This window comes from Podarcis erhardii, assembly GCF_964252035.2.
Source record: "Podarcis erhardii genome assembly, chromosome: 15".
Taxonomy (NCBI): domain Eukaryota; kingdom Metazoa; phylum Chordata; class Lepidosauria; order Squamata; family Lacertidae; genus Podarcis; species Podarcis erhardii.
The window spans coordinates 2456269-2527039 of record NC_138505.1 but is presented as its reverse complement, the minus strand read 5'-3'; the positions used below and the strand labels follow the sequence as shown (position 1 = coordinate 2527039).

The 70771-nt window shown below is 47.4% G+C and overlaps 3 protein-coding genes and 1 long non-coding RNA gene across 5 annotated transcripts in view; 1 reads left to right on the top strand and 3 right to left on the bottom strand.

The window, feature by feature from the left end:
* Positions 1-12700, bottom strand: part of LOC309330006 (acyl-coenzyme A thioesterase THEM4-like) — a 14492-nt gene extending 1792 nt beyond the window's left edge. Inside the window, exons 1-6 of the mRNA XM_081841390.1 lie at positions 12640-12700; positions 9016-9225; positions 6154-6313; positions 5236-5401; positions 3022-3132; positions 508-632 (exon numbers count right to left, since the gene is read on the bottom strand). Of these exons, the coding sequence (XP_081697516.1) occupies positions 508-632; positions 3022-3132; positions 5236-5401; positions 6154-6313; positions 9016-9147 (694 nt within the window). The 5' untranslated portion in view covers positions 9148-9225; positions 12640-12700. The remainder of the gene's footprint in view (positions 1-507; positions 633-3021; positions 3133-5235; positions 5402-6153; positions 6314-9015; positions 9226-12639) is intronic.
* LOC309330213 lies at positions 9234-10625 on the top strand. The gene is made up of 2 exons (XR_014151384.1): positions 9234-9736; positions 10197-10625. It is a non-coding gene; the product is annotated as an uncharacterized lncRNA (long non-coding RNA).
* A 10570-nt stretch (positions 12701-23270) lies between the features above and the next one.
* S100A10 (S100 calcium binding protein A10) lies at positions 23271-43830 on the bottom strand. Its single transcript, XM_081841501.1, has 3 exons — positions 43676-43830; positions 25643-25805; positions 23271-23896 (listed from the first exon to the last, which is right to left on the bottom strand). The coding sequence occupies exons 2-3, from the start codon at positions 25772-25774 to the stop codon at positions 23729-23731; spliced, it is 300 nt and encodes a 99-aa protein (XP_081697627.1). The 5' UTR covers positions 25775-25805; positions 43676-43830; the 3' UTR covers positions 23271-23728.
* Positions 43831-65822: 21992 nt separating this feature from the next.
* S100A11 (S100 calcium binding protein A11) overlaps positions 65823-70771 on the bottom strand; it is a 7921-nt gene continuing 2972 nt past the window's right edge. For both annotated transcript variants that reach the window (XM_081841464.1, XM_081841463.1), the window contains exons 2-3: positions 67558-67716; positions 65823-66156 (exon numbers count right to left, since the gene is read on the bottom strand). In XM_081841464.1, coding sequence (XP_081697590.1) covers positions 65989-66156; positions 67558-67716 — 327 coding nt within the window. In that variant the 3' untranslated portion in view covers positions 65823-65988. The remainder of the gene's footprint in view (positions 66157-67557; positions 67717-70771) is intronic.

Below are 70771 nucleotides of genomic sequence, written 5' to 3'. Positions count from 1 at the left end.
ACATTGAAAGATTGGCAACATAATTTTTTTTGAAATGACTGAATTAGCAAAAATGACGGCAACAATTAGAATGCAATCTAATCAAAATCTCAATCAGGAATGGAAATGTGTGGAAGAATACATGACCGAAAGATGCTCCAACAAGAATTTATTGATGTGTATAGACTTCACAAAGTTAAGTTAAGCTAAGCTAAGCAGATATATAAGATTGAATGTTTAATTATTAAGATACAAGAATACAACCTCAATAATAAAGTTACAAAATAATAACAAGGAAATCACGCACAGGTGGAAGGAAGACACAGGGCAAGAAATAAGAAATGGATAAATGTTGGTACATAATGAAATGTGAAAATGTGAATTTACGTATATACTGTATATGTATTATTATGTAAAGATTTCATATATGTATTGCAACATTAATAATAAATAAAATAAAATGCTGTGTGAAAGCTTTGACGTAGCACCAACAACAGCAGCAAACGATAGCAAGAACCAAGCCATTACCTGTGGCCTCTGTGTGAACCGTCTCCCCATCAACACTCTGCACATGCCCAGTCACAAACACCTTCCGGCCCTCTATCCGGTCCAGCTTGCTCTCCACCAAGACTACGGAGCCCAGCGGGATAGGACTAACGGGGGGGGGGGGGGATTTTGAGATATAGATTAAAGATAAGTCTTGCCCGTTATCCTGCTTATAGATCCAATCTCTGAGCAGTCTTTTAACTCCAGGAAATACAAAAACGTCTGTTGTCAGGTTTTTTGAGGCTAGGAAGTCTTGTACTAGCCTGGCCCAATCACCCTTCTTCCACTGTTTCTCCAGGCAGAGTAGGGAAACAGTCCTCTGGCATATCCAGGACGCTTTTATAGTACGAAAGAGCAGCCATCTCCATCTTAGCTTTTACAGACACCACACCTGTCTCTGTCCTAAGGAAAGCAGCTGGGGTACCTGGAGGTACTGCCAACAGACACCTTAGGAACTTATTCTGGCAGACTTCCAGGTAATTATTATTTATTGAATACCCCGTATTTTTCACCCTATAGGACGCACTTTTCCCCCTCCAAAAATGAAGGGGAAATGTGTGTGCGTCCTATAGGGTGAATGCAGGCTTTCCCGGGCTTCCTGCAGCTCTGCGCCACCCTCCGGAACCCGGCGCGAAGCCGCGTGGGGCTCCGGAGGGTGGCGCAGAGCTGCCTGCATTCCGAAGCCTGGTGTGCGCTGAAGAGCGCGCCCGGGCTTCGCGCACCTCTCCGCAAGCCTGGGGAGACCGGCGCGGCTCCCTAGGCTTGTGGACAGCAGGCTGTTCTGGGGGCTGGAGTCGGGGGAACCTCAGGCTGGGGGGGGGATAATTTTTTTCTTTATTCCCCCCCCAAAAAAAACTATGGGGCGGTGCGTCCTATGGGGCGAAAAATACGGTATATACCACCATATACCCAGAGGCCTCAGGGCAGTTCACAGAACAAAATCAAAATATAAAACCACAAAATACATAATCAAAATAAAAGCAACAACCCAATAACCCCTTCTCCCAAAAAACCCCCACATTTTAAAAGGGCATAGGGTGTCAATCAAATCAACCAAAGGCCTGGTTAAAAAGGAACGCTTTGCCTGGTGCCAAAAGGTGAACTTCTCTGGAGAGAGCATCCCACAGAAAGGGAGCCACTGCAGAGAAGGCCCCGTTCTTGTGCTGCCACTCTCTGGACCTCTCTGGACCTCTCGGTTGTTGTGATTTATCCCCCAGATCTCAATACTATACTGCATTTGAGCTACTACTTCCCCTAGTTAGACTTTTAGGGCTGGAATTACCAGCCTGCCACCTTTAGAATAGAAAAACTTCAGAGTAGCATAGGCTGACTTCTGTACTGTTGCTAGTTTGCAGCTTAGGTCCCTTGTCTTTCCTGGTCTGCCCCGCAGAGGACCTTAAGGTCCATGAATAATCTGATTTCCTTAGGTCCTGGGCCCTAAGGAAGTCAGACTATCCTCCACCAGGGCCAGGGCCTTTTCAGTGATGGCTCCGACCTGGTGGAATGCTCTGTCCCATGAGACCAGGGCCCTGCAGGATTTAACCTCCTTCCGCAGGGCCTGTAAGACAGAGCTATTCCACCTGGCTTTCAATTTGAACTTAGCCTGATCTTTTCTTCCCTTTCCTTCCCTTTTTATAAAGATTACCCGCTCTGGGATCCCACAGCTAATTCTCCCCTGGTTTCCTCGCTGGCCAAAATAGGACTAATTTAGCCAGCTAGCCCTGGTGATCATCTAATGTTTATTGGATGGATTTGCCCCCTAAATTGATTTTTTAATTCTGAATTTATTGTTATTCATGTTTTATACTGTATTTTATGCTGTCTTTTGTTGCATCAATTAAGTGTTTTAACTTTGTTGTTAGCCGCCCTGAGCCCGGTTTTCTGAACCGAGAAGGGCGGGGTATAAATAAATTTTATATATAATATATATATATATATATATATATATATATATATATATATATATGCAGGTTTTGGTGTCCTCGGGTGTCTTCCCGTGTAAAAGTTGGGGTGTCTAGGCGACGTTTCGACGAGGTCTCACTCGTCATCTTCAGGCTGGTGCTTTCGGCTTCTTGTTACTGGAACAGAGCAGGATCTCAGTGTTTGAGTTCCTATAAATACTGTAGAGGGGGTGTGGTGTATAGCCTCCAATGTTCTGGACAGAGAGGAAGTTCCCAGACACCCGAGGACACCAAAACCTGCATTCCTGTACCCGTGAAAATCTACGAAAGCAAATATATATATATATATATATATATATAGTATGTTTTGTAGCTTAATCAACTTGAAACCAGACAGACCCTTGGAAAAATTTAAATAAGAACCTAGGAGAGTATATGTTCTATTCAAATGTCCAGAATTCTTATTACTGAATGGACTCTTGCTTTGCCAAATGTGTTGAAAGATTTGCAAGGTGCTTAAAATCAAACCCATGACCTATGCTGATCATGCGCCAATTTCCTAAGTTCTTAGTTCTACAAAGGCAGGTTTGCTCACCTCTTGTAGTTTATGGTGAGGTTTGCGGTCAACACCCTGCCAGCGACGAAGATGGCACATGTGCCAAGGACGCTGTCCAGGATGGTGGCAATGCAGCCGCCGTGTACAAACCTGTAAAAATGAAAAGTTAATTTAAAAATAAAAGCCACACAAACTTTGTGGAAACAAAGAAGACGATGTGCAAAGATGACTTCCATGCGTGGCTCTGGAGGCAGGGGAGCGTGGATTCAGGGAGACACGAAGTCCCAGAGCAGGAGTGGATACCAGGAATTCCTGGACGACTGCCTGTTTAAAGAGCCACTACATTTGCCCACTGTTACAGGAGAAGGGATATTGCCATTATTATGGCAATAATAATGGCATTATAATTATTACTGAATTTATAACCCACCCTTAAGCAATAGGTCCCAGAACGTGGTTATAACAATGCAAGATTCAAGATTCAGAACATTTAAAACAGATCACAGCCACAGGAATAGGGTGGTGAGAAATATAAATAAAAGTTTTAATATATAATTTCTAATTGTGATGTCCAGTAGTGATGTATGGAAGTGAGAGCTGGACCATCAAGAAGGCTGATCGGCGAAGAATGGATGCTTTTGAATTATGGTGCTGGAGGAGACTCTTGAGAGTCCCATGGACTGCAAGAAGATCCAACCTCTCCATTCTGAAGGAAATCAGCCCTGAGTGCTCCCTGGAAGGACAGATCCTGAAGCTGAGGCTCCAAGACTTTGGCCCCCTCATGAGAAGAGAAGGCTCCCTGGAAAAGACCCTGATGTTGGGAAAGATGGAGGGCAGAAGGAGAAGGGGACGATAGAGGACAAGATGGTTGGACAGTGTTCTCGAAGCGACCAGGAGGAGTTTGACCAAACTGCGGGAGGCAGTGGAAGACAAGAGGGCCTGGCGTGCTCTGGTCCATGGGGTCACAAAGAGGCAGACACAACTAAACGACTAAACAACAACAACAACAATTGTGATGTATTTGTATACAGCAAAGAGAAGTTTAGAGTAATTAGGTATATTTGATTTAGCTAACCATGTAACAGGTTTATGTTAGGAAATGAATATGGATGCTGAATTTGATGTTTGTAATTTTTCTTTTTTTTTTGTTTGTTTGTTTTGGAAATAAAAAAATAAAAAAGGAATAGGGTGGTGGTCCCTGAAAACACACCTCTCAGGTGTCAAAGGCCAGGTTTGAGAGGTGGGTCTTCAGAATTTGTCAAAAGCAGTGTGTAATGAGGGTTCCAGGTGCATCTACGTGGAGAGGAAATTCCACAACTTAGGAAGGCCCTCTCCCGGGCCGCCACGCCCCTGAACATCTGCAGGCTCAAATTCCCGTATTTTTCGCTCTATAAGACGCACTTTTCCTCTCCAAAAGTTAAGGGGAAATGTGTGTGCATCTTATGGAGCGAATGCAGGCTCCTTGGCTTCAGCGAAAGCAATGCGAAGCCTCCGAAGCACAGAGGGAGTGCTCCCTCCGCGCTCCTTGGCTTCGCGTTGCTTTCGCTGAAGTCTGGAGAGCAACAGGGGTCAGTGCGCACCGACCCCTCTCGCTCTCCAGGCTTCAGGTCCAGCTGCCTGAAGCCTTTGGAGTGCAGCTGGACCTCGCGCTGCACTCCAAAGGCTTTGGGTTCCTTTCGCTGAAGCCGGGACTCCTGGCTTCAGCGAAAGGAACCCGAAGCTTTTGGAGCCGAGGTCCCGCTTCGTTCCAAAGGCTTCAGGTGGCTATCCCTGAAGCCTTTGGGGCACAGTGGGACCTCACGCTGCGTTCCGAAGGCTTCGGGTTATTTTCGTTGAAGCCGGGAGAGCAAGACTCTCCTGGCTTCAGCAGAAAGGGAGAGCTGCGAAGAGCCCCTTCAGCGAAGCGGGAGGAGAAATGGAAGGGGCTCCGTTTCTCCTGCCGCTTCGCTGAAGGGGCGCTGAGCAGAGAGGGGGAGATTTTTTTTTTCTTGTTCTCCCCCTATAAAACAAGGTGCGTCCTATGGTCGGGTGCGTCCTATAGAGCAAAAAATACGGTAATTCCACTGGATCCTGCTTTTATCCACATCCCTTGGAAAAGTGAGGCGTATACATGTGCAATTTCTCTCTTGGGAGCGCTGATCCAGGGAAGGGCACAGAAAAAAGGCCAATTGGATGGTGCCCACCAAACTCACTCAAACACCTCCAAGGGCCCATGGTTTAGAAAACGGTTCATGGTTCTGGTCCAGTCCTTACCCTGGAGGCCCTTCAAGGTAGGGACCAAGCTGGAACATGGACACCATCCTTTTCTCCGACGGGTTGAGAAACATCGCGTATTCAAAGCCCATGCCTTCCTCGTCGAGGTTCCTGAGGAAGAGACGGCTGGCTCTGTCCTTTAGCTCGTTCCCTTGCCTCATCCTTACTGTGGGAGCAGCATCAAGTCGTGAATGAGCACGGTCTTATTATGGACTCACCTGCATGCAGTAACAACACCGAGTAACTCTCGGTGCCTGGGAAAGAGGAAGAGGCAGGGACGAGCGCAGGGTTTCATCAATTAGCTTTTAGGTGTCTTCCTTTTAGGTGCTCCTGCCACCGGTCTGCTCAGACAGGCGCCTTATGAATGATTTTTAAGGCGCCCACTAAATATTATTAGTTATTAAATGGATATGCCAACCTTTGCCCCAAAATCACAGGGAAGTATACAACAAAATACAAAATGAAAACACAAATACACAACAACAGCAACCCCCTTTCAGCCACAACACTAGAAGCCCAATTCTGACATTCTGCAGAACAGAACAAGAACAATTGGAGTCCACAGAAGGGAACAAATGCAATGAATAAAACAAATAAAAACATCTGTACAACTATTTAAAAATCAATTTCAGCAGAGATACAGACTGGGGAAAATCTCTACTTAAATGGCGTCTTGGAAACGGAAGGTCTTCGGTGGGCGCCTGTATAGTAGTATTTAAGAGGAGGGTGATTCCAAGGGAAAGGAGATACAACCCAAATTTGACATTGGGCAGAACAGAATGAGAACAATTGGAGTTGGAATCAAAGAACATGCAGAGGACTACCAGTTTGCCATCCCTGATATTCTGGATGAAACAGAGGCTGGTGGCAAAGGTTTTAGCAAGGAGAGAGAGAAAGGAATGAAAAAGAGGTCCTTGCCTGGAACGTGATCTGCAACATTCCTATAAGAAGGCAGCCTTTTCCACATTCCGTCTTTCGCCATCGCCATGAATCTGTTGAACTGATTCACCATCTCTGGAGTCCAGCTGGCGTTGGGGATGGCATAGTCCTTTGCATGCTCAGACTCATGGAATAGTGCCTGTAAAGAAGGGGAATGTACGTAAGCCAGGGAACTAAAGGTGCGTAGAAAAGAGGGGATAAGGATCCTGGTTATAGAACAGCAAACACATCACCTGTGACTTACTGCATTTTCCACCCGTGACTCACACAGCTTTCTTCCCATCCTGCTCTGCTCTCCCACCCTTCAAAGCTCCTAGGTACAGGCCCAGCTCCAGTTCTTGCCCCTGACACTATCACCAGCTGCTGAATGCATTCAATCTAGGGGTAGGGAACCACTTTCAGCTTGAGGGATGCATTCAAACTCTTTGAATCTTCCAGGGCCCAGGTTCGGGGGGGGCGTGGGCAGAGGCCAAAAGGGGGGGTCACCTAAGCATGAGAAAGCAACAACAACACCAAAACATTTATCAAAGTTTTCCCCATGAAATCCTGTTCAAGTCCTCCTTTGAATTCATACACACACACATGAATGTATATATATGAACGTACATACACCTCATGAGTCTAACCCTAGGAAAGTCATGGAAAGTAGGGGGGCAGATGGAAATGATTAGACAGCTGATTTAATTTCATTTTTAATTTGTATACCACCTTTCTATAGCACTATTCACAAGGCAGTTTACAGCAACAAAGTATACAACGAAGAACACACACCTAAAACATAACTTTAAATTGGAGTAACTTAAATCAAATAAAGTAACATAATTAGAATATAATAGTACACAGTAAAATCATGATGTTCCATCAGGGGTCAGCAAACTTTTTCAGCAGGGGGTCGGTCCACTGTCCCTCAGACCTTGTGGGGGGCTGGACTATTTTTTTTTTTGGGGGGGGGAGAATGAACAAATTCTTATGCCCCACAAATAACCCAGAGATGCATTTTAAATAAAAGGACACATTCTACTCATGTAAAAACACGCTGATTCCTGGACTGTCTGTAGGTGGGATTTAGAAGGCGATTGGGCCGGATCCAGTTTGTCTACCCAGGTGTTACATGATTGCTGGATGGATGGGATAGACCTGGGTGTGTGGGTGTGAATCACTACCAAAAGCTGGAGGCTGCTTTCTGACGTAATGGGCAGATAGCTAAGATGACACTCTGCCTCAGCTGGCTCCGAGCCAGTTTCAGTGGTAATTATTTATTTTATAAAAATTATACTCTGCTTGATTGTAAAAAAATACCTCAAAGATAAAACAAGAAAATGAAGAAAAAAATAACAGCCATACTCTAAAAAGACGCACAAATTAAAATACTAAAACAGATTTAAATTGCCTCAACGTTATAAGCATTTGAATAGACTTGTCTAAACCAGGGTTTCTCAAACTTGGGTCTCCAACTGTTGTTGGACTACAGCTTCCAACATCCCTAGCTAGCAGGACCAGCGGACAGGGATGATGGGAATAGTAGCCCCCAAACAGCTGGAGACCCAAGTTTGGGAAACCCTGGTCTAAACAATAATGTTTTTAGCTGTGGGTTAAACCAAAGAGCCTAGGACTTGCCGATCAGAAGGTCGGCAGTTTGAATCCCCGAGACGGGGTGAGCTCCCGTTGCTTGGTCCCTGGTGCTGCCCACCTAGCAGTTCAAACGCATGTCAAAGTGCAAGTAGATAAATAGGTACCGCTCCGGCAAGAAGGTAAATGGTGTTTCCGTGCTCTGCTCTGGTTCGCCAGAAGCGGCTTAGTCATGCTGGCCACATGAACCGGAAGCTGTACGCCGGCTCCCTCGGCCAATAAAGCGAGATGAGCGCCGCAACCCCAGAGTCGGCCACCACTGGACCTAATGGTCAGGGGTCCCTTTACCTTTACATTACTCTTAAAGTCACGCAATAACGTGACATGGGCTTCACACTCGATATAGCACGCATCTTGCACGAGAGCGTAATCTCTTTATTTACGACAGGGGTGGGGAATCTTTGGCTCTACAGATGTTGCTGCATTCCTGCCAGCCCCATCTAACACTGCCGAAAGTCAGGGAACAAGAAAGCTACGAAAGAACTGGCAAAACCTCAGCTCCCCTAATTAACTTCTGTTTTCTGTGAAACTGGTCTCGCTGGTGCTCAAAACTGATACCGTATCTGAATACACACCATATGTTCAAAGCACCTGACTTCCCCCAAAGAATGCAGGAAACTGCAGTTAGTTGATGGGGCAGGAAATGGTAATTCTGTGATGGGCAACTTACAGTCCCCAATATTATGTCAAGGGCAGATGCGAGCTTTAAGAGTAGGTTGTGTACACAGCCCCGAGCTGTTGAAATCTGCACTTAGCGAGTCCGAGCACCTATCCTGCTACCAGCACAGTGCTATTAGCACAGTCAGGCTGTGTGACAAGAGCATAAAGGGCGGTATGTTTGTGACAGATAAAAAGTGCTCGTCCTCAGAACCAGAGAAGGATGTTAGGTGACATTGCAGGGTAGGGGAGTAGTATCAATAAAATCATAAAAATCAGATTTAAAAGAAAACCAATAAAAACACAGCAAATCAGACAACTGGGCAGCAGTCTCTGTGCCCAAAAGCACAGGCAAAAGGTCAAGCTTCAAGCCGTCATCGAAATAATCCCAAATTTGACCTCATTTGGTGAATCTCGCTTAGATGATGGCTTAAAATGTCAGTGTCCCAGAGCCACAAATAACATCCACCTCATGTACGCTGTGACTGCAGAGGGTTGGACTGGATCACCCTTGGGATCCCTTCCGAATCTACAGCTCTGTGATCCTATACTCACTGCGGCTTTCCACAATGGCATCTGGGAAGAAGGCAAGACTCCTTGAGACACTGCTTCTGCTCCTTGGGGACCACATCTGGGGCCCCCCCAGCGAGCGAGCCCCTTAGCCAGCCGGGCGAAGCTCCTCAGCATGTCCGACTCGTACGCGTCTCAGGGATAAGTGCCAGTCACTCTTCTTGCTGATCAAGATGCGGCTGGAAGGGACGACACCTGCCAAGGGAGATTGGCCCAGTCACAGTTTGGCAAGAGAAATGCAAACCTCGCAGGTTCTCCTGGCATCTGGGCTTCGGAGGGATGCTGGATTCTGACTAAGGAGGGACAGTGGAGGACTTGGCAGCCTCACCCTCTTAATAATAATAATTATAATAATATTTTTTTATTTATACCCCACCCTTCCCAGTTTAAAAACTGGGCTCAGGGCGGCTAACAGCAAATATAAAACAATGATCGAAATGGGACTTAAGAACAGCATAAAATACAACATAAAATGCAGCATCAATATCAATGAAATTCAGGGGTCGTTTTGGGAAAAACAAAAGAAAAGAAAACCCAGTCAGTAGACATCAAATGATCACCAGGCCTAACTGGCCAAGTTGGTCCTACTAGGGCCAGCGAGGAGACCAGGGAAGAATTTAAATGTGGGGTCCCAGAAAGGGTTTCGTCATAGAAGAGGAAAGGGAAAAGGGGGTAGAGGATCAGGCTAAATCAAATTGAAATTACCGTATTTTTCGCTCTATACGACGCACTTTTCCCCCTTCAAAAATGAAGGGGAAATGTGTGTGCGTCCTATGGAGCGAAGACGCCATAGCCCCACAACCCTCTCCCAGCTGGAGAGGTGACGTGCGACTATGGCAGCAGCCTCTCCGCTGCGCCTTTCCGCTGCTCCCTGACCTGCTCTTTGGGGCTGGTGGTGGGCTTCCCCCCGCCAGCCCCAAAGAGCAGGTCGAAAGGAACCTGAAGCCTGGAGAGTGAGAGGGGTCGGCTCTCCAGGCTTCCAAGGTAGCCGCCTGAACAGCAACTTGTTTTAGAGCGGAAAAACAAGAGGGGGGAAATTCTCCCCCTCTCTTTCGCTGAAGGGGCGCTGGGCAGAGAGGGGAGAGTTTTTTTTCTTGTTCTCCCCCCTCTAAAACAAGGTGCGTCCTATTGTCCGGTGCGTCCTATGGTGCGAAAAATACGGTAAGATTTTGTCCTGTCCTGGCCGTCACCATCTGCAGCGGGAGCAGAGTCCAGCTTTAACTACGCACCGTGCGGAGAAGGCCTCCCTTCTGCCCATCCCGGAACTTATTCAGCTTCGTTGGGTGGCAAAGCATTGCAAGCATGGAGCAAAAACGTGCTCATAATTGCATTCCCCACTAACACAGGTCCCCACCCGGCAATTTTTACTAACTGCCAGGAAATAAATGAGAAGCTTGCCTCATCCTGAGTCAGACCATTTATGCATCTGGGTCAGCGCTGCCTACACTATCTGGCAGCTCCTCCTCCAGGGTTTGAGAGCGGCAGGGCCTCTCCCAGCCCTCCTTGGAGAATCTGCCAGGGACTAAGCCAGGGGCTTTTCTGGCTGCTCTGCCACCACGGAGCCCCTCCTGGAGGAGCTTTGAAAGGACTTAAGATCCCAGTCCACATGGCGCTGCTTTTAATAAGGTCAGTTTAGGAACCTTAATACAAATAAGTCACAAACGTCATCACAGGAGGCGGCATTTGGTGCTTCAATTAAATCTATAAAAAGGTAAAGGTAAAGGTACCCCTGACCATTAGGTCCAGTCGCAGATGACTCTGTGGTTGCACCACTCATCTCGCTTTACAGGCCGAGGGAGCTGATGTTTGTCCGCAGAAAGTTTTTCCGGGTCATGTGGCCAGCATGACTAAGCCGCTTCTGGCGAACTAGAGCAGCGCACACAAACGCCGTTTACCTTCCCGCCGGAGTGGTACCTATTTATCTACTTGCACTTGGACATGTTTTCGAACTGCTAGGTTGCCAGGAACAGGGACCGAGCAATGGGAGCTCACCCCGTTGCGGGGATTTGAACCGACCTTCCAATTGGCAAGCCCAAGTGGCTTAGTGGTTTAGACCACAGCGCCACGTGCGTCCCTTAGTTAAATCCATAGGTAAAGGTAAAGGGACCGCTGACCATTAGGTCCAGTCGTGGCCGACTCTGGGGTTGCGGTGCTCATCTCGCTTTATTGGCCGAGGGAGCTGGCGTACAGCTTCCGGGTCATGTGGCCAGCAGGACTAAGCCACTTCTGGCAAACCAGAGCAGCGCACGGGAATGCCGTTTACCTTCCCGCCGGAGCGGTACCTATTTATCTACTTGCACTGGCATACTTTCGAACTGCTAGGTTGGCAGGAGCAGGGACCGAGCAACGGGAGCTCACCCCGTCGCGGGGATTCGAACCTTCTGATTGGCAAGCCCAAGAGGCTCAGTGGTTTAACCCACAGCGCCACCCGCGTCCCTTAATTAAATCTATATATCACCATAAAAATATATATAACATACAATTTCAAAAAAGTTCAGGAGTGTCTTTATGTATGCTACAGTTGCTGCCAGAATTCTAATCGCAACTGGTTGGAAGGAAGAGGATATCCCATCCAAACCAGACTGGCAAAATAAATTAAGAGAGTATGCCGAACTGGCAAGTCTACCAGCAAGGTTACAGACGAAAAGGTTATCTATCAGAGAGTGGGACATATACAGAGTTTGTGGAAAAGAATATCAATCCGTTGGCAGGTTTTGACTGAAGTTCTGTGTGTAAATAGGATAATCTTACAAGATTTAAAGCAAGTTAAATAACATGCAGGGGAAAAGAGAGATAAGTGCGCAGTTAAGGAATTCAATTCGGGAACATAATGGGAAGATCGGAGGTCGTGTTAAACTTAATTACAAAATGATGTGCAAAACAAGTATCGCTTAAGGATACTTATCTTTTTTTTGTGTTTAGTATTTATTGACTATTTCTGTCATACAGTTTGCAACCAATAAAGCATTCATAAAACAAATTAAAATAAAATAAAGAATAAAACATATAAGTTCATAAAACCAACGAAAACAAAATACAAATTAAAAATAAAACATATAAATTCATGAGACCAAAGAAAAGAAAAAAATAAAACATATAAGTTCGTAAAACCAAAGAAAAGAAAAAAATAAAACATATAAGTTCGTAAAACCAAAGAAAATAAAAAATAAACATATAAGTTCGTAATACCAAATAAAATAAAATAAAAATTAAAAATAAAACATATAAATTCATAAAAGCAAAGAAAATAAAAAAATATAAGTTCGTAATACCAAAGAAAATAAAATAAAAATTAAAAATAAAACATATAAATTCATAAAACCAAAGAAAATAAAAAAACATATAAGTTCGTAATACCAAATAAAATAAAATAAAAATTAAAAATAAAACATATGAATTCATAAAACCAAAGAAAATAAAAAATATAAGTTCGTAAAACCAAAGAAAATAAAATAAAAATAAAAAATAAAAGATATAATCTGGTAAACATTAAGTCATGAATATTCATTTCCCCCATGACTCCAGGAAACTCCACGGTCACCCCTCCCCCTCCTCTGACCTTTGACCCATATTCCCCCCCCCCATAATTAAATTCCGGATACAGAAAACTTTACCTCTTCCTCTCCGCTCTCACCTTCTTCTCCTGCCTCAGTCAATATCAGGAGCCAGCATCTGACTTCCGTTAACGTCACTTCCGCCATCCCTCCCAAGGGTGGGGGGAAGCGTGAGTCAGCCTCTGCTTCTGCGCATGCGCCTATGTGCTTCTCTCGCTCTCCGGGCGAGAGGAATCCTGCGAGGCGGCGCCACGCTTTGCGCTACTGCGCGTGCGCGAGAGGCTCCCACGCTTCCCGCCCGTCGCTATGACAACGCGGAGAGAGGCGCCCGGGGTGGGAGAGAGATAGAACTGTCGGTTGGATGTCTATTGGTGACTGACGCTACGCGCAATCCTTCATTGGCTCGGCTCCTGTCAATCAACTTGTAAAAGCCAATAAGGCGTCTCCCATCTTTCCCTCCGAGGCTTCGAAATGAGCGGCTGTTCCGCTTTGCCCGCCCATCCAACTGATACCGGGTGCTGATTGGAGCGCCGGATCATATGTCTTTTATGCTAATTTCTGAGAGGTTCTTAGTTTTCATTGGGCGGAGGAGGGAGACCCGGATGATCAAAGGTTCTGGAAACCAAGCCTGATGAGGAACGGTTGAAGCAGCTGGGGTGTTTAACCTGGAGAAGAGACTGAGAGGAGATAGGATAGGCGCCTTCAGATAGAATAATAATAATTATAAATAAATAAATAATAAGTAATAATAATAATAATTATTGGGTGGCAATAATAGAAGATGGAGCAAGCTTGTTTTCTCCTGCTCTGGAGAGTAGGACTCGAACCCATGGCTTCAAATTACACTGGAGATTCCAACTAAACACACAGAAAAAACTTTCTGACAGTCAGAGCTGTTTGACTGTGAAACAGTCTCCCTCTCCTTCCTTGGACGTTTTTAAGCAAGAGTTGTTTTTTTAATATATATATATATATATATGCTTTCGTAGATTTTGTGTACATTATACATTTATGAAAAAACATTTATGAAAAAATGTGTACATTATACATTTATGAAAAAACAGACGGACAAACAAGTAAACAAACATACAATCAAACAAACAAATGACAGAAAAATCAAACAAACCACCACACTATAAGATTCAACATATATATACTCCTGGGCAGAGTTTTTACTGGCCGTTGTCGTAAATAAAAATATGCCCTTTTCCCTTATGGGGTACCCAAGAGCCCATATAGAGTCCTTACATAGGTTCCCTATTGGTAGGAGAAAATAACAGAGGCCACCCAGAGAATATTGAGAAGCAAAGCAGGTAGTAAGCTGGATCTTTGTTGATCTGTTGCAACAGGGTGCTCCCCTCACCCGCAGGAAAGGAAGAGGACCCAGAAAAATGCTGTGCAAGGGCTTATAAAGACTTTTGAAATTCCCATTCTGTAGATCAAGACCACCCCCAGAAACATTATGCATACATCACAGAAGGGTGTAACCTAAGACCACCCCTCAGATACATCCCACCTACATCACAGAAATTTAAATGTTGTTTTTCTCTTGTCCTTGTTTATTTCCTGTCTGGCAGGTTACTTGATTGGATTGCCTTGGGAGCCTGGCCATTGTTTTGTAGTGGTAAAATACTTATTTCCTGGGCCAGGTCACAGGCTCACACCTTATTCAAACAGACATATCCTTGAGACAGGATTTGTGAGGAAAGAGACAATGGGGAGGCTTTTTCCAGTTTAACCTTGCAGAGAAAGGATTTGGTCAGTTTAGGAATGAAAATGGTTCCAGGTTGGTCTTCCTGTGTTGATCTATGTATGTGCAGTTATGAACATTGCCATATATCTAAGACCATAAAATTCCTATCACACCGTCTGCCATGAATGCTTTAGCTGAGACTCCTGCGTTGCAAGGGGCTTGAATAGATGGCCTTTGGGGTCTCCTCCCATTCTACAATTCTAGGACATCTACGGATCGGGTTCTGCCCTAGAAGGAGTTCTCCTCTTGCTGTGTTTTGTTGCTTTGTCGGCATGCAAACCGCCTTCTGCGCAGCAATATAGCAAGGCAGTATACAAATTCAAAAGTGAGAGGAAATGGAAATTAAATTTGGCTGCTCCTCTTCTAAAGCCGTCCAAGTTGGGTTACCGTCCCTGTCTCTTGTGGGAGGGAGTTCCACAGCTGAACTATGTGCTGCGTGAACAAGTCCTTTCTTTTGCCTGCCCCGAATCTTCTGCTTTTTCAGACGCAAGAGGGAGCAATTGGGCTAAACTGTGCATGGCCTGTTCTGCTAACTCCAAACAGCCTAACAATGCCAACTCTGATCCTGACGTTTTATTTGCAGGGCTTTCAGGGCGGATGGCAAGAAAACTCTGTCTCTGCTAAGCAACAGGAACGTGATCAAATACTGTACTGGAGGGTGGAGGAAAGAACAAAAAAAACTACTAGAACACTGTGTAACAGTAAATATATTTTTATATTCTTAATGCTTCATTTGGCAACTTATCCTGCCTGCAGCCCTGGCATTAAATCCACACTGCGTCCCTCGGAAACCCTGTCTGGGCTATGGTGCTTCAGGGATTGCAGTGGGAGTTATGCAGTGTTAGAAACTGAGATATGAAATCTAGGAGCTATATGGCACCTTAAATCGAGGTTATGGGTGCAACAACAGATTGTGTAGGCACTCTTTTAATAACGAGAATACAAAGCTGGAAATGAATGAACTGCAGCTAAAATATTACGCTGATTTTTCACATGGTCTAGTCCAGAGGTCAGCAAACTTTTTCAGCAGGGGGCCAATCCACTGTCCCTCAGACCTTGTGGGGGGCTGGACTATATTTTTTTGGGGTGGGGGAATGAACGAATTCCTGCGCTCCACAAATGACCCAGAGATGCATTTAAATAAAAGCACACAGTCAACGCATGTAAAAACATGCTGATTCCCAGACCATCCGCAGGCCGGATTTAGAAGGCGATTGGGCCGGATCTGGCCCCCGGGCCTTAGTTTGCCTACCCATCTAGTCCTTCCCCTGCCCACCCCCCTAATATTCTTAAGAGGGTCTCTTCTCCAGTCTTCAGAAAGTGGCTAGAAGTGGTGACTGGTGATTCCCAGTCCCCAGTCTAGCTGCCGCATTCTGGATTAGTTGTAGTTTCCAGGTCACCTTCAAAGGTAGCCCCACATAGAGCGCATTGCAGTAGTCCAAGCAGGAGATAACCAGAGTATGCACCGCTCTGGTGAGACAGTCCACGGGCAGGGAGGGTCTCAGCCTGTGTACCAGATGGAGCTGATAAACAGCTGCCCTGGACACAGAATTGACCTGCGCCTCTATGGACAGCTGTGAGTCCAAAATGACTCCCAGGTGTGCATTTTAGGTAAGGCCCCTGTTCGGTAGTCAGGCTGGTGCACTGCTCACCGACAGACCGAATCTCTCCAGTGGATGCTCCTGATTGAGTTACACTGTAAGGCAAGGCTGGTTCCCAATCCATGAGAGGCCTCCCCTTCCCTGCTAGAAAATGCTGACCATCAACCCAGATCCTCTTGGGGAAAATAATGTATCCGGGGTGGAGAAGAGAACTGGGGGAGTTGAGCATGTGTGGAATGCACATGTTAAAAAAAAATTCAGGCCTGACTTCCACCTTAGACTGGAATTCAGCTCGCATGCCTGGGAGTGTCCACTTCAGTCTGGCCTCGGTCCATGAGGTGTGCTGATAATGCTAAAGGCTGCATCTGCTCCACGTTTCATTCCAAGGATTGCTCCGTAGGCTTCACCCTCCTGCTACACCACTGCGCATTGTCAGAGACGTTTTGCCACCTTCCCATGAGCCTTTTTTCAGACTGTTCTGGGCAAATTTATTGGGGACCCCTTGCCAGCAGCGGGCGAGGCACAATGGACAAGTGGGTGGGACACTGAGTGCAAATTTCACCCTTGATTTTGATCTGATTACCTCTGATTTAATATTTGCACTCCACTTTTACAGCGACACCGTTGTGAGCTCAAAGTGGCTCACAGTGATAACAACATCACTGCTATATAATAAAATTGTAGGACTGCCGTCACACTGCCAAAAGGCAGCTACGACAACTCCAGCGCAATAGCAGGAGCTTGTGCCTGAGTATGCTTTCCCCTCCTCCCTCCTGTTCCTCTTTCCTTGTGTGCTGTGCCTTCTCAGAATGAAAGCTCGAGGGCAGGGGCTGTTTTTGAATAAATGGTGGGGTAAAAAGGTAAAGGGACCCCTGACCATTAGGTTCAGTCGTGGCCGACTCTGGGGTTGCGGCGCTCATCTCTCTTTACTGGCCGAGGGAGCCAGCTTCCAGGTCATGTGGCCAGCATGACTAAGCCGCCTCTGGCGAACCAGAGCAGCGCACGCAAACGCTGTTTACCTTCCCGCCGGATTGGTACCTATTTATCTACTTGCACTTTGACGTGCTTTCAAACTGCTAGGTTGGCAGGAGCAGGGACCGAGCAACGGGAGCTCACCCCGTCACGGGGATTCGAACCGCCAACCTTCTGATCGGCAAGTCCTAGGCTCTGTAGTTTAACCCACAGCGCCCCCCGCGTCCCTAATGGTGGGGTACTAATGCCATAAACAAACGGTTACGAGGGACAGAGCTAAGCGATGGCCAGCCCAGAAACCAAGCAGGCTGGGTTGTAGAGGGTGGGAGAGACATGCCCCTCTCCTTCCTCAGTCCTCCCACTCACCCTTTGTGGAGATCCTGGTCGCCTATGGCGATCAGATGAGTCATTAATGGCAACCCTGCTCTAGCTAGTGCACCCTGAAACTCTCCCAGGTCTTGCTGTTCATCATTTGATGCAAAGTCTGAGTCATCAATGTCCTCCCCTCCATCCCCCCAGCTCTCTCTTCTCTACTACAAGGCTGGTTGTACAGAGTGACTGTTTCATTCTTTTACGAGCCTCTGTGGTTTGCTGTTTGGCAAGAATGAGTCAGGGGCACAGGAAGGGCGTCTCTTTCCCCTCAATTTTTTTCTCTCCAAACAAGTAACTTGATTACGGATCCTGTTCTGAGAGCAAGTGGCTCTTCCCCCCTTGGGCTGACTGCCGGAATTAGATAGTGCAAAGCCCCCACAATGATATTTTTAAAAAATATATTTTGCGAAAATTCTAGCCGAGCCCTTGCTACTGCTTTTTTTTCACCTGTTCTCTGGGTGAGTTCACACAGCCGACACTGAAAACACATGGAATCCCACATCCCTGCCCTCATGAGATCCTGGGAACTGTTAACTTAGCCTTTCATTTGTAGATAAGGAGGAACATGGTCAAGAACTGGTGCGCACCTTGCAGCCCTAAGTCTTATTTTCCAAGCTGTGGTTGCGTTGCTTGCTTAAAGAAGCATGTGTTGAGTTGGAAGGCAAGGGTCGTCTCCATAATAAAATAAGAATAAAAATGATTTACAAAAAAGAAAAGTTATCTATTGCCTCATCCCTGGAGATATACCCAGAATTCTGCAGGCAAGGCAAACCCACTTCCTGCGCAACCGTCCAAAGTGAGCTAAGCAGTTGTGAGCAAGGTAGAGCGAAAACAAGAAACCCCACACGGCAACTGCTGTGGGTGGTGTGCTGTGGCAGAAATTCATCCCCGTCGCCCTGGCAACGTCAAATATTTTTGGCAAAACACACACCCGGGACAGGAACCGTGGTGGGTGACTCACAGCCACCGTAGTGTGGAGTTTGTGTGTTTGTGGTTAAAGTCTGATAGCGGTGCGCAGGGAGCTGTTTCTCATTCAGCAGAGAAGCTTGCTTGTACCAGGCCTATGGAAGGGCAGACTGACTTTTCGTCTTCCGCGGAGAAGATCCCAGTTAACGGGGGAAATTGAAGACGACGGGCTGAACTTGCGGCTGCTCAGATTGTTAAACCCCTCTGGGGCATTGTTCAGAGACCCCCCCCCCCCCGTTCCCCTCGCAGAGCTACAATTCCCAGAGGGGTCTGAGAATCAATCCCAGGGTACTCTGGGAATTGTAGCTCTGCAAGGGCTGCAGTTCAGAGCCGCCTAACAACAACTCTGAAACTACAGTTCCCGCGCCCCCCATCCTGCATTGCTGGGGTTGGACTAAAGGTAAAGGACCCCTGACAGTTAAGTCCAGTCGTGGCTGACTCTGGGGTTCCGGCGCTCATCTCGCTTTACTGGCCGAGGCAGCCGGCGTACAGCTTCCGGGTCATGTGGCCAGCATGACTAAGCCGCTTCTGGCGAACCAGAGCAGCGCACGGAAACGCCGTTTACCTTCCCACCAGAGTGGTACCTATTTATCTACTTGCACTTTGACGTGCTTTCGAACTGCTAGGTGGGCAGCACCAGGGACTGAGCAACGGGAGCTCACCCCGTTGCGGGGATTCGAACCGCCAACCTTCTGATCGGCAAGCCCAAGGCTCTGTGGTTTAGACCACAATGCCACCCACATCCCTTCTAACAAAGTGACCCTCGGGCAAATCCTGCAGCTGAGCAGAGTAATACTACTGGAACATCTGCTGGCCTTGCAAAATTGCATTCACACGTGATGACAATTCCTCCTTTCTTTTTGCCCAGCTGTGAATTCTTAGCATCCCATCTGCGCCGGTGGAATTCATTCCAGGGGGCTATTTCTGGACTGCTCCACCTCAACAAACCATGTACTGTCCTGCCTCAGTCATGCCTCCGGTATTTCTGTATCCCAGCCCAACCCTGGGGGGGGGGGTCATCCTGCTAGCCTCTCAAGCTGGCCGGTGACAACATCTTGAGGCGTGAATCGGGGTGTGTCATAGCTGTCAAGCGTCCCTTATTTGGCGGGACAGTCCCTTATCCCAGCGCCATGTCTCGCTGCTGTCCCTTATGGATGATGTCCCTTAAATAAGCTCCTGAAGGTAATGGGGCCCTTTCTATGTCCAGCTGTGCTTTGTCAACAACAAATTGTTGCTGTTTTTGTGTGTGTTGAATATATGCTATATGGTAATTTATCGACCTAATAGGTATCTAAAGCCATTTGCACACAACAAAATATGTATTTTATCAAAGTAATTGTTGATCCCTTATTTTGGCTGCTGATCCCTTATTTTCGAGGCTGCTGGTCCCTTATTTTCAAATCTGTAAGTTGACAGCTATGGGGTGTGTGTGTATGTGTATGTGTATCTGAAGAAGTGTGCATGCACACGAAAGCTCATACCAAGAACTAACTTAGTTGGTCTTTAAGGTGCTACTGGAAGGAATTTTTTTATTTTGTTTTGATGGTCATTGTTATCAGTAAAGTTGACAGGTGTTTTCTTTCTCCTTCTCTTATTTTTAAATCGCTCTTAAAACATAAAGCGATCCCAGATAAAGATGAGCTTGGGAGTGGAAGTTGAGAGGTTGGGAGTGTTTTTGTTTTTCATATTTTGCCTCGGTTCCAGGAGCTTCCTTGATAAAATTCCTCTGAGCTGATTGTTTTGCGCTCGCTCGTGACACACATTCCTATGCCGAATGAACGAGGGGGAATCTGGAAGCGGTCTGTTTCCTGGAGATGAAAAGCTCTTCGGGATTGTGCAGCGTTCGGGGCCGTAATTACGCCAAGCCGCCTTGGCGACACATTAATCCCCAGGGGATTCCACCTTTGCCAGCTCTGGTAATGCCATCGCAGACTAAAAGCGAGAGAGGGGGTGATGCCCGTCGACAGTTGAGACAAAACGAAATTGACGGGTTGTAACGTGGATGGGGATTGAGAGGCCAACCCAACCAACAGCACCGTGGAAAACGGGCCTTGACCGCCATCTTCCCAAATAGTACTGCCAGACTGAGGTGCCACACAACACATAGTTAAACTATGGAACTCACTGCCACTGGAGTGGGGAGGTATACCACTTTTAAACAGCCACGGCTTCCCCCAGAAGATTTATGGGAACTGTAGTTTGCTAAGGATTATGAGAGTTGTTAGGAGACCCGTATTCCCCTCACGGAACTACAATTCCCAGAGTCCCCTGAGAAGAGAAATTGTTAATCCGCGCTGGGAATTGTAGCTCTGGGACTGCCAGACTGAGAGGAGGATAGGGACTGGAAACTTTCAGCACCCTTAACAAATAAAAGCTCCCATCATGCTTTGGGGGAAGCCATGATTGTTCAGAGTGGGACTGCCCATTTAGGATGGCGTGAAGCAACACCATACATTCAAAGCACATCAACTCCCCATAAGCATTCTGGGAGCTGTCATTTGCCCCTCGCCGAGCTACAACTCCCAGCACCCTCAACAAAAGACAGTTCTCAGGATCCTTTGGGGAAAGCTATGAGCTGAGAACGTCCCAAGTCCCCTCACCGTTTTGGGTGGGAGAAATCCACATGAGCTTTGTGGAGTAGTTCAACACTAGGCTGGTGCATATTAAGGCCAGTTTACAGGGCACAGGGTCTGTGTTGACAGATGTTAGAAAAACTATACCTGGTGAGGAACCGTGCTCAACTTGGGTGCTTTGAAGCATTTCTTTTCCTTTCCACCAGCAGCTTCCTACCATATATTTAGAGGTAAAAGTAAAGGGACCCCTGATCATTAGGTCCAGTCGTGGCCGACTCTGGGGTTGCGGCGCTCATCTCGCTTTACTGGCTGCAGGAGCCGGCATACAGCTTCCGGGTCACGTGGCCAGCATGACTAAGCCGCTTCTGGCGAGCCAGAGCAGCGCATGGAAACGCCGTTCACCTTCCCGCCAGAGTGGTATCTATTTATCTACTTGCACTTGATGTGCTTTCGAACTGCTAGGTTGGCAGGAGCAGGGATCGAGCAACGGGAGCTCACCCCATCACGGGGATTCGAACCGCCGACCTTCCGATCGGCAAGTCCTAGGCTTAACCCACAGCGCCACCCACATCCCTCTTACCATATATTTACCCTGGATCAAAACAAGCATTTGCATGTTTTGAAGCTGTTTTCGTCTAGAGGAAAGGCAAGAAAGGCAAAGGGACATGGTAGAAGAAAGGAAGTTTATGTTTGGCATGGATGACCCAACATTAGGGACATCGAATGTTGGGAGGTTCAGGGCAGGCTAAAGGAAGGACTTCAACACATGCTGCATTGTTAGGTAAAGGTACCCCTGCCTGTAAGGGCCAGTCTTGCCAGACTCTAGGGTTGTGCGCTCATCTCACTCTAGAGGCCGGGAGCCAGTGCTGTCCGCAGACACTTCTGGGTCACGTGGCCAGCGTGACAAGCTGCATCTGGCGAGCCAGCGCAGCACACAGAATGCCGTTTACCTTCCCGCTGGTAAGCGGTCCCTATTTATCTACTTGCACCCGGGAGTGCTTTCGAACTGCTAGGTTGGCAGGCGCTGGGACCGAACGACGAGAGCGCACCCCGCCGCGGGGATTCGAACTGCCGACCATACGATCGGCAAGTCCTAGGCGCTGAGGTTTTACCCACAGCGCCACCCGCGTTAGAACTGTGGAATTTGTACCATGAGATGAAGTGAAGTTGGACGGCTTCAATTCACAGAGGACAAGGCTATCAAGGACTATTGGTCACCAGTGGCTACATCTAGTTTGCCCATGTGGAGACCGCCTGGTGGAAACCCTCACACATACGGTTCTCAATTGTAAACTATATGCTGGTCTCCGTCAGCAAGTTCTAGATCAACTCTGTATCCCCAAATGGAAACCAGAGTCGGAGGTCGTACATTTTCTATTTGTTGTTGTTTAGTCGTTTAGTCATGTCCAACTCTTTGTGACCCCCTGGACCAGAGCACGCCAGGCACTCCTGTCTTCCACTGCCTCCCGCGGTTTGGTCACTCTCATGCTGGTGGCTTCAAGAACACTGTCCCGCCATCTCGTCCTCCACCGCCCCCTTCTCCTTGTGCCCTCCATCTTTCTGAGCATCAGGGTCTTTTCCAGGGAGTCTTCTCTTCTCATGAGGTACCCCTGACCGTTAGGTCCAGTCACGGACGACTTTGGGGTTGCAGCGCTCATCTCGCTCTATAGACTGAGGGAGCTGGCATTTGTCCGCAGACAGCTTCCGGGTCATGTGGCCAGCATGACTAAGCCGCTTCAGGCGAACCAGAGCAGCGCACGGAAACACCGTTTACCTTCCTGCCAGAGTGGTACCTATTTATCTACTTGCACTTTTGGGTGTCCTTTTGAACTGCTAGGTGGGCAGGAGCTGGGACTGAGCAACAGGAGCTCACTCCGTCGTGAGGATTCGAACAGCCGACCTTCCGACCGGCAAGCCCAAGAGGCTCAGTGGTTTAGACCACAGCGCCACCCACGTCCCTAATGACCATACTAGCACTGCTCAATCTCTGGGGCATTCATGAAAAAGCTGCAGCTCCGTGGTGGAGCCTCTGCTTTGCATGCAGAAGATCCCAGATTCAATCCTTGGAATCTGCTTGCAAGGCAGGGAAAGATCCCGTCTGAGAACCTGGAGAGCTACTGCCAGACGGTGGAGGCAGTGACTGGTAAATCACTGCCTTTAACAGATGCCTGACATGCATCAATGTGTGGGAAAGCGCATATTTTCCAAGGGACCCTTCAATCGGAAGAATTCTAAAGGAACGAGCAAGAAAAAAAAACACCTGGGCTGCGCACCCGGATTCGAGTCCTGACATCCGTCAGCTGTGACCTGGGGTTGACGGAACCAGTTCTTCTCCCTTTCAAAAGCTAAATCCCTCCAGCTCCACCCTCGCCTCACAAAGATGGGGTGAGCTTGAAAGAACACGTTGCTCTTAGGGTATTTATCTTTTCTCGAAAGACAAAAACAGGCCTTCTGGGTTTTAGAAAAATGTTTTATTTCACGGCCAAGGAGAGGGCACGGCTGAGGGAGGAACGAAAAGGGCTGACACATCCCTGGCAACGAAGCTTTGGGATTTCACAGAAGGGGTGGACAGGGAGGTCTTTGTTAGGGACTCGATTACTCCGCATGTAAGGCTGTAAACTTTAAAGCGCATCCCAATCACATTCCCCCATCAAAGAAACTCCATCGCCCAGAATCCTTTGAGGGAAAGATGCTCTGCGTGTATCAATCGTATTTCAAAGGTACACAGCCGCAGTTGTGTTATTATTAAGATCGGAGGCACGACACGACCTTTTATTTTTAAGCAGGAACAGTCGGCTCTGGAAAGGTTAGGCAGGTAAGCTTTTCTGGGGTTATCAGCACCGTGAGCCCGGCTGTGCCAAAGCGCGCCGCCAGTGCTCCGGGTGCGAGATGACGCACGCTATCCCATCAATATTTCTTGACTCCCGTTGGCTTCATCTTCTTCACGTAATACTCGTTGCATCCATTGGTCAGCCCAGCAATGAGAGAGAGGTAGCCCTCAAAGTTGACTTTCCCATCCCGACACTCTTCTAGGTTTTTCATGATCCGGTCAATGGCCATCGGATCTTTCTGGTTCTGAGAGAAATAGATGGGGCAGGCAGGGGAAAACAACAACAGGCCATTATCATTAGGTAAAGGGACCCCTGACCATTAGGGCCAGTCGTGACCAAATCTGGGGTTGCGGTGCTCATCTCACTTTACTGGCCAAGGGAGCTGGCTTCGGGGTCATGTGGCCAGCATGACTAAGCCGCTTCTGGCAAGCCGGAGTGGTACCTATTTATCTACTTGCAGTTGGACTTGCTTTTGAACTGCTAGGTTGACAGGAGCAGGGACCGAGCAACGGGAGCTCAGCCCGTCATGGGGATTCGAACCACCGACCTTCTGATCGGCAAGTCCTAGGTTCTGTGGTTTAACCCACAGTGCCACCCGCGTCCCTGCCATTATCATTACTGTTACCTAAAGGGCCGTCCTGTGGAAGACGGAAGCAAGCTTGCTTCCTGCTGCTCCCGAGGGCAGGATCCGAACCAAGGGATTCAAATGACAAGGAAGGGGATTCTGAGTAAATGTTGAGAAGAACTAAATGAGGGTAAGAGCCGGCGGACAGTGGAATGGACTCCCTTGGAAGGTGGCCTCCTCTTTTTCCTCGGAGGTTTCTAAACAGAGGTTTGGTGTCCATATTTCAAGGACGATTTTAGCTCCGATTCCTCCTTTTATAGAAGGAGAAATTCCAAAGAGGTAGCGGCCTTGGCCAGTTGCGTTGCAGGATCAACCTGCCACCAACCCTGCTGCCGTGCCCCAAATAAAAAAGGTAAAGGTAAAGGACCCCTGGATGGTTGAGTCCAGTCAAAGGCGACTATGGGGTTGGTTGCGGCGCTCAGCTCACTTTCAGACCAAGGGAGCCGCCGTTTGTCCACAGACAGCTTCCAGGTCCTGTGGCCAGCAGGACTAAACCGCTTCTGGTGCTGTGATGGAAACCAGAGCGCACAGAAACTATGCTTACCTTCCCGCCGGAGCGGTACCTATTTATCTACTTGCACTGGTGTGCTTTCGAACTGCTAGGTTGGCAGGAGCTGGGACAGAGCAATGGGAGCTCACTCCGTTGCGGGGATTCGAACCGCCAACCTCCTGACTGGCAAGCCCTAGGCTCTGTGGTTTAGACCACAGCGCCACCCGCTCCCTTTTCATGTCCTAAATAGCACAATTTAAAGCCAGTGCCCTCCAGACATATTGGACTTCTGCTGTCATCAGCCTCCATCGGTCAGGGATGATCAGAACAACATCCGCAATGAATTGGGCCCTGTGGTCTAAACCACAGAGCCTAGGGCTTGCCGATCAGAAGGTTGGCAGTTCGAATCCCCGTGAAAGGGTGAGCTCCCGTTGCTCGGTCTCTGCTCCTGCCAGCTTAGCAGTTCGAAAGCACACTGGAGCAAACAGATAAATACGTATCACTCCGGTGGGAAGGTAAACAGCGTTTCCATGCGCTGCTCTGGTTTCGCCAGAAGCGGCTTAGTCATGCTGGCCACATGACCCGGAAAAACTGTCTGCGGACAAATGTCGGCTCCCTCGGCCTGTAATGCTAGATGAGCGCCGCAACCCGCGACTGGACTTAACGGTCAGGAGTCCTTTACCTTTATTGTCTCTGTCTCTGCCTGTGATTGGCTCTGGTTCCACCTATGGTTGGGTACCCCTGCCTTCCTACACCCTCCTCTGCAAACAATGACATCAACGTCATCATCTGCAGTCTGAAAAGTAATAATAATAATAATAATAATAATAATAATAATAATAATCCAATAACAATCCCATTTCAGCCTCACTCACTTCCATATACCCAGGGACCTCTTTCTCCATCAACTGCCGGAGATCATCCTTCGTCAGATAGTTCTTGTCACCCGCAAATTTGTGGAAAGTGAACATGATATTCTCCATGGCGTGTTCTAGCTGGGATGGCATCTTGGCGCTGGTTTCTGGGGCACGAGGAAGTCTGCGGAGAAACGGGCGAGAGAGAAGGAGATGTTGAGTTTTGCTGTCTTAAATTCCCCTCGTGGTTGATGGAAGAAGTGTAGGAAGTGAAGACTACTAGACTGGACCAATTCTCTGTTGCTGCATTGATGCTTAAAAAAAGAAAAAGCAGGGAAAAGGAAAGTAAAGGAAGGAAGGAAATTCTAAGGCCAAGCAGGTGTTTCCTGCTTGGCAGGGGGTTGGACTCGATGGCCCTTGTGGTCTCTTCCAACTCTATGATTCTATGATTCATACTGCCATGAACCCAAGGGCCACACTCCCTCCTGGGCAATGTTTCAGGGGCCACATGCCAGGTGGGTGGGACCAGCGGGGAAAATGGGCGGAGCACAAACACCCCCTTCTGTATCCTCCATCCAATGAATGAAAAGGCATGATCAAAATTCGCAGACGCGCTCCAGTCTTGCAAAACCACACACAGAGTGGAGCCGAGAGAGTGTGCGGCATAAGGAGTTTCTTGAGGGCCAAACAGAGATGCTTGGAGGGCCACACTAGTCTCCCAGTCCTGTGGGTTTGCCACCTCTGATCCAAACTGCCAGAACTATGCGAATCACATGCATTGAGCAAAACAGGCATGATTTCTCCCATTTGTGGAATGTTTCGCAGTGTATTAATTTTAACTATTTTGCATAATTCGTACAGTCATACCTCAGGTTACAGACGCTTCAGGTTGTGTTTTTATTTGGGTTGTGGACTGCCGAAACCCAGAAGTACCGGAACAGGTTACTTCTGGGTTTCGGCGGTCACGCGTGCGCAGAAGCGCCAAATCACAACTCGCATGTGCGCAGACGTGCATTGCAAACGTGCATTCTGTACGGATCACGTTCACAACCCGAGCGTCTACTGTACTGGTTTTCCTCGGTCACGGGCAATGGGATGAGGAGCCAACACAGGACAACCGAGCTCATTCCTCAACCACCGTTCCATCACCTCTTGGGCTTCAGAGCAGACTTAGCCGAGACACAAATATCTTGGCGGCACCAAGGCCTGGAAAGTTTGATTTTTGTTTTTTTTTTTATAATAATATTTATTAAATTTTCCAATAAAACATACAAATACAAAACAACTACAATAAAGACAAACACAAACAACAACAAAAAACAACAAGAATAATTTCAAAACCTTATTTCTTAACCTTATTTCCCCGACTTCCTCATACCTCACCATTTTGTATTCTAGTTTCATTATTCCATCAGCAAGTCCCTTCCCTTATTTCACCATATAATTTTACTAGTTCCATTTCTTTTCTTACGCTAATGTCTCTGAAAACCAATATATTTTTTAAATCCTTGTCAAACTAACATTCTTCAATCTTATAGTATTTATTTAAATAGTCCTTGAATTTCTTCCAATCTTCTTCCACTGTCTCCTTCTCCTGGTCTCGGATTCTGCCCGTCATCTCTGCGAGTCCCATGTAGTCCGTCATCTTCATCTGCCATTCTTCCAGAGTGGGTAGATCTGGCGTCTTCCAATACTTTGCGATAAGGATTCTTGCTGCTGTTGTAGCATACAAAAACAACGTTCTGTCCTTTTTTAACACCACATGGCTTACCATACCCAGGAGGAAGGCCTCTGGTTTCTTCAGGAAAGTGTATTTAAACATCTTTTTCATTTCATTATATATCATTTCCATATAATGAAATGATATATAAGGAAAGTTTGATTTTTGAAAAAGAGAGTGAAGATTCTCTGTAAGATGCATCCTGTGTACCCTTCGTAGGAGCCAACTCCCTGGGGCCCACAAAATCCCCCATGAAGGGGCCAGGCAACCACAAATTCTGGTGCCAGGGCCAGGCACGCTGCATGGCATCCCTGGCCCTGGGCACCCACAGTTGTGGGGCCAAGTTGGCACTTCTGGTTCCCGTGGAGTACCGGTGCAGCTGTGCTGCTCTTAAAATGGCCTTGGTGGTTCTGTTGAGTTTTTTAAAAATTTAAATAGCATATGTTCCTAGTCCTCATGGTCAGACAGAAAAGCACAGCAAAAGAACAAGTATGGGTGTGAGAAACAGGGGCATGGAGTCTGGCTTCCTTTTGCTGGCCATACACTAGAAGACAGGACAAAATTCAACCGGTGCAGCTGTTCTTGGAAGCGTGATTGGTTTCAGTTACCTCTGCAGTCATACCCACAGATGAACAATAATCCCCATATTTTGTGCGTTCATGAAGAAAGGAACATGTTTCTGGGATGTGCAGAAACGGAGTTAGGCGGCAAAATGTACAGACACTATTTTCTGCGGGTGCAAAACTGGCCTGTTTTCCCCAGTGTCTTATTTCACCCCGCCCTCCACTTAGAAAAAAATTCCTGCAGACGCCACAAAAAATGCCAAGCCTCTGGGATGTGTGTGTCGCAATGCTCAGGAGGTCGTCTGAGCATGTGCAAAGTGCACCCCACAAACAAACAAACAAACACTGTGCAACTGGGATGGTGATAGCAGGTCCTGACCTCTTGGGAAATTCCTCCCTAAGGACAGAGAGGAAGCAAAGCACCAATCCTGACTGGCTGGTTCTGTGTAGCTCAGTGGAGTTCCTTCTCTTTCCTGCTCCCTTCACATTCCTTCCACTAAACGCTTTGTCTTTGATCCCTGGACCCTGCAGGCTGCCAAGAACATCTGGACTGGGGACAGACCATCTGGTTCCTATCTGGGGAGGGCTGTGCCTGGGGCAGGAGGCATTGGCCAGCGTCCCAGCCAAAGAGTCTCTCCCACCCATCCACCCGCCTTCCTCTTGCTCCTCCTGGCTGGCACTACGAGGAAGAAACACAAGGAAGAAGCACACGCTGACCCGGGATCAGCCTCTTAACCCTTCACCAGCAAAGACTTCCCTTAAGCACATGGCACACTCCTCTCCAGACAAGAAGGCTTCAGGCTCCCACTTGGAGATTTCCACTTTGTACAAGCACACCAGCCGGCCAAAATGCCACCCTTCCCCGCTTTTCTTAATTTAAATTTTATTAACATATAAATCACATACATATACATTTACACAATACACGTACACAACACACTACCTTATTTTCATAACATAAAACATACCTACATTACTCTATATAATACCTACCTATACTGTACATATCAGCAAACCTACAGACGGACACCCACCAACTGACTTGACTTCCAGCCATTCTCGTTATTTTTCCAACTAGCTTAAACGCATTTCGTCATTTCTTTAATCTCTTCTTCTGTCTTGACTTTACTCTCCCTTTCAAGCTAATCATTTTCTGGATTCACTTAGTATCTGTCAGAAATTCTACTTTTTCCACATAAGTTTTGATGTATTCCTTAAAGATAAAGGTAAAGGTAAAGGGACACCTGACCGTTATGTCCAGTCGTGGCCGACTCTGGGGTTGTGATGCTCATCTCGCTTTATTGGCCGAGGGAGCCGGCGTACAGCTTCCGGGTCGTGTGGCCAGCATGACTAAGCTGCTTCTGGCGAACCAGAGCAGCGCATGGAAACGCCGTTTACCTTCCCGCCGGAGCGGTACCTATTTATCTACTTGCACTTAATGTGCTTTTGAACTGCTAGGTTGGCAGGAGCAGGGACCGAGCAACGGAAGCTCACCCCATCGTGGGGATTCGAACCGCTGACCTTCTGATCGGCAAGCCCTAGGCTCTGCGGTTTAACCCACAGCACCACCCGCGTCCCTTTACTGTACATACCGGCAAACCTACACACCTACCCCACACGGACACACACCAAGTGACCTGACTTCCAGCCATTCTTGTTACGCTACTTTATTTTTCCAACTGCCTTAAGCACATTTCATTGTTTCTTTAATCTCTTCTTCTATCTTGACTTTATTCTCCTTTCACGCTAATCATTTTCTGGATTCACTCAGTATCTGTCAGAAATTCTACTTTTCCCACATAAATTTTGATGTATTCCTTAAAGATAGCCCCCTCCTTATTCACTTTTTGTACCATATCTCCTCTTATCCTCCCTGTTAGTTCGGCAATATGGAAGTATTCCATCATTTTAGATAGCCAGTCTGTTTTAGTTGGGACGCTGCTGCTTTTCCAATTTTTGGCAATCAAAAAAAATATTGGTCTGACTGTTCTTTCCATTTCCTCTGACATGACACCTAAGAGAAAGGATTCTGGTGTTTTTTCCCCTCAAATGAAAATCTAAACATCTTTTTCAGTTCGTTGCAGATATTTTCCCAGAATCCCACTATCTCTTTGCACTCCCACCACAAATGTAGAAATGTTCCTGCTCCATTGTTGCATTTCCAACAGACTTCACTACAGTTTTTATACACAACACCACCCTTCCCAGTTCACGGGCATTTCCTTTTGACATTTCTATTGAGATTTGACAGGCAAGTAAAAGCTGCATGCGCCAGAGTCAGAGAGATAGCTCAGTTGGTTGAGAGCATGGCACTGGTGATGCCAAGGTTGCAGGTTCCGTCTCCCTATGGGGTAGCTGAGGATTCCTGCCATTCTGGGGGTTGTGCTACAGGATCTTCAGGGCTCCTTTCCAATTCTGAGAGTCTATGATTCTACGGGACCAGACCCGCTAAGAGATGACTATGAACTCAATTCCCGGCGCAAACTGTGGATGCACAGAAACACCAAACAATCTTGAAGAAAATAAGCAAGACGGAGAGCCAGCAAAGATCATTTACAGATTTCTAAGCTAAGGAGGAAAACTGTCTGGGTATATAACACATGCCCATCGTGGGTGGCAAGAGATTTGGCAGCGGGTGGAGAAGGGCGGTTGTCACAAAAGAAACCCAACAAACAGAGGCAAAGCCCCTGAGAAGTAACTCCTCTAAGTTGTCTGTTACCAGCCGTGACTTTTTCTACCGCCGCTAAATTGCCAGACCCGACTCTACTGTCCCTTTAAGGTGAAGTGGAAAAGGTACGGCCGATTCTGGACCAGTTCCAACTTGGCTGCTGTAACCAGGTGTGCAATTAGGATAATGAATTAATTCAACAATTAAAACATTAATCCGCTGGCAATTTCAGCCGTGAATTGCATCTTGGTCACACTGGGGCAGTTCCCTCCCTGCGAGAAGCGAAGTTACAGGGAACCAGGCAGAGGGCCTTCTCAGTGGTGGCACCCGCCCTGTGGAACGCCCTCCCAGCAGATGTCAAGGGGATAAACAACTACCTGATGTTTAGAAGACATCTGAAGGCAGCCCTGTTCAGGGAAGTTTTTAATGTTTGAAGTTTTATTCTGTTTTTAGTGTTCTGTTGGTAGCCGCCCAGAGTGGCTGGGGAAACCCTGCCAGATGGATGGGGCAGAAATAATAAAATATAATAATAATAATAATAATAATAATAATAATAATAATAATTTTAAAAAACAAGGAGAAGCCGGACAGCCCTGCATTCTGGAAACTCTGTTTCCAGGCTGCCTGCTTCAAATGAGTCGGGTTGGTCTAGCGGACCTTACATGGCCCCTCCAACTCTTACGAAGTGTCAACTCCCCACCTTCATGGGATGCTATCTTCCCTCTCTCTTGGGAGGTCACCAAAGAACTGTGTTGAGGATGCCCTAGCTGTCTGCTTCGAGCTGGGTGGGCTGTTCTGGGCGACCGTACGGGGGCCACTTCAACTTTTACCAATGCCAAGCTCTCCAAAGTCGTGTCGGCATCCTGTCTGAAGGCAAAGACACCACCAGCTCCATCCGCTTCACCTGGAAGCCGGACGCGGCGTAGAAAGACTCACGGCGCAATTGTTGAGTCTCTCTCCCAGAAATCCCACAACCCTCGAGGTTGCTCACACTGCCTCGGTTTCCCCTCCTTTCCTCAGGTAAGGCCCAGCGGTTTAATAATCGCAAGACAGGAACGGAGCCAAGTCCTTTGCTGGTGATAAATCTCGGTGCAAAGAGCAGGGCGGGACGAGAGAGGCAGAAGGAGTCCAAATACCCGAAGGGCGTGGCCCCCAGGTTGTCTTAAGGCCTAAGCCGTCTCCTCTTGGCTCCTGGCCCATTTGCCTAATCCTAACCTGCGGCTTCTTGTCTGATGCCTGGAGCCTTCTGGAAGGAATCCCACACCGCCAATGGGGCATCGGTTCCCTTACAATTGCAATCCCCCCTCCCATGGTAAATCTTCATTGATTTAAAATACAAACGTACAACGAAGATAAGTATAGAAGAGTTATGGTAAATACAGAAGAAGAAAACATCAAAACATAAAAGTAAGAAAAAAAGAACCAACAATTTATACAAAATCATATCCATCAAATAAAAAAAAAAATTCTGCATAAAACTTCCAATCGTTCTCATTACAGTGGTACATATGCTTCAGGTTACATACGCTTCAGGTTACAGACTCCGCTAACACAGAAATAGTGCTTCAGGTTAAGAACTTTGCTTCAGGATGAGAACAGAAATTGTGCTCCGGTGGCGCGGCAGCAGCGGGAGGCCCCATTAGCTAAAGTGGTCCTTCAGGTTAAGAACAGTTTCAGGTTAAGAACGGACCTCCGGAACGAATTAAGTACTTAACCCGAGGTACCACTGTATACTGTTTATATTGTCATGGTTTCGTCGCAGTTGCAATTCCAGTCGCTGCTGGAAACTGCGGGGGGGGGGGGAGAGCGCTCGAGTTCGAATCCTGCTTGGGGGTTACTCACAGGGCTCTGGTCGGCCACTGTGAGAACAGGATGCTGGACGGTCCCTTGGCCTGATCCTGCAGCTCTCTTCTGATGTTCTTACTTGGAGAGCCCGGGGATTGAATCTGTTGCATGCCAAGCCAATGCTCTTGCCCTCAGCTGGGAAAGCAAACCAAGGTGCTAGTCCTTATGGGTTCTGAATGAAAGGCCAACTTAAATACTTTGTTAGAGTGTTGGGATCCTTCTTGCTAAGTAAAGTCGACACTGACTAGCAGTGGCTCTCGAAGGGCAGGGGAGATTCCCAGCCCTAATTGGAGACGCCAGAGATTGAATTTGGTACCCTCTGCATGCAAAGCATGAGCTTTAAGGCTTAGATACGGCTTTCCCCACCCAAATAAGAAAGAAAGATTCCAGACCTCATGATTCCAAATGAAAGGGCTCTGAGACAGGGGACAATTAACAACTCTTCATGCAGATGCTGGGGATCAAACCTGAGACCTTTGGCATGCAATAATAATAATAATAATAATAATAATAATAATAATAATAATAATATTATTTATACCCCGCCCTTCTCGGTTCAAAAACCGGGCTCAGGGTGGCTAACAACAAATTTAAAACTCTTTAAAACACTTAATTGTAAAAGCAGCATAAAATACAGTATAAAAACATGAATAACAATAAAATATTCAAAAATTAATTTAAGGGAAATAAGCATTGGATAATCCCTAGGGCTAGTTGGCTGAATTGGACCTACGTGGGCCAGCGAGGAGGCCAGGGGAGAATTAGCTGTGGGGTCTCAGAGCGGGTGATCTTCATAAAAGGGGAGGGGGAAGGAAGAGAAGGGAAATAAAAAGATCAGGCTGAATTCAAATTAAATGCCAGGTGGAATAGCTCTCTCTTACAGGCCCGATGGAAGGAGGTTAAATCCTGAAGGGCCCTAGTCTCATGGGACAGAGCATTCCACCAGGTCGGAGCCACCACTGAGAAGGCCCTGGCCCTGGTGGAGGATAGACTGACTTCCTTAGGGCCCGGGACCTCTAAACTCTAAGCCACAAAGGGCTTTAAAGGTCAAGACCAGCACCTTGGCAAAGGCTCTGCCCCAGAACTACTGCCTTCCCTCTAAAAAAGAATGCAAGGTTCTGGTCTCATGGGGCTGGCTGAAGAGGAACACAGAAGGCTGCACACTCCAAGCTATGGCTGCAGAACACTCCTTCAAAGGGGAAGCGATTTTGCTTAATCACACATGTTTCCTGTCATTGCCCGCTCCCTTCTGGGTGTTCCCCTTGGGTGGGTGTTGGCTGGAGGCTGCAGAGGAGAAGTTGTCTTAGGAGGGGGGTAGGAGGGGGGCAGAGGGGAGGGGAAGGACTCCTCATCCCTTGGCTGTTAACGCAATGACTAAACAGGGCTTAAGAGATCCTGGCAAACTCCCCAGCTCTGCTGCTGTCTCTCGAGTGGGGACAGCCCTCCCCACGGAGTCCCAGGCGGATGGGCGAGGCCTGGACTTGGTTAGCATTTGCCAACAGACGGCCTCGTGGGTAGATGACTCTGGGAGAAAGCATCTCCAACACAAGAGACAGAGGACACAAACTCCCCGAAAACAAGATGAAGCAGAATTGTTGTTGTTGCTGTTGTTTAGTCGTGTCCGACTCTTCGTGCCCCTCTGGACCAGAGCACGCCAGGCCCTCCTGTCTTCCACTGCCTCCCACAGTTTGGTCAAACTCATGCTGGTAGCTTCGAGAACACTGTCCCACCATCTCATCCTCCGTCGTCCCCTTCTCCTTGCGTCCTCCATCTTTCCCAACATCAGGGTCTTTTCCAGGGAGTCTTCTCTTCTCATGAGGTGGCCAAAGTACTGGAGCCTCAGCTTCAGGATCTGTCCTTCCAGCAAGCACTCAGGGCTGATTTCCTTCAGAATGGAGAGGTTTGATCTTCTTGCAGTCCATGGGACTCTCAAGAGTCTCCTCCAGCACCAGAATTCAAAAGCATCCATTCTTCGGTGATCAGCCTTCTTGATGGTCCAGCTCTCCCAGAATAGAGGGAGAGAATTTAGGATGCCCTGTTTTGCAGGTTGCACCATCTTTTTGCGGACCGTAGTCTGGTGAGCAGCTGCTTTGCATGCAAAATGTCCCAGGCATCTCCAGGCAGGGTTGGGAAAAACGCCCTACCCAAAACCCTGGAGAGCTGTTGCCAGTCAGTGTTCACAATATAGAACTAGATTGACTGCAAACTTGGCTGCAAGGCTGTCCTTCGCTGGCCTTTTCTCGGCCCGGAATCCATCTCACAAACGCCAAAATCTCAGTCCTGGTGTTCTGCAGCTCTGAGATAGTCCCTTGGGGTCAGTGCTGAGAGGTTTTCCAGGCTCCAGCTGCCCCGAGTGTGGAAATTGGAGGCCCATCTGCAGCCGGGAGCCTCGGCCATCGCACAGAGAGAGTGTAAAAGATTTATAAGCAGACGTCAGCCAGTGCTGAAACCCACAAACCCTTTTAACGGCTTCTCGGAAGCGTCTGTGCAATGCAGAGAACATATACTGTACCGGGAAGAATGCAAACTGTTTCTCTTTCCCTCTCTCTTTAAAGACACTCACAAATACATATGTTTTAACACCCCTGGACATACAGTGAAGCTGAATGTTGCAAGATTCAAAACAGAAGAAAGAAAGAATATAGAAAGAAAGATAGACCAATGTATCAAGATGTCTGAAATGAAGATGTAACTTTGTAGAGGAGAACAGGGTCACATCCTGGCAACTGTTACTACTAATTAGGTGGGGTTGCCATGTTTCAAAAAGTGAAAATAAGAACACAACAGCTGTTGAGCTTTTTTTTTTTGGAGGGGGTGGGGTGGCCAAAGTTGCTGAGCTTACGTTTTTGAGCTATTTTTAATGAAATTCGCCAAAATCTACTCTTCCGATGTGGGTTGCCGTAAGTCCAGATTTTCTCGGACATTTCAGTGATTTCCGCCCATAGTTTCCAGCAAGCAAATCTCAGCTATCTCTGGGTAATTCCGGACATATCGCAATCCTAACTTAGGGGGTCTAAAACTAGCACTCTTTTTATTTTACTTACCTTTTATTGCCGCAACTGTTGTTTTATAGTACAGTGGTACCTCAGGTTAAGTACTTAATTCGTTACGGAGGTCTGTTCTTAACCTGAAACTGTTCTTAACCTGAAACTGTTCTTAACCTGAAGCACCACTTTAGCTAATGAGGCCTCCTGCTGCTGCTGCGCCGCCGGAGCCCGATTTCTGTTCTCATCCTGAAGCAAAGTTCTTAACCTGAAGCACTATTTCTGGGTTAGCGGAGTGTGTAACCTGAAGCGTATGCAACCTGAAGCGTATGTAACCTGAAGCGTATGTAACCTGAAGCGTATGTAACCCGAGGTACCACGGTACAGAGCAGAAGGGCAGTGGGAATAATAAGAGAAGCAATGTCTGGCTTCACGGTTTTTCCTGCATCATGTCCTTTTTTACATAGCACAGGCACACATCATGATACATTGCCCGGCCCTAATGAGTGTGTGCATGTGCTATGCAAAAGTCACGATGCAAGAAAAACCTTGAAGCCAGATGATGCCTCTTCTAGACAGCGCCATCCTTATTTCAGACATTGTGATATATCGGTATATCGCGATGTTTAGCTGGCGATAGACAGTATCTTGATCTTGAAAACCAGATACCGCCCGGCCCTAAGGGTATGGACCAGGACCAGGACCAGGGAAGAGGTGTGGCCTGGAAGGGGCATGGCTTAGTGAGAGGCCACTCCCACAGCATCCATTCAAAGCACATGGCTTCCTGCAAAGGATCCTGGGAATCTTAGCTCTGTGGTGGGAAAAGCCACTTTGGGGGGAAGCCATGACCGTTAAAGGAGTAGACATGTTCTTAAATTGTATGGTGTGGATGTGAGCAGAGATGTCCAGAGGACATGTCCAGAGGACTGCATCTGGTTCTGGGGCCTGAGGCTCCCCCCCGACTCTGTTCTAGCCATTGCACGATACTGCCTTCCCTCTTGATACAGAGCGAAGAGAATGATGGTGCTCTGAGTCCAGGGTTAATCTCTTTGGTTAGGAGTGTGAGCAGCCTCACATTCTCCCCAAGTAACTCACAGATGGAATTCCATTCATGATGAGTAAGTCTAGCAATGGGGTCCTGTGCTTCCGAAGGCATGCGCTCATGCGCCCACACAGTGCCAAACCCTGTTTATTTTAAGGGCTGTCCTTTGTTCAAAGAGCAATCCCTTTCTTAAAGACTCCACCCAGAATTCTGCTCAGATCTCGACAGTCGGCCACAGATGCCCTTATTCCATGGTGAGCTTTCTCTCTCTCTGTGTGTGTTTGTGTATTTGCACACACAGAGACATGCACACACTTGCACAAACCACTGGGCTTAACAGAGTCTTCTAGCACACCGGATCCACCAATATCAAAACAACTATTTCGACAAGCAATAGGATTTAGTTTTCTAGCACACAGTTTCGACAAGCAATAGAACTTAGCAGCTTTAAATGGAAAGGTATTGGTGCAGATATAAGAACATTGGAACAGCTTCCAGAATCAAGGCCAATGGCTCACCAATGAGCCCAGGATCCTGTTCTCACAATGGTCAACCAGAGGCCTCTTTTTGGAAAACGCCAAAGCACAAGAACACTTCTCCCTCCTCTGGTTTCCAACAGCTGATGCTCAGGAGCATCGCTGCCTCCAGCCATGTCGGCAGAGCCACCAGGACTAGTAGCCATTGATAGCCCTCCCTTCCTCCAGGAATGGCTGTGTAATCCGCTTTCTGAGCCATCCAAGTGGGTGGACATCCCTGGCTCCTGTGGCAGGGAGTTCCACAGTTCAACTGTGTGCTGCGTGAAGAAGTCCTTCTGTTCATCTGCCACAAATCTCCAAACACTTGGCTACGTTGGATGTCCAGTGTTAGGAGGGAGAAAAACATTGATCTGCTCACTTTCCGCAGGCCAAGAACCATTTTATAAACTTCTATCACGTGGCCTTTCTCTATCTTTCTATCTATTATCTATCTATCTATCTATCTATCTATCTATCTATCTATCTATCTATCATCATCTATCATCTATCTACTTGCCTACCTGCCTACCAATCATCTACCTACCTACCTACCCTCTACCTACCTACCTACCATCTACCTACCTACCTATCATCTATCTACCTACCTATCTACCTACCTACCTGCCTACCTACTATCTATCTATCTAATTTGCTACTGACTTTTGAGTGCTCTGGATGCTGGACTGATTGATCTGCCTCCCCCCTTTGTCCCAAGGGGAGCGAAGAGCAGCTAACTAGATCACTTACATGATAATAATAATAATTAATCATCATCATCATCATCATCATCATCATAATTTATTATTTCTACCCCACCCATCTAGCTGGGTTTCCTCAGCCACTCTGGGCAGCTCCCAATAGAATATTACAAACACAATAAATACATCAAACATTAAAAACTTCCCTGAACAGGGCTGCCTTCAGATGCCTTTTAAAAGTCAAATAGTTGCTTATTTCCTTAACGTCTGGTGGGAGGGCGTTCCACAGGCTGGGTGTCACCACAGAGAAGGCTCTCTGCCTGGTTCCCTGTAACCTCACATCTTGCAGGGAGGGAACCTCCAGAAGGCCCTCAGAGCTGGACCTCAGTGTCTGGGCCGAATGATGAAACAATGTGGCGGATCTTGGTCCATTTTAATTGCAACGGGTCTCCTCTGAGCAGGACTTTGTTGGGACAACCCCGCCCTTCTCTGACAGCTTGCCACAGTGGGCTGAGATTGGCACTCTTAATTCCATTTACGTATCTCTTCCCCAGGAGGCAGCTCAAACCATTTTACAAGAAAGCAGTCGCATCGGTTAAAAAACAATCACATGTAATTGTTTTTTTGTTTTTTAAAAAATGATGAGGCAATTATAAGCATAGAGACGGTTTTAAAAACAACAACACATACACAGAATCAATTCAGAATCTGGGACAGGTGCCAAACATCCTAAAAGGGGGCGAGACAAATTTGTAGAGGCTGCCAACGGCTGCTAGCAGAAATGGCGCTGTCCCCTGTCGGAGGCAGTATGCTTTGCAACGCTAGTTGCTGCGAAATCAGAGAGGTTGCTGTGAGAACCGGGTCAGGCTTTAGATTCGGATCTAAAGCACATCCGAATCACGTTGGAAGCGCACGCCTTCCCCCAGAGAATTCTGGGAGCTGTGGTTTGTTTATTACTGTCCTGGGTTCGAAACCTGACTTGGCCACATGAAGCTCTCTGGGCGTGACCCTGGCGGCCAGTCACTTATCCCTCTGAGCCTATAGCCCTACCTCACAGGGTTGTTGTGGGGGTCGAATGAGGAGATGGAGAAGCATGGAACGCTACTTTGAGCTCTCTGGAGGAAGAAAAACGGTGGGATGCAAACTCAGAAAATAAATGGAATAAATAAAGAGGAAGCGTTCTTTCCTTGCAAGTCATGCTCACAGCCAGAAGGCAATCTGAACTGGCTCGATTCTTCTTTTCCACTGGGGCAACCAGTTAATTTATTCAGGATGGATTTAAAGAGAGCAGAGCGCTGGCGTCATCGGAGGAATGCGAGGAGAGGAGGGCAGGGGAATCCTTTCTGCCCCGAGGGCCAGATCCATAGTCTGCCAGCCCTCCGAGGGCCAAGTGGGTGGGAGCAAGGAGGATGCTTCATCTAACTGTTGCAGCACCGTTGCATCAGTTCCATTGGTCCACCTACCTCCATAACGTCTACACTGACTGGCAGAGGCTGCCCAGGGTTTCTGGGCCATGCACCTTCCCAACGCTACCTGGAGAAGGCACTGGGGTTGAACCTGTGACCTTCTTGCATGCAAAGCATATGCTCTGCCGCTTGGCTATATGAAAAAAACTAAAGCAGGTTTCTAGTCCTCATGATCCTGAATTAAAACCAGAGCGATTTAACTGCGAATCCATTTACACAGGGAACTAGAGCTCTGAGACAGTTTCCCAACAGGTCTCAGCACCCGTAACAAACCACAGCTCCCAAATTACAGTCACATGCCACCCCCCATAACCCAGGGAACTGTAGTTTGTGAAGGGCACTGCAAACTACACTTCCTGGGATTCCTGGCCATTAAAAGCGGCAGAAAATGCTTTAAATGTACGGTTTTGGGCGTGACCTGTGACTGCAAGGAACTGAACCTCCAGGGACAGGGACAGTCTACCTCGGAGGCTCAGATGGGGGTGACAGGCGTGGCTGTATCACAACTTGCTTGGAGGAATCGAGGGAGGAGGAGGAGGAGGAGCTGGCCTTTGGTCTGATTCAGAAGGGCTCCCTGCTTATCTTATTATGACCCTGCAAACAGCTTTGCCACCCTGGGAAAACAAATATCCTTTTGAGAAACTTCGGAGGCACCCCACCCACCTCTCTCTCTCCAGATCTGGGAAGAGAAATTCTCTTCACCAGGACTACTGATCCAACTCTTGTGACATAGCCAGGGAGGGTCTCCCCCTGCCAACAAACATGTGGTCTGACGCTGCCTTAAGTAGGTCACAGAAACGCACAAGGGGAACGTCTTCTCTGACTGTGCTGTCTGGTTACACTTCACTCCGGGCCCTTCCATTTCCTCACCCTGAACCCCCAACACCAGAGTCCCCTTCTGACAACTACGCCCCACAATTTGCCCCCCAGAAACCGCAAGAGCGGCTTTAAAATGCTGTGACGGCAGAGCCTTTCAACAACACACAAACCCTTCGAACCATTTGCTGGCTTCCTTTGAGATCTCGACAGGCCTGCAACCTTCAGGTACATTTTATGGAGTGACAGTTCTGTCTCTATGGTGACACTTAGCCCCATGTATGGCAAAAGGTCCCTGCAATGCCGAGGGTTGGACTAGATGACCCTCGCGGTCCCTACCAGGCTCTCCAGATGTTTCTATAGAACCTCCAGTTCCAGGGGCAGTCTATCTAGATTCTGAGGATCCTCAGGGCTTTTGGCTGCTGTAAGAACACCTATACATGAGATAGGTCCTCTTTGGCCTAGTCCTGCCACCAGGCTCTGTGTGGCATCCCATACAGCAGAAACATCATTTTCCAAGACCACCATCGTCGCAAGCCCGGCAAATCTCAACTGTGAAATAACACAAATCTGCTTTCTTTAGGCGAAGAAAACATCTCGCTTTTTTTCCTTTCACGACTCGGACATTCGTTCCCAAACCCATAGGCAACCGAACTTATTTTAACGTGCCTGTTTTGCATTTTTGGGTGTTTTAAAAAACATTGCAGCCTGTTGCTACAATTATCCTCTCTGTGTTTCCTATACATGAAACAACAAACCTTTTACCCAGACGCAAAACTGTTTGTTGTTACTTTAAGGGGTTGAAACCAAGATGAGAGGATGGGAAGATCAGAGAACTGAAATTCAGGGCTCCGTGGAAAGGGCTGTAGCTGAGCGGTCCCCCAAATCCAATTCCCAGCCCATCCTAGCAAGGAAGGAAGAATATCCTCTATTCTTGTCCTGTCCTGTAACAGACCCTCCCTGTTATAAGGCTGCTCCTTGGGTAATCAGGCTACATGCCACACCCTGGGGGGGGGGCAGCTGTAGTGTGAAACAGGGGAAAGCAAATAAGAGCCTTTCTCCCCATAGACTGGAAGCTACATCAAGGACTGCTGGCCAAGTTTTGAATGGATGGATACAAAGCATGACCCTCCAGACCAGGGGTCAGCAAACTTTTTCAGCAGGGGGCTGGTCCACTGTCCCTCGGACCATGTGGTGGGCTGGACTATATTTTTTGGGGGGGAAATTGAACGAATTCCTAAGCCCCACAAATAACCCAGAGATGCATTTTAAATAAAAGAACACATTCTACTCATGTAAAAACACCATTTTAAATAAAAGGATGCTGATTTAAATAAAAACACGCTGATTCCCGGACTGTCCACGGGCCGGATTGAGAAGGGGATTGTGCCGGATCCGGCCCCCCGGGCCTTAGTTTGCCTACCCATGCTCCAGACTGGCACCCAATGCTAATTCCCACCAGACACAATGGCCCATGGCCACTTACATACCATGCATTCCCCCCCTTTAATTTATTCAATCATTTATCGATCATTAACAAAAAACCAAGAAACTGCTTCAGGGGAAAAAACCACCTCCAGATCACAATATTCCACAAGAAAACACAACTATCACAAAATTAAAACATCTCTTCTAAACCTGCAAAAGCAACTTGGGTTTGCTTTCATGGGAGGTGGTTATTTTCTCAAAGAGAGCAACCAATTCTCCCAGAATTTATTTCTGAATTTGCTTGCAACGCTTCGCCTTAGATATTATTTTTGTCGTTGGAGACGGCTTCCCCAAAAACTTCATGGGGCCACTCTTTCCAAGCTGGCAGCCATGCGGCTTTCAATTTTTGAGCCACACAGCATACATTTAAAGCACGTTCTCTCTCCCCAGCACCCCAGAGAATCCCGGGAACCATAGACTGCCAAGGGTGCTGGGAATTGTAGCTCAGTGAGGGAGGAAAAGTGCAGTTTCCAGGATTCCTCCCCCTTTTTTGCAGTTGTGTGTGTGTTTAAAAACGCAACCAGGTGGGGTCGGTCTGACAACATCTGAAGGCAATAGCTTTGGTTGTCTCTGGCCTAGGAACCAAGACTCATTCTGAGCAAGATGGACTTTGACCTCAGCTGGAGGGGCTTGGGCCTCTCTGGGTGTGGAATGCAGGTAACCTCACACAGATCCATCACACCTTTGGAACCTTCTTATGCATGCTCCCTTAGCAAATGCAAGGGATTTCAGTCCCCAAAGGAACAGGCTACGCGACAGTGGCGTGGTCTAGTCCCAGAGAAGTAGCTAGGCCCTACTCAAGAGTAGACCCACTGGAATTAATGACCCCAAACTAGCCATGTCTATTAAGGAGCCTACTATGAGCAGGACACGCATTTGGATCTATAACCCGTTCATTTCTTTCTCTCAGTGCAGAATAGTCACCCTCGGCTACGGGTCCAGGACACCCCCAAAAGGTGTCCTTACTCAGTGGGAGAGCAGGTGCTTTGCATGCAGAAGGTGGCAGGTTCAAGCCCACCGTCTCCAGCTAGGGGTAGGGAACGAGCCCCGTCTGAAACCTCGGAGAGTGGCTGCCAGTCAGTGCAGACAACACTGAACTGGATGGACCAATCACTCGATTCGGTCTAAAGGAGCCTCCTCTATTCCTACATACTTCAGAAATGCATCCATTTCATGGATCTGCACTTTCTCGCTCTCCACAACTGGGATTAGTCAGCCACATGGCTGGGTGGGGGACTCGAACTCCAGACATGTCCGTAGTTGGGAGCACACCCTACCAAATGATGGCAGGACCTACCCAGACCCATGTCCCCCCAAATTCTGCCTCTGGAACCCCCACGTCCTCTAGTTTTAGTTTTGGGGTGTTGATGGTCAGCTCCTCCACCCCTTCAAAGCACTAAACTTGGGGTTACTCCCTTCCACAACCCCCTCCCCCTAAATAAAGTCTTCCTGGAGAATCCAACCTCCCATAGTTCTAAATGGGGAGGAGGAAACGAACCACCCTTTTTGCTCAGGACACCAGATTTTAAAATCTCCCCTAAAATAAAAATAAATACGCCCCCCCAATTTTAGCGATGCTTTTCAGACCCAGAGGTTTTATTTTATTTTATTTCTACTGCAAGCCCGTACGCAAGAATAAGGACGCGGGGTTTCGACCCACTTGGTCCGGTTCACGAGTAGACCCAGTGGAATCAAAGGGACCTAATCCCCCCGCCCCGTGCCCATTCACGGCAATGGACCTGCCTCTATACTCCAAGCCAGATTAACGCAGGACACACACGAGGACTCCAAAATGAATTCTGAGCGGAGACCGATTGATTCAGGAGAAAAGACCCCCTTGCCCCAAAACACCCAACCCACTTTCTCAAGAGGAGACCACCCCGCTCTCATTCCCCAGGGCGGACCACACCCTTTCCCCAGAACTGCAGGCTTTTCCACTGCAGAAAAAACAAACGTTCCCTTGCAAAACCCCCCCCCCCAAACTTATTTGGTTTCCAATAAAACTGCACAGCAACCTCAGTCCAGTTTTCCCCCCTCCCTAGGGTGCAGAAATTTTTGGGTGGGGAGGAGGGTGCTCCATTTCAATGGGGAGAACCCCACTTTTCTGAATGTTTCTTCCAGCCCCCCCCGCCTCACCCCTTTTCTATCCTCCTCTAGCAAGCGAGCGCGCAAGCGAGGCGCGCGTCTTTTTCTGCGCCTCTCCAAAAAGTCCCCGTTACGCGCGGCTGCAACGCCCCAAAGAGACTCACCGCGGAGGAGCTGCAGAGAGCGCGAGAGGGAGCCTGGAGCGACGGCTGGCAGGAGGCAGAGTGAGGCCTCTCGGCCAACGCCTCCGCAACCCTCGCCAGGCTGGGCTGGGCTGGGCAAGAGGGGCGGAGACGGAGGCCGGCAGCTCCAGCCCCGCCGGGGGAGAGCCAGAGAGGACCGGCCTCTTGGAGAGGAGCCACGTGGGGTTACCAGGAGGAGCCCAGCGCGCCTCAGCCCCACTAGCCAAGAGGGTCGGTTTCACAGGAACCACTGGACATTTCTTGCTTTTTCTCCCTTTTCCAAAAGGACTTTTCTGCCTTTCCAGAACAAACGCAAGGCAGACATTCAGCAGGTGCAGAGAGAGAGAGAGAGAGAGAGAGAGAGAGAGAGATGGGGGGGGGGATGCTGGACTAGGTGGGCCACTGGCTAACTACAGTACAGGGCCTTTCTGATATTCTGGTGGAACCTCCAGATCTAGGGGCAGTCTATCTACATTTTTAGATTCCTTGGGGCATTTGGCCACTGTGATAATTAATAGGGTGGTGTGGGCCTTTAGCCTGATCCAACTCGGATCTGCTAGTGATCTTCTGTCCTCTGGCTGCCCTCCAAATGGAGGAACTGCACTTCTTTACCCTGAACTTTAGGGACGCGGGTGGCGCTATGGGCTAAACCACAGAGCCTAGGACTTACCGATCAGAAGGTCGGCGGTTCGGCCGACTCTGGGGTTGTGGCGCTCATCTCGCTTTACTGGCCGAGGGAGCTGGTGTCATGTGGCCAGCATGACTAAGCCGCTTCTGGTGAACCAGAGCAGCGCACGGAAACACCATTTACCTTCCCGCCAGAGTGGTACCTATTTATCTACTTGCACTTTGATGTGCTTTTGAACTGCTAGGTTGGCAGGAGCAGGAACCGAGCAACGGGAGCTCACCCCGTCGCGGGGATTCGAACCGCCAACCTTCGGATTGGCGAGTCCTAGGCTCTGTGGTTTAAGCCACAGTGCCACCCACGTCCCTTAAAATCCATACAGTAGTTTAAATATGACTTTCCTTAGGTAGTCATCCTTGCAGGTGGCTGTAGATTACATATGCTCTTTTAAATGTGCATTTCATACAGTTGTACCTTAGATCCCAAAGTCAAATGTTTTGGCTCCCGAACGCCGCAAATCTGGAAATGGGTGTTCTGGTTTGCGAACGTTCTTTGGAACCTGAACACCCTCCACGGCTTCCGATTGGCTGCAGAAGCTTCCTGCAGCCAATCAGAAGCTGTGCCTTGGTTTCCTAAAATTTTGGAAATTGAACGGACTTCTAGAATGGATTCCGTTCGACTTCTGAGGTCCCACTGTATTTGACTTCCTTTTGATTTTGAAACATTTAAGATTATTTTGATTTTGAAATGTTTGATTTTGAAATGTTTCAGATTATTTTGTTGCTAACTTTTCTGTGTTCAACGTGACCTCCGTTGCAATGTTTTATTTTGAAACTTTTTAACATAATATTTTAGTTTCCTGTTAATTATGCTGCTTTGAACTTTGTATTCGACTTTCTTTTGGATTGCGTTGTTTGATGTTTTAATGTAGGGCTGTAAACCACTTTGAGATTTTTGGCTTGGAAACAGAATGCGGTACAGAAATGAAATGAAAAATAATGATAATGGCTCCCCATGCATGCACACAAGAATCCTGGGGACTGAAGTTTGTGAAGGCTTCTGGGAATTGTAGTTCTGTGAGGGGTGGAACTATGGTTCCCGGGATTCTTTGAGGGAAGCTATGTGCTTTAACTGTTCAGCATGGATCTGAGAGAGGAAGAGAGAGGAAGAGGAAGAGAGAAAGAGGAAAATGAGTGTGAAAGAGATGTTGGAGTGGCAGAGAGAGAGAGAGAGAGAGAGAGAGAAGGAATGAGAGAGAGAGAGAAGGATGACAGAGAAGGGTTATCTCTTTTAGATTTCAGCTCGGCATTTAATACCATTCTACCACAACGTCTGATGTCTAAACTGGAAGATCTCGGGCTCCCGTTATCACTTTGTGGGTGGATATTGGACTTTCTGTCAGACCGCCCCCAGAGGGTTCGGCTGGGCCCTTATACCTCTAATACGCTTAAGACTAACACAGGAACACCACAGGGATGCGTACTTAGTCCGCTCCTTTATATTCTCTACACGTACGATTGTGTCGCTGCTCACCCTAGTAATAGGGTTGTCAAATTTGCAGATGACACAACCGTGATTGGGCTCATCTCTGAAAGGGAGGGTGAAACGGACTATAGAGATGAGGTGGAGTGGCTGACAGAGTGGTGCAGAGCTAACCACTTGCTCATAAATACAAGGAAGACAAAGGAGCTTGTGGTGGACTTCAGGAGACCGAAGAGCAATGTCCAGCCACTTTTGATTGATGGGGTCTGTGTGGAGAGGGTAACAACGTTCAGATTTTTGGGTATTGGATTACAAGAGGATCTGTCCTGGAGTGCCAACACAAGGGGGCTTGTGAAGAAGGCACAGCAGAGACTGTACTTTTTGAGAATCCTAAGGAAAAACCATCTTCCGCAGAAACTGCTGCTTGCCTTCTATCACTGTGCCATTCATTGAGAGCGTGCTCACTTATGGCTTATGTGTGCGGTACGGAAGCTGTACTACCCAGGACAGGATGGGGTTGTGCAGAGTTGTGAAGGCAGCAGAGAGCATTGTTGGCTGCCCACTCTCCACCTTAGAGCAGATTTATGCCACAAGGTGCCATAGGAAGGCACTGGACATAGTAAAAGATCCATCACATCCTGGTCACTGTCTCTTCGAGCTCCTGCCGTCGGGACGGAGATACAGGACGATGAAGACAAGAACGAGCCGTCTCAAGAACAGCTTCTTCTCCAGAGCGATCTCGACCCTGAATGGGAAACCTGGACTTTGAAAGTCATCTAATTTCCTTGCTGTATTATACTGTATTGTTTTAATTAGTGTTTTTATAGTTGTTCTGATTTTGAGTGGAGTGCCCTACCTGGGTAGATGGAGCAGCCAAGTAATTTCGTTGTCCCCGAGAGGGGGCAATGACAATAAAGATATTATTATTATTATTATTATTATTATTATTATTATTATTATTATTATTTATATTGCCACTACTGCGGCCCATGTTTTGTTAGCCCCAAAATGGAAAACGTGCGAGATTCCCAGCCAAAGAATGGCAACTTAAGCTGACAAAATATGTGCAGCTTGCAGACTTAACATATAGAATAAGAGAACAAGAAGAACATACAGTGGTGCCCCGCAAGACGAATGCCTCGCAAGACGAAAAACCCGCAAGACGAAAGGGTTTTCCATTTTTTGAGGCGCTTCGCAAGACGAATTTCCCTATGGGCTTGCTTCGCAAGAAGAAAGCCCATAGGGAAATCTCCGGGGACCTCTTTTAAATGCTGGCGGTGGGGAGCAAAGCCTTTTCCCCCCCTCTGGCCTTCAGAAGAGGTCCAGGAAGGCCGGCGGGGGCCAAAAGGCTTTGCTCCCCACCGCCAGCATTTTAAAAGCGGTCCGGGATAGCAGGGAAGCGCTTCCCGCTATCCCAGACGGCTTTTGAAGGCAGGCGGGGGGGAGCAAAGACTTTCGCCCCCCGCCGGCCTTCAGAAGAGGTCCAGGACCTCTTCTGAAGGCCGGCGGGGGGCGAAAGTCTTTGCTCCCCCCTGCCTGCCTTCCCGGGGGCTTTAAAATCGCCCCGGGACAGCGGAGAAGTTCGCTGTCCGGGGCGATTTTAAAATGCTGGCGGGCGGCAGCGCTGCCGCCCGCCAGCATTTTAAAAAACCCCGGGACAGCAGAGAAGTCCTCTGCTGTCCCGGGGTTTTTTAAAATGCTGGGGGTGGGAAGAAAAGCCCTTGTCCCCCCCCCAGCCTTCAGAAGAGGTCGGGGGACAGACTGTCCCCGGACCTGGTCTGAAGGCGGTTTCCATAGGAACGCATTGATTGATTTTCAATGCATTCCTATGGGAAACCGTGCTTCGCAAGACGAAAAACTCGCAAGACGAAAAAACTTGCGGAACGAATTAATTTCGTCTTGCGAGGCACCACTGTACGTCTAGAGAAGATTGGAAAACGTTGATTGAATATATGGGAAATAACTGTGTACAGGTGGAAACTCTGACAGCATCGAGATACATCCAACAGTGTAAATAAGTTTTGATGGATGCAATAATGGAACACTGAATGGTTTAGTTCACACATAGGCAACCTTCGGCTCTCCAGATGTTTGAGACTACAATTCCCATCATCCCTGACCACTGGTCCTGCTAGCTCGGGATCATGGGAGTTGTAGTCCCAAAACATCTGGAGGGTCGAAGGTTGCCTATGCCTGGTTTGTTGTTGTTTAGTCATTTAGTCGTGTCCGCCTCTTTGTGAACCCCCGGACCAGAGCACGCCAGGCACTCCTGTCTTCCACTGCCTCCCGCAGTTTGGTCAGACTCATGCTGGTAGCTTCGAGAACACTGTCCCACCATCTCGTCCTCTGTCGTCCCCTTCTCCTTGTGCCCTCCATCTTTCCCAACATCAGGGTCTTTTCCAGAGAGTCTTCTCTTCTCATGAGGTGGCCAAAGTCTTGGAGCCTCAGCTTCAGGATCTGTCCTTCCAGTGAGCACTCAGGGCTGATTTCCTTCAGAATGGAGAGGTTTGATCTTCATGCAGTCCATGGGACTCTCAAGAGTCTCCTCCAGCACCAGAATTCAAAAGCATCCATTCTTCGGCCTTCAGCCTTCTTTATGTGTGGTTTAGTTTTTGTAAAAGCGGCAGGGATTTATGACCTGCAAAACGAACCATGGAAAGATAAGAAGGGTAGTTTAAGGATGTTCAAATGAGTGTTTTAAACTTTAAAACAGAAAATTTGATAAAAATATATATATTTACAAAAGAGAGAAAATGTGAGCAAGTATGTGAAAAGGGAAAGGGTGGCTCCACCCAGGATCATCTGGGTGCACAGCAAGGACCCCGCCCACTGAGCTGTCGGCCCACCCTGCTGCACTGATGTTTCTTTTTCCATCACAGGATAGATAACCCTGGCCATCTCCCTCTGCCCCCCCTCCCCGTCCCCCACCTTTCTCCTCCCCAGTGCTCTTAAAATTCCACTGGCAGAGAGTCAGCACAAGGCTTGCATATTGTTTTTGGCTGTCTTCCCCATGTTGCAAACGCCTCCACTCATACGTGGTTGGCTTTCCCCCCTTCTTTTTGTTTTTTTAGTGGTGGGGAGGGTCTTCCTCAATGGGCGGGTGGAGCAAAGTTGGGAAATCATGGTATGCCAAAGGCTGGTTCACGCAGGAGTGAGGCATTATGGGAGAGATAAAATTGTGGCCTTCTGGGGGAATGGGGGTTTGGTCTCTTTAAATGTAAAACTATAGAAGGGTGAGTCAGTTATGTCTTGGCTCTAGGCAGGTTGAGATGTTATCTGATTTGCAGACCCTGGCACAGCTGGGGGCCTGAGTGTGGATTGGGTTGTAAAAAGGCACAGGATGCTATCAAGTAATTTACAATTTAGGAGCCTGGTGCCTGGGAAGGAAGGAAGAGCCTTTTGGTCTTAAGGTCTCTGAGTCTAAACAAAGGTCAGCTGTGCTGGTCTCCTGACAATCAGGAGATATAGTCATACAGCCATTGGTAAATTGGTAATTAACCAATTAAGTATGGTTTTAGCTAGTTATATTTTGCAATGTTTTTATTTTTTGTTTGTAACCTTCTAAGAGGGTGGGTGGCGATGTGGGTTAACCCACAGAGCCTAGGATTTGCCAATCAGAAGGTCGGCAGTTCGAATCCCCACGACGGGGTGAGCTCCCGTTGCTCGGTCCCTGCTCCTGCCAACCTAGCAGTTCAAAAGCCCATCAAAGTGCAAGTAGATAAATAGGTACCACTCCAGCGGGAAGGTAAATGGCGTTTCCGTGCACTGCTCTGGTTCGCCAGAAGCAGCTTAGTCATGCTGGCCACATGACCTGGAAGCTGTACGCCAGCTCCCTCGGCCAGTAAAGCGAGATGAGCGCCGCAACCCCAAAGTCGGCCACGACTGGACCTAATAGTCAGGGGTCCCTTTACCCTTTACCTTACTTGTAAGAGAGGCCTAGGAACGAAGGAATAGCCTTTTGATCTTAAGGTCTCTGAGCCTAAACGAAGTTCAGCTGTGCTGGTCTCCTGACAATCAGGATATATAGTCTCATCGTACAGCCATTGGTAAATTGGTAATTAACCCAAAGAAATGATTGGTCCCTAACCTGTCCTCCACCTGGGTTTTCAAGGATGAAGGATTTGGGAATTCAGATGCAAAGGGCAACAGAACATCTTGCCCTGGCGCTTCGTGAATGGACTCTTGACTACTCTATTGTTGCTGAGTGAGTATGGTTTTAGCTAGTTATATTTTACAATGTTTTTATTTTTTGTTTGTAACCTAAGAAGCGTGCAACTTTTTGAGTGGCTTGTTCAATAAGCTCGGGAAAGGACTTTTTGTGTTTGGTGCTCTGTGCCTTTGCTCAGGAAAGCTAAACTGGTGCCTTACCATTTGCACACCTACCTGTTGAATTTCTGTCTGCGTCACGGTAAAGTCCTGCTCACTACAACGGGACTGCGGGCCTAGGTGTGTGTTGAATCATGACCTGGCTGAGTATTATGGGATGGGATGCAATGACTTGCGATGTCTTAAATCTAGGCTCCACCCCCACTAAAATTCAGGCCACAAGCACATCGTCATCCCACTTTAAACAGCCAGGGCTTCCCGCAAAGAATTATGGGAGCTGTGGTTTCTTCAGGGTGCTGAGACCCCAAAGGAACCTACAATTCCCAGAGTTCCCTGGGAAGAGAGATTGACAGTTAAACATTTATGGGAATTGTAGTTCTGTGAGGGGAATAGGGGGTTGGTTTCCTATCAATTCTCAGCACCCTTAACAGACTACAGCTCCCAGGGTTCTTTGGGGGGGGGTACAATCTTTGATTGTTTGAAGTTATATCATTTCACTTCAAATTTATGCTGTGAATTGGCCATATTGGGGTGAAATGCTTGAAATCGTTAAGTCTGCCTCCCCACAGGGCCCTCAGACCCCTCTTTGAGCGCCTGCCAAAGCCTCTTGTCCTGGATTTTTTATTTTTTTAAGAGGATTTTTGTGTGTGGACCTGCTCTCATGTTTGTGTGTGTGTTACGTTCCCCCCTCTTTATTTAGTATATACAGTGGTTGTGAATGTGATCCATGCGGGAGGCACGTTCGCAACCTGCAGCGTCCGCAACTCAAATTTTTTTTGTGCACCCGCCGGTTGCAATTTGGTCTTCTGCACATGCGCAAAGCCGAAACCCGGAAGTAACCTGTTCTGGTACGCCCGGGTTTCGGTGCATCTGTAACCCAAAAACGTGCACCCTGAAATGTCTCTAACCCAAGGTATGACGGTATTTGCTTTTGGGGCTGTTGCTTGTTTTTTGAGAGCCCTGTCCTCAGGTATTTCCTTCTGTGAAATGGGTGGTTTCAGAGTGCCCACAACAGTTGCGTACCGTCCAGCCCCTTCAGGTAAAAAAACCCTGGATGCTCACCTTCTGGGAGAGAGAGACTGAGTGTTAGAGATCGTGTGTAGAGATAAGGTTGCTGCTAAGAGCAGCTGCAGACTCTCAGTGTAGCATTGATTTATGCTTAGATCTTTTAGCTCTGTATATAGTTTGTATTATAGTTGTAGATAGAATAAAGAAGATATTCTACAGAGCTGCTCTCTGAGTCTTTTATGCTCTGCTATACTCTGCTGTGCGACAGCTGTCTTCTTGTGGGAGTGAATCCGGTGCTCACAACTCTAAGCTGTGATTCCACAGCACTTTGACCTGTTTCCTGTGCAGAAGGTGGTCGCTGGCAGTGCTACCCAGCTCGCCTAGCCCAGTCAGGGCTGAAGTGCATGAGTCCAGTTGGTGCACTGGCTCAAGGGCGATGCTGACAAAATGATCTGTAACAAATTGAAAAAAATGTTTAAAAGTACAGTGGTACCTCTGGCTGCGAACGGGATCCGTTCTGGAGCCCCGTTTGCAACATGAGCAGAATGCAACCCACGTCTGCGCGTGCGCGGGTCGCGATTCGCCACTTCTGCACATGCGCGTGATGTCATTTTGCATGTCTGCGCATGTGGCGAAACCCAGAAGTAACCCTTTCTGGTACTTCTGGGTGCCGTGGAACACAACCTGAAAATGCTCCACCTGAAGCGAACGTAACATGAGGTATGACTGTACCTTTCCAAAAAACCCAGAGTCCTTTCTGTTGGGGATAATTCAGACTGAAATCCCCAGGTGTCAAAAAAGGTTATTTATGTATGCTGCTACTGCAGCCTGTATTTAGGTAGCCCCCAAATGGAAAACGAGCGAGGTCCCAGCTAAAGAAGAAGGGCAACTTAAACTGACAGAATATGCTCAGCTTGCAGATTTAACATACAGAATAAGAAAACAAGAAGAACATATGTTTAGTGAAGATTGGATGACATTTATTGAATACAGTGGTACCTCGGATTACATACGGTACGTTTCAGGTTACATAGAGACTCCGCTAACCCAGAAATAGTACCTCGGGTTAAGAACTTTGCTTCAGGATCAGAACAGAAATCGTGTTCCGGCGGCGCGGCAGCAGCGGGAGGCCCCATTAGCTAAAGTGGTGCTTCAGGTTAAGAACAGTTTCAGGTTAAGAACGGACATCCGGAACAAATTAAGTACTTAACCCGAGGTACCACTGTATATGGGAAATAACCGTGTACAGCTGGAAACGCTGGCAGCATTGAGATAAATTCAGCAGTGTAAAGAAGTTTTGACGGATGCAATAATGGAATACTGAATGGTGTCGTTTCTGTAAAATATGCAGGGATATGTAAAATGAACCATGGAAAGAGAAGAAGGGAAGTCATTTGGTATTTTAAGGATGTAAAAATGAGTACTTTGAATTGCAAAACAGAAAATATATAAAAATAGAAGCATTTCTGCCTCTGACTGTGGCAGCAGAGCCGAGCCATCTTGCTGGTAGCTCTCAGTATCCCTTTCCTCCCCGAAATGTTGAGGAGTGCCTTTCAAACTTGATATCTGCCGCGTTGCATTCTTAAGTGTTGATTTATGGCTCAAAATTGCTTTGGGAAGAATGCGATCGGTGGTGTTTTTTCCCCTCCCAAATGTGAGCCCCATTGTTCTCCCGAAGGGCGTAGCACAGCTGCTGCCGATGTTTCCTTTGCGGCTTTGCTGCCGCGTTTTAGGCTGCGGAGCTTTCCACGCCTCACCTGTTAATCCCATTCCTGTCTGAAAAAGCAGAATAAAATGGGAGAGCCATCTTGAGTAGCCCACCTACTGAACACTGGCGGAACTGCCCCAGCTTGTTTGGCTGGATCTTCCCTAGATCAGATGACGCAGAAAGTGGCTTTACCCTGAGTCAGGCCGAGGGGGGGGGGTGTCCATTGAACTCAGTATTGTCCCACGGACTGGCAGATGCTCCCCCAGGGGGAACCCTCACGGTTCTGGCTGATTTAAATAGGAAGATAGGACACTGCCTTGTTGCAAGTCAGACTATTAGTCCATCTCACTCAGGATTGTCTATGCCAGGGGTCAGCAAACTTTTTCAGCAGGGGGCCGGTCCACTGTCCCTCAGACCTTGTTGGGGGGGCGGACTATATTCTTTTTTGGGGGGAGTGAACAAATTACTTTTTAAAAAATCATTTTAAATGATTTTCCAATAAGAAACATCCAATTAAATATCGAATCATAATACTTCAATTAAAAATAAAAAACTAAAATAGAAAAATCAAATTATAATCCAAATTGTGTTTATTAATTTCATGGGTTTCCCCACGGTCTAGATCTCTGGAGCATATCTTCGCAACTTAGTCCTGCTTCTCAAAATGAACAAATTCCTATGCCCCACGTATAACCCAGAGATGCATTTTAAATAAAAGCACACATTCTACTCATGTAAAAACATGCTGATTCCCAAACTGCGGGCCGGATTGAGAAGGCGATTGGGCCGGATCCGGCCCCTGGGCCTTAGATTGCGTACTCATCGTCTGTGCTTTCCAAAATTTCAGGCAGCAGCCTTCCAAGCCACGCCTGGACCAGACCTGGGACCTTCTGCCAAGACTCTTCCCACTGAACCTCCTCCCCCTTGTTGTGAAAAAAATCTGCCCTTATTCCCTTCTGCAGTGGTGTCCAAACTTTTTTCAAAGGGGGCCAGATTTGATGAAGTGGAGGGCCGTGAGGGCCAGCCAAAGGGCCAACCAAAGTTTGAAGTTGTTGAGGTTTTTTTTAGGGCTTTACCCCAGGAAATAAATTGCCGCCAGGGCTGGATTAAATTGACCGGTGGGCCGCATTAGGCCCCCGAAACGGACTTTGGACATTCCTGATTTAGCCACTCTGGAGATTTCATAGTCTAGGAGTAGAAATACCCTCTGTGTTCTGCCCCTTTCTTGAGCAATATAATCTAAGTTCCACTGTGTTCCTGCATCCTCGGTCTAAGTTTAAATTTATATTTTTTTAAACTGTTGTTATATCTGTATTGTCCCTGTTATACCTAATTGCAAATTCAAATGTATCCCTATCGTGTTTTATGACTTCCTTGATATTGTATGTGGGCTGGAACTGGTTTGTGACTGAAATGATAAAATTCATTCATTCATCCTTTGGTGTGTGCCCCTGATTTCTTTGATTCCTTCTTGACCTTCCCTCCCTCTCTGGCTCCTTGTCTCTGGTCTGTTTCCGCTTTCTTGCTGTGGGAAAGCTGAAGAAAGATCTGGAGGTCCATCAGTTTATAGTTTTGACACCTTCCCAGACCATGGATGCTGGTAGGCTGGAAGGAAGGGAGCCAGCAGTAGGTGGCGCCAGAGTGCTGAGGGCAGACCACTTCTAGTTTTGTTCTCACCCTCCTCCCTGTTCAGTCCTGGAAGGGGTCAATGCTGAGACTGAGGAGGAGAAAACTATAGCTAGCCCCACCCGCTGGGCTGTTCAGAAGTCAGGAGGCAGGCAGAGGTTGGTGGGGCAATGCCCCATTCGCCCCAAGAGACCAGCCGGCGACGATCCTTCGAAGTAGGACACCTTGCCAGGCTGAGGTTAAGTGATTCAGCGAGAGAGATTGAAAGAGAGAGAAAGAGAAGAGTGTGATTAAGCTGTTCTCTGAGTTTCCAACAGGCGAAATGGAGAAATTTCAGCATTCCCTGGGAAGCTGCCAAGCGACGAGGAAATAGGAAGCGATGGCTGGGGCGATAGTAGCTAATGGGCCTTTCTTGACGACAGCCGATTGGAGTCCACCTGGAAGAGGGGCTGGAGGAGCCACGCAATGGGAAAGGAGACCAGCAAAGGTGAAGGGTGGACCTTGCTGGACAGCATTGGAGTAAGCAGCCATGCGTTTTCCCAATACTCTGGATGGACTGCGGTAATAATAATAATAAAAAATTTTATTTATATCCCGCCCTCCCCAGCCGAAGCTGGGCTCAGAGCGGCTAACAACAATCAAAATAACGATTCTAAAAACATTTCATTAGAAAAATTAATTAAAATCCAAATTGATGGCAACCAATAAGCAAAATTCTGTGCAGATTGCAAGAGGAGGGGGGGTCAGGCTGCGCCCTGACCAAAGGCCTGGCAGAACAGCTCTGTCTTGCAGGCCCTGCGGAAAGATGTCAAGTCCCGTAGGGCCCTAGTCTCTTGTGACAGAGCGTTCCACCAGATCGGGGCCACGGCCGAAAAGGCCCTGGCTAACCTCTCTGTGGCCTGGGATCTTCAAGATGTTTTTATTTGCAGACCTGGGACGTAGCAAGTCCCAGGTCCTTAGCCTCTTCAGGTAGGGCTGAGGGAGAGACATCCCTTGGGCTGAAAGCTCAGAAATAATAATAATTTATTACTTATACCCCGCCCATCTGGTTGGGTTTCTACTCTGGGCAGCTTCCAACAAAAGATTAAAAATACATTAAAACATCAAACATTAGAAACTTCCCTAAGCAGGGCTGTCTTCAGATGTCTTCTAAACGTCAGATAGTTGTTTCTTTCCTCGACATCTGATGGGAGGGCGTGCCACAAACGGGAGCCACCACCGAGAAGGCCCTCTGCCTGGTTCCCTGTAGTCTCACTTCTCGCAGGGAGGGAAGTGCCAGAAGGCCCTTGGCGCTGGACCCCAGTGTCCGGGCAGAACGATAGAGGTGGAGACGCTCCTTCCGGTATACTGGGCCGCTGCCAGTCAGTGCATACAGTACTGAGCTTCTTGGACAAGGGCCTGAGTTGCTGCGAGGCGGCTTCCCCTGATCCATTTTAAACCAGCCCTTCAGAACCATGAGGAGTAGAAGTGTACTTTATTGTTAGGGGGAGGGCCGTGGCTCATGCGCCCACTTTGCATGCAAAATGTCCCAGGTTTGATCCCCAGAATGTCCTGGGAGCTCTGTCAATGCCCCCTGCCTGAAATTTCAGGGGGTTGGGCTAGATGACCCTCAGGGTCCCTCCTACAATTCTACGATTCTATAAAATGCTGTAGAGCTCCTGGCGACAACTGCAGGCGATACCCAGGTTCCTGTGGGAAACCAGGATTGGAGCTGTGGTTTTTTAGCAACTGGTATCCAGAAGCATCGTTGCCTCGGGCTATGGAGGGCAAAGTATAGCCATTGTGGCTAATACAGTGGTACCTCTGGTTAAGTACTTAATTCGTTCCGGAGCTCCATTCTTAACCTGAAACTGTTCTCAACCTGAAGCACCACTTTAGCTAATGGGGCCTCCTGCTGCTGCTGCGCTGCCAGAGCACGATTTCTGTTCTCATCCTGAAGCAAAGTTCTTAACCTGAAGCACTATTTCTGGGTTAGCAGAGTCTGTAACCTGAAGCATATGTAACCTGAAGCGTATGTAACCTGAGGTACCACTGTAATTATAATAATAAATATTTATTTATATCCCGCCCTCCCCAGCTGAAGCCGGGCTCAGAGCGGCTAACAACAATAAAAGTAACACAGCATTCTAAAATCAATTCGTTTTAAAATCAATTCAAAATCAAATTACAGTCATACCTCAGGTTAAATAGGCTTTGAGTTGAGCACCTTCGAGTTGCGATCCTTGGTTTCGCCGTTTGCGCATGCGCACTCAAAATGATGTCACGCGCATGCGCAGAAGCGTTGAAAAGCGACATGCACTTGTGCAGACGTCCCGTCACTAGTTACGTTTACCTCTAGATGTGAACGGGGCTCCGGAACAGATCCCGTTCGTATCTAGAGGTACCTCTGTAATGGCATTGGCCATTAATAGCCATTGGGCTAAAGTTCTATGAGGATTACCAAAGGAGGGGGTCAGACTGTGCCTAATTTCTTTAAGGCAGAATCTACACATATATTTAAAAAAACCGCTGTGAATTTTTTTATAAAGGTTTTAAAATATAGATGGAATTTGCCATTAGCTCACCAGCGCCACCTGGTGCCACCTTGGTATAATGCACTTAAAACACACTTAAAACATTATATCTGCAGCTGCATAGCTGAGTCCTTCGTTGGAGATGCTGCCCAAAGAACATGTCCTTGATTTCCTCCCTGTTGAGGAGCAGTTCCTTTATTGGAGTTGCATGTACGCTTTCAAAAACTACTGCACCTTCCTGCCCCCACCCCAGCATTTCTGAGAAAACAAGGAACTTTCCAATGCCAACCTTCAAACTGGTTGCACAATTTTGTGGGTTTTTGCGTGTTCCCTGACGGGAAGATGTTGGCGACACACGGTGTGTATCAACAGAGGGTTGTTGCCTCAGAAAAGTTTCCTTCCTTATAAACAGGACCAGTTGAGATCATGTGGGTTTTTTTGCGTGGGGGGGGAAGGGGTTGACGGATTTACCTGCTTCCTAAGTAAGATCTGAGTAGATCGAGTTGATCTAAGTAGCGTGGTCAAGTTTATAGGGCCACATTCGCCCCATACCTTTTTAAAAAAATAGTTTGTATGTTGAAATTATTAATAAAAATATCAAAACCTATCATATTCATTATTTCCCCCTTTAAACCCCCCCAAAGACTCTGGGTCCCCAGATGATGTTGAACTACAACTCCCATCACCCCTAGGTTGCAAGGCCAGAGCTCAGGGATGATGGGAGTTGTAGTCCAACAACATCTGGGTGGAGAACTGCTGGCCTAGCAACTCTCAGCACCCTTAACAAACCGCAACTCCCAGGATCCTTTGGGGGAAGCCATGACTATTTAAAGAGGTATCCTAGCGCTTTGAGGGCCAGTGGGATGGGGTGGTTAGCATACTGGATCATGACCTGGGAGAGCAGGGTTCAAATTTCAACTCGGCCATGAGAACCCCCTGGGAGACCTTAATAATAATAATAATAATAAATTTTATTTATACCCCGCCCTCCCCAGCCAAGACCAGGATCAGGGCGGCTGACACCAGGTATAAAAACAACTGATTGAAATACAACTTAAAAACAAGATTAAAATATAACATTAAAATATTAAAACCTTGGGCCAGCCACACTCTTTGCTTGGTTTTCATGACTTTCCTTCAGCCAGATCAAGCCCTGTCTTGTTTGCACAGAGAATTTGCTACTTCTTTTTTTTCTGTTTGATTAAGAACCGCTTCCGTTTACGGCTGCTTTGTGCTTTAAATAAATACACTAAACCTGGACTTTAAACAAATGCCTACTAAAACTAAACTAAGGCACCCAAACTGGCGGGGCTAGATATTTTTCCGCGTCCGGCTTTTGCAGCCTCTACTTCCAGCGGGAGGTGATATTCTGGCTGGGTTGCAACCGTGTGGATCTCACTTGGGGGTTCCTGCATCCTGGCTTGGCAGAGGTGGGTATCTGCTGGAGGGAAGATTTGCCACACCCTTGGAATAAAGGAGGCTGATTCTTCCAGCTGCTGGCCAGATTGTTGTTGTTGTTTAGTCGTTTAGTCGTGTCCGACTCTTTGTGACCCCCTGGACCAGAGCACGCCAGGCCCTCCTGTCTTCCACTGCCTCCCTCATGCTGGCAGCTTCAAGGACACTGTTCAACTATCTCGTCCTCTGTCGTCCCCTTCTCCTTGTGCCCTCCATCTTTCCCAACATCAGGGTCTTTTCCAGGGAGTCTTCTCTTCTCATGAGGTGGCCAAAGTCTTGGAGCCTCAGCTTCAGGATCTGTCCTTCCAGGGAGCACTCAGGGGTGATTTCCTTCAGAATGGAGAGGTTGGATCTTCTTGCAGTCCATGGGACTCTCAAGAGTCTCCTCCAGCACCAGAATTCAAAAGCATCCATTCTTCGGCGATCAGCCTTCTTTGTGGTCCAGCTCTCGCTTCCATACATCACTACTGGGAAAACCAGAGCTTTTACTATACGGACCTTTGTTGGCAAAGTGATGTCTCTTCTTTTTAAGATGCTGTCTAGGTTTGTCATTGCTTTTCTCCCAAGAAGCAGGCGTTTTTTAATTTCGTGGCTACTGTCACCATCTGCAGTGATCATGGAGCCCAAGAAAGTAAAATCTCTCACTGCCTCCAGAGCAGCTGTTATTCAGCAGCAATAACAAGGCACTCATGCTGCATGGGGCATGGACCACCTGCTTGGCAATGAATCCCACCGGAGTCAGTGTGGGCTTCAGCAGAAGTTTGTGAAACATTGGCCACCTTCGCACCAAATGTTCAGAGCACTGAGATACCACTTTATTATTATTTTTCAATTTTTTTTATTGATTTTCCAAAATTATAACAAACATAATGACAAACAAGAAAAACATTACAATATCAAAGGTCAAACAAACAATTATCCTAACTGTTCTAGTCCCACTTTTGTTATTATTGCTGGGTGACTAGCTGAGTTTCCATATAGCTCATTGTAGCAGTTTTCCAACACTATTTTCATATAAGATTTACTTGTTCAATTAACATCTTTCTTTCTTTTCATTTTGACTTCTATCCATAGTATTATACAATTTCACATATTTAAATCCTAGGCAAATCTGTTACTCACAAGTAATTCTATTTATCTTAACATATTTAATTAAATAATCTTTAAATTTCTTCCATTCCTCTTGATACTCCTCCTCCTTCTGGTCGCGGACTCTTCTGGTCAGGTCGGCTAGCTCCCAAAAGTCCATCATCTTCATCTGCCATTCCTCCACTGTTGGTACTTCTTGTAATTTCCAGGTTTTGGCCAGCAAAATTCTAGCTGCAGTTGTGGCATACAAAAACAACCTGACATCTTTCTTGATACCACTTCAAGCAGTTATGGCTTCCTCCCAAGAATTCTGGGATCTGTAGTTTAAGGGTGCTGAGAGCTGTTAGGACAGTGATGGCCAAACGTGGCCCTCCAGCTGTTTTGGGACTACAATTCCCATCATCCCTGACCACTGGTCCTGTCAGCTAGGGGTGATGGGAGTTGTAGTCCCAAAGCAGTCGGAGGGCCAAGTTTGGCCATCACTGTGTTAGGAGACACCCCCCATTCCCCTCCCAGAACTACAATTCCCAGAGTTCCCTGGGAGGAGTGATTGACCATTAAGCCACTTCAGGCCATGGGCCCGATCCGGCAAGCTCGTTTTATGTTGTTGGAAGCATTTTAGTATGGATTTTTCCCAAGGGCGCAATATTCCTCTGCGGTTTTGCCCAAGTTGCACACTTTTGCAAAGCAATTCCCACTAATATATTGACTTCCTTGTGTGCAATTTTCACAAGCATATGCAATTTTTTATTGCACAGGTTATCCTAGGGCAGTGATGGCCAAACTTGGCCCTCCAGCTGTTTTGGGACTACAACTCCCATCTAACAGGACCAGTGGTGAGGGATGCTGGGAACTGTAGTCCCAAAACAGCTGGAGGGCCACGTTTGGCCATCACTGCCCTAGGAGATAACATTTTGCCTACCCTTCGCTCACACTGCATTGCAAAATTCAGAGAGGTGCAGGTTTTGAAGGAAGGTAGCTTTTCGGTTGGCATGTTGTGTTGGAAAGTGTGAATTTTGTAGGTCCAAAATTAAATGTGACTTGAATTGAACCCCCGCCATCCCTAAAGAAACATGGGAGTTGTGATCCAACAACATTCAGAGGGCCACACGTCCCCCTGCGCGGCCCTAGGAGGACCTGTGGCCCTTCATAGGTTGTTGGACTCCAATTCCCATCCTCTCCGCTGGCTATAGACTATGCTGGTTTACCGAGGCTGATGGGATCTGTAGTCCAACAACATCTGGTGGGCAAGAAAGAGGCTTCCCTGTGTAATAAACAAAAATCTGCCCTTATTCCCTTATGGGGGACACAAGAGCCCTTATAGAGTCCTTTGCAGGTTCTCCAACGGTCGGAGAAAATAACAGAGGCCAACCAGAGAATATTGAGAAGCAAAGCAGCTCGTAAGCCTGATCTTTATTGAACTGTTGCAACAGGGTGCCCCCTTCACACGCAGGAAAGGAGGAGGACCCAGAACAAAGCTGTGTCCGCTCTTATATAGACATTTTAAATTGCCTGCCCTGGAGTCCAAGACCACCCCCAGACACATCATACCTACATCACAGAAAGGGCGGTCTACAACAGAAATCTGAGTGCCATGTTTACCTCCTGTCTGGCAGGTTACCTGTTAATGGTCACTTGATTGGATACCCTGGGGAGCCTGGCCAGTCTTTTGTAATGTCAAATACTTAGTTCCTGAGCCAGGTCACAAGCTCATCCTATTCATATACAGACATACCCTTCAGACAGGATTTGTGAAGGAAAAGACAATGGGGAGGTTTTTCCATTTGCCTTCGACCTTGCAGAGAAAACATTTGGTCAGTTTGGGAGGCAAAATGGTTTCAGGGCTCTTTTCCTGTGCTGCTTCAGACATGTGGTTTATATATTTATGTACATGTTTGCTTGGTACATTTATGGACATTTATTTTATATATATATATATATATATATATAAAAGACCTTAATTTTTTATTTCACCTGAAAGGCAGCTCACGCCCTGCGACTCTAAAACTCAAAAGAGAGCCATGGATTCTCTCAGCGCCCCTTGGGAGTTGTCCTTTTACAAAGGAGCCCAGCATTCCCTATGAACGGGTCAGTCCCATCGCTCTGCACCGCAATCTCCCAAAATCCCCGGAGGCTGGGTAGAGGAGAGTCAGCCGGACTGTGTGTGTTAGATCAGATTAGGCAGGAATGCAAATGGCACTTAAGAATTTGGCCTTCCGCCACAGAGAGCTTTGGCTAGCTGATTCGTAGGCATGGCAGCGCCTCCCAGTGGCTAACCTGCCCACCAATCGCGATGATGGACTTTTCGGAGCTAGCTGACCTGACTGAAAGAATCCGCGACCAGAAAGAAGAGGAGATCCAAGAGGACTGGAGGAAATTTAAGGACTATTTGAATAAATATTGTAACATAAAAAATTAGAAATTACTTGAAAGAAGACAAATAGGCCTAGGATTAAAGTAAGTTATAATTAAATAAATGGGATTTAGAATGTTAAAAAAAGTGAGTAAGATGGACTATAATTGGAAATTGTTTTAGTTTAATACTGTAATGATATTGGAAAGCTGTTGCTTTTAACTACAAGGAAACTCAGAAGGGAGGGACTTGAGGAAATCAACCAAGATGCTTAAAAGGTTGGATTTGTGAAGAATTAAGTTTGTTGATATTGTTTATCCAGTTATTCTTTTTCTTTTCTTTTTATCTTTCTTTTTCTGTTTTTGTGTATCACTCTGCTTTGTGGTTTTTGTTATCATTTATCATTGTAGAAAATCTAATAAAATTAGATAGATAGATATAGATAGATAGATATCTGCGCACCAATCGCTTTCAGGGTGGCAGATACGGTTGGAAGAAGCCTTCTTTGCAGTGCCAGAAGTCTTGCTTCAGATTTTTCCTGTGCCTATATTTTGCCACAAGGAACCACAGAATGTTCCCTCTAAACCAGCAGTTCTCAACCTGTGGGTCCCCAGATGTTGTTGGACTACAACTCCCATCATCCCTGAGCTCGGCCCTTGCTAGCTGGGGACCCACGGGTTGAGAGAGGCTGCTCTAAACTGACCACATATAAGATGTTATGGAACTAAAACCAGCTTCTTTCCTAACTGGTACAGTGTTACCTCGGTTTTTCAACATAATCCGTTCTGGAAGACCATTCAATTTCTGAAATGTTTGAAAACCAAAGCATTTACTTCCAGAAGCATTTACTTCTGGAAAACTCAGTACAGAAGCCATGTGGTACGTTTGACTTCCGAAAAGCATTCGAAAACCGAATGAGTCACTTCTGGGGTTTCGGCGTTTGAAAACCGAAAGGTCCGACTTTCGAGACGTTCGAAAACCGATGTACCACTGTAGTACGAAAGGGTAAAAGCACTTGGTCTTTGAAAAAGCGTTGGACAAAGTACCTCACCAAAGATTCCTGAGTAAGCTGGGAATAAGAGGAGAGGGCCTCTTGTGGATCAGGAATTGGTTAGGCAGCAGGAAGCAGAGAGGAGTAAAATAAGTGCACAGTTCTCTGCATGTAAAGGGACCCCTGACCATGAGGTCCAGTCGTGGCCGACTCTGGGGTTGTGGTGCTCATCTCGCTTTACTAGCCGAGGGAGCCAGTGTACAGCTTCCAGGTCATGTGGCCAGTAGGATTAAGCTGCTTCTGGCGAACCAGAGCAGTGCACGGAAATGCTGTTTACCTTCCCACCGGAGCGGTACCTATTTATCTACTTGCACTGGTGTGCTTTTGAACTGCTAGGTTGGCAGGAGCAGGGACCGAGCAACGGGAACTTACCCCGTCGCGGGGATTTGAACCACCGACCTTCTGATCGGCAAGTCCTAGGCTCTGTGGTTTAACCCACAGTGCCACCCGCGTCCAAAGATGGAGGTCCCCCATGGATCAGTATTGGGACTTGTGTGTCACTGTGTACATATTTGCAAAGCATTTTGAGGATGAAATCACTTCCACCCGCCAGGACCTTGGCTGCGATCCAGAGATAGGGGTGAGCAGTGAGGTGGCTGTGTTTGCTCATGAGATTAAATAGCTCAGGGTCTTTTAAATACAAAGAGATTGTGAAGAGCTCCAAAAGGGCCTCTCTAAGCTGAGTGGAAGGGCAGTAAAATGGCAAATGCAATTTAGTGCAAAGAAGTGTAAAGTGGGCAAGGAAATATTAATTTCACAAATGCACTCAGGAGTTCTGAAATTGGTGGCAATGAGACCTTGGCGGCATCATGAACAGGTCAAGGAAAATGCCAACCCAGCCATGAAAATGGCGAACCCCACACTGGCCATCGTTAGGAAAGGAATTGGAAATAAAATGGCCGGTATCATAATGCTGTTATGCAAATCTGTGATGTTGCTGTGTTTGGAATACTGTGTGTGGTTCTTGTCAGCTCAGAAAGGATATTGGAGAGTTGGAAAAGGGGTGAGCAAAATGATCAAGTGGTGTCCAAACTTTTTTTCAAAGAGGGCCAGATTTGATGAAGTGAAGGGCCGTGGGGGCCGACCAAAGTTGTTGACCTTTTTGAATGATTTTACCCCACAGTTCAGCTTTTTTTTAGGATTGAAGTTGTTGAGCTATTTTTAGGATTCGAGTTGTTGAGCTTCTTTTAGGATTGAAGCTGTTAAGGTTTTTTTAAATGATTTTACCCCAGGAAATAAACTGCCACAGGGGCCAGATTAAAGTGACCGGCAGGCTGGATTAGGCCCTTGGACATGCCTGGTAGAGGAACTCCCCTAGGAGGAATGATTACAGCATTTGGGACTTTTTATCACCTTTGTGCTCAAAGGATCTCCCCTGCCAGGAATGTTTTGCTGCCTCTGCAAAGAAGAAGGTGGTTTGTGGCCTCCCGCTCCCCATTCAGCACCCAGAAACCTACTGGGTTGGCGGTTATCTCTTGGACGCCGCCAGTGGGGCAGTTTCCACCACCTCTCATGAGGTCAGCATGCCAGCTTTTAGGGGGTTCAGGGCAGGCCTCCCAGTACACAGAACTCTGCAGTGTTGGCTGGTGCCCATTGCAACTGGTCAGAGCCGTCTTTCCCATTGGTGTTAGTGGTGCATTGCGCCTCTCAGGGGCGTTCTAGCGAGTGAAGAAGCTGTGCAGCTTTGCTGGCAACCTCCCCTTTCCCTGCAGCTTCGGGCGTGCAGCTTCCTTCCCAAGCCTCCGCAGGAGGAGAGTGGTCCCCACAGATCGCATGCAGCTTCCCTCCCAAGACTCTGCATCTGCTAAAGACGGCCCTGATCCCGGTTGTTGTCGTTGTCCTCCTGCTTCCTGGTGAAAGGCGATGTGCAGCCTTCCTGGGCTGCCTTCTCGGGCGCCCCGACACTGGAGAGCATATCCGCCAGCTTGATCCTGCTTGATCGCTGCCACCACGCCGGGGATCGGGACCGTGGGGGAGGCAGAGGACATTTCCCACTGCCCCCTCTCTTGTTTTGGAGTTGCTGGGGAGGGGGCATCAGAGGGATCTTTGCACCATGGCGCCGGATATGCTTAATACGGCCCTGTAACTGGTAGAGCAGAAACAGGGCCAGATTTAGGTTTGATGAGGCCCTGAGCTCCTGAAGGTAATGGGGCCTTTTCTATTTTTTTAAAAAATAATATTTATTACTTTTAAAACTTACAAAAAAGAAAGAAGAGAAAAAAGACAAGAAAAAGAAACCAAAAAAGGAAAAAAAACAATACAATATATAAACAATACAAAACACAACCTTAACACATTAAACTAAACACAATAAGCTAAACAAAACAAAAACAATTTTAAAGCATACATCGTACCTTTTCCATACTCAATCTTTCATTCCCTTGTTTCATCGACCTCCTCTCACCTCCCTTTTTGTATTCCACTTCTATTAATTGTTTCAGCAATTCCTTTCCATCTTTCTCTATTTTCTATCATATAAATGTCTTAACATATTTTTAATCTTATTTCCATTAAAACTAGTATACTTATTTAAGCTTAACTCCTTATAACATTTCTACTAAGGCCATAAAATTTCATTCCAACCATAAAATTTCATTCCAACGTAGTGGGGCCCTTTCTATGTCCAGCTGTCCTTTGTCCACAACAAATTGTCGCTGTTTTTTGTGTTGAATATATGCTATATGGCATTTTACAGACCTAATAGCAGTTTGAAAGCATGTCAAAGTGCAAGTAGATAAATAGGTAAAGGATTATAGAGTCTTATTTTTTAATTGTTAAAAAAAAGGGAAAGTTCAGAATTCTGGGGCAGGGGCCTCACATGGGTAAATCCTCTGGCAAGAGTGCAGTCAAATGTTTCCTACATTCTGTGCTTTGTACAGAAAACGACGAGACCTTTGTGTTTAACCCATCCATTTTATTGAGAAAAAAAATATATATGAAGAGAGGGTCGCTCGCTTTTCCGTGTCGGATGTGTTTTGGTGACTCACAGAAATGCTAGATTTTGGAATGTTTGGGAAGATGTTGGTTTTGGCTCGGAAAGGCCAAGAAATTGGGGTGTTTCATGGTTTTGGGGGGATACCAGCTGTGGGGGATGCCAGGACCTGGCTGTGGCAGGCCTGGGCCAAGCCCCCAATGAGGTTCAAGAACTCGCCAAAGTCCAGCTGCCCATCGTTGTTCATGTCAAGCTTCTTCATCATGCGATCGAGGACACCCGGGTCTTTCTGATTCTGAAAGGCAGGGAGGAGTTTTGGATGAGGATTCGCTCTGCATAAGGCTATACAACACACACACACACACACACACACACACACACACACACACACACACACCATACATTGAAAGCACCACGATGCCACAATAAACACTCATGGCTTCCCCCAAAGAACCCTGGGAGTTGTAGTTTGTTATGGGTGCTGAGAGTTGTTAAAGGTAAAGGTAAAGGGACCCCTGACCGTTAGGAGGGGTACCTATTTTACCACCGGAGTGGTACCTATTTATCTACTTGCACTCTGACATGTTTTCGAACTGCTAGGTTGGCAGGAGCAGGGACCGAGCAACGGGAGCTCACCCTGTTGCGGGGATTCGAACCGCCGACCTTCTGATCGGCAAGCCCTAGGCTCTGTGGTTTAACCCACAGCGCCACCCACATCCCTGAGAGTTGTTAGGAGACTCCAATTCCCCTCCCGGAGCTACAATTCCCAGAGTTCGCCCGTGATTGTTTAACCCAGTGGTGTCCAATCTTTTGATGGTGAAGGGCTGTGAGGGCCGGCCAAAAGGCCAGCCTAGGTTTTGTTGACCTTTTTTTTTAGGATTGAAGTTGTTGAGGTTTTTTTTAGGGTTTTACCCCAGGAAATAAATTGCCGCAAGGGCCGGATTAAATTGACCAGTGGGCCGGATTAGGCCCCCAAAACGGACTTTGGACATGCCTGGTTTAACCACTCTGGGAATTTCATAGTATGGGAGTAGAAATGACCTCTGTGTTCTGCCCCTTTCTTGAGCAATATAATCTGAGTTCCAGAGTGTTCCTGCATCCTCCGTCTAAGTTTAAATTTATATATTTTTAAACTGTTGCTATATCTGTATTGTCCCTGTTATACCTAATTGCAAATTCAAATGTATCCCTATCGTGTTTTATGACTTCCTTGATATTGTATGTGGGCTGGAACTGGTCTGTGACTGAAATGATAAAATTCATTCATTCATCCTTTGGTGTGTGCCCCTGATTTCTTTGATTTCTTCTCGACCTTCCCTCCCTCTCTGGCTCCTTGTCTCTACACTGGTCTGTTTCTACTTTCTCACTGTGGGAAAGCTGAAGAAAGATCTGGAGGTCCATCGGTTTATAGTTTTGACACCTTCCCAGATCATGGATGCTGGTAGGCTGGAAGGAAGGGAGCCAGCAGTAGGTGGCGCCAGAGTGCCGAGGGCAGACCACTTCTAGTTTTGTTCTCACCCTCCTCCCTGTTCAGTCCTGGAAGGGGTCAATGCTGAGACTGAGGAGGAGAAAACTATAGCTAGCCCCACCCGCTGGGCTGTTCAGAAGTCAGAAGGCAGGCAGAGGTTGGTGGGGCAATGCCCCATTCACCCAAGGAGACCAACCTTCTCTGCTCCAGAACCTTTGGAAACCATACCTTGCTGAAACTCGCCAGCTCAGTGTTCATGAAGGTCAGGAACTCCCTTTTGGACAGGGTACAGGCGTTGCCATCCCGGCCAGCGTAGCGCTGGAAAACGGCGAGGAGTGATTCGATGCAGCGCTCTGTTTCCGTGGGACCGACGGGGTACTTGGACGACTGGAGGAACGAGAGAGCGATTTGTTTTGTTTTTTTTAAGAGAAGAATAATACGTTATTTAGAATTCAACAACAACAAAGGAAAACACCCGCAGTAATTGTTATATCAATTCATTACAATTCATCGATTTTAACAAGATATACGGTAAATAGCAATAGAAAAATTACACAACATCACTTTCGACTTACTGAAGTTTTCATATTACACTTTTATGGTTGAAAAAATTAAAGGATTTCAGTAGGAAGCTATGGGCCATGTGCTGATCAGAAACGAAGCAGGAGCTTAATTTTTTTTATGAATACAGTGGTACCTCTGGTTGCGAGTGGGATCCGTTCCTGAGCCCCGTTCGCAACCAGAGCAGAATACGTCTGCAGGTCGCGATTTACAGATTCTGCGCATGACGTCATTTTGTGCATCTGCACATGCATGAGCGGCGAAACCCTAAAGTAACCTGTTCTGTTACTTCCGTGTTTCCGCGGGACGCAACCTGAAAACGGGCAAACTGAAGTGTCTTTAACCCGAGGTATGGACTGTAGTTGGATGTTAATCAGTGAATACTATATTTAGCTGTAAGACACAAAACCAGAAGTATTTTTTAAAATCTTTCCCCCTTTTTTCTTTTTCTTTTCCCTTTGTCCTTTATTTTGCTCTTTTTCCTTGTTAGATTAGATTTTTAAAGTATTTCTTTTATTCTGATGTACAGTGGTACCTTGGTTCTGGAACTTAATCCGTTCTGGGAGTTTGTTCAACTCCCAAAACCGTTAGAAAATGAAGGCGCGGCTTCCGATTGGCTGCAGGAGCTTCCTGCAGCCAATAGGAGGCTGCGTCGGACATTCAGCTTCCAAAAAATGTTCGCAAACTGGAACACTCACTTCGCAGCGTCCAGGAGCTGATCTGTTCGGGAGCCAAGCCGTTTGACAACCGAGGTTCCATTGTATTATAAAAAAATACTTTGTATTGGGTATCAGTCTCTCTGTGTGTACAATTTTGCAGCTGCAAATGGTATTGAAAACAGGTTTGCAGATAACCACCCTGATATTGTTATCTTTAATGCATAATAAAAGGAACATCTGGAAGCAGCTCACCTCCTTAAAATCTGTGTTTGCACTGGATTCGAATCATTTGTAAATCTGAAATTGTTTTAATGAAGAACATCAGAAGACTAGGCCAATGGCCTGCCTTGTCTAGCATTCTGTCCTTGCCCGTGGCCGCATACCCCCGAGAACATAGGACTCTGGATCAGGGGTTGGCAACGTGCGGCCCATAGGCTGGATGCGGCCCACAAAGACCGTATTACTGGCCCCTGAACCGCCCCTGAACTGAGCTGCGTGCTAAACCGGTGCGGGTTCTCAGCGAGTGGCGCCGGAAATTGCGTCTGTGCACGCGCAGATACTGGAAATTGCGCCTGCGCATATCCAGATGCCGAAAATTGCTTCTGTGCATGCGTGATTTCCGGTGTCTGGGCATGCGTAGATGCAATTTCCGGTGCTGTGGACATGTGCAGACGTGATTTCTGGCATCTGGGCATGCGCAGAAGCAATTTCCGGCACTGTGGACTTGCGCAGACGCGATTTCTGGCATCTGGGCATGTGCAGAAGCAATTTCCGATGCCGTGGACATGTGCAGACGTGATTTCCGGCATCTGGGCATGCGCAGAAGCAATTTCCGGCACTGTGGACTTGCGCAGATGCGATTTCTGGCATCTGGGCATGTGCAGAAGCAATTTCCGATGCCGTGGACATGTGCAGACGTAATTTCCGGCATCTGGGCATGCGCAGAAGCAATTTCCGGCACTGTGGACTTGCGCAGATGCGATTTCTGGCATCTGGGCATGTGCAGAAGCAATTTCCGGCGCCATAGACATGTGCAGATGTGGTTTCCAGCATTGCGCTGTGCCAGTCTGCTCCACGGATGATCTCTGTGGGAGTGATCCGGCCCATGGCCGGTACACTTTGCCGACCCCTGCTCTAGATAGACTGCCTCTGGTGGACCTGGGGGTTCCAGAAGGACACCGGAAGACCCTGGCTGGATCGGTCTAAAGGGGGGGGGCACCTAATCCAGCCGGAACCGAGCCCTTTTCCTACCTGATATTCCCAGTAACTAGGAAGCCTTCCTGCTATCAAATAGGACTCTTGGCAGAGCCGGGTTCAGATTCTCGCTCGGCCGTCAACCCACCTGTGTCTCTCAGCCTAACCTACCTCACCAGGTTGTTGTGAGGATGAAATGGGGAGGGAGAAAAATTGTGCATGTCCCCCCCCCCTTGAGCTCCTGGGAGGAAAAAGGTGGAACAGGTACGCAGAGAATAAATTTAGACCAGATCCAAAGAAATATAAGCTGCCCTCATTCCGCACTCTAGTGGCTTTATGTGTCCTTGCAGCCTCTGAGTGCGAGAGAGAGAGAGAGAGAGAGAGAGAGAGAGAGGAGCCCTGGGGCAGCGGTGGGGTGGGGTAGAGTGGTGTGTGTGTGTGTGTGTGTGTGTGTGTGTGTGTGTCATGGGTGATGAGTCATTTTTGGGAGCTGCTCCCGCGCTGACTCTGCCCTGCCAAGAAAGCCTGTGTGAAACGGCCTGTTTGCTCAGAGCAGAGGAATGAGCGGACCGGGTGGGCGGATGGGAAACTTGGGCGGGTCTGGATGAAATTTGCGGGTTGTGTTTTTTTTGGGGGGGGGGCGTTGGAGGGGAGGAGAAGGAGGCAGATGATCCCTTGGGCCTCCTTTCCAGCCTAGCCATTTTTTTGCCCTTGTGTGACAAAAACCTGGAAGGCAGAACATCGGAATCGGCCTTCTACTGAGTCAGGATCTGCCTAGCTCAGTTTTCTTGGCACTGACTGGCAGCTGCTTAGATATGCCTCCTCTTCTCCCCAAATTAAAGTAAGATTCTAGTCCTCATGGTTCCAGGTAAAAGGGTTTTGAAGGAGGGGCATTAAAGATGCCCAAGTTTATTTGGGTTTTTTTGCAGGGGATGTAAGAAGCTGCCTTATGCTGAGACAGGGCACTGGCCCATCTTGCTTGATACTGTCTACACGGGCTGGCAGCATCATTCCAGAGTTCCAGGCAG

Coding starts and splice junctions, on each gene's coding strand:
- S100A10 (XM_081841501.1), bottom strand. CDS start 25,774: ATGCCATCCCAGCTAGAACACGCCATGGAGAATATCATGTTCACTTTC. Junction 23,897..25,642: donor AGGTCCCTGGGTATATGGAA/GTGAGTGAGGCT, acceptor TATTTCTCTCAG/AACCAGAAAGATCCGATGGC.